Source organism: Echiichthys vipera, assembly GCF_963691815.1.
Source record: "Echiichthys vipera genome assembly, chromosome: 18".
In the NCBI taxonomy this organism is placed as follows: Eukaryota; Metazoa; Chordata; class Actinopteri; order Perciformes; family Trachinidae; genus Echiichthys; species Echiichthys vipera.
In genome coordinates this window covers 27,485,221-27,557,309 of record NC_139843.1, presented here as the reverse complement: position 1 = coordinate 27,557,309, position 72,089 = coordinate 27,485,221, and the positions used below count along the sequence as shown (strand labels likewise).

At 41.7% G+C, this 72,089-nt stretch overlaps 2 protein-coding genes across 3 annotated transcripts; one reads left to right on the top strand and one right to left on the bottom strand.

Moving 5' to 3' along the window:
- Positions 1-22,577: 22,577 nt before the first annotated feature.
- nrbf2b (nuclear receptor binding factor 2b) lies at positions 22,578-44,715 on the bottom strand. The gene is made up of 4 exons (XM_083933209.1): positions 44,559-44,715; positions 41,798-41,882; positions 34,493-34,533; positions 22,578-24,440 (listed from the first exon to the last, which is right to left on the bottom strand). The coding sequence occupies exons 1-4, from the start codon at positions 44,586-44,588 to the stop codon at positions 23,742-23,744; spliced, it is 855 nt and encodes a 284-aa protein (XP_083789335.1). The 5' UTR covers positions 44,589-44,715; the 3' UTR covers positions 22,578-23,741.
- A 323-nt stretch (positions 44,716-45,038) lies between these two features.
- On the top strand, positions 45,039-52,764 carry LOC310961114 (NHL repeat-containing protein 3-like). 2 transcript variants are annotated; one of them, XM_083933076.1, is made up of 4 exons: positions 45,039-45,115; positions 45,245-45,547; positions 49,944-50,146; positions 50,239-52,764. In XM_083933076.1, the coding sequence occupies exons 2-4, from the start codon at positions 45,289-45,291 to the stop codon at positions 50,836-50,838; spliced, it is 1,062 nt and encodes a 353-aa protein (XP_083789202.1). In that variant the 5' UTR covers positions 45,039-45,115; positions 45,245-45,288; the 3' UTR covers positions 50,839-52,764. The 2 variants fall into 2 exon arrangements, with proteins under 2 accessions (XP_083789202.1, XP_083789201.1); XM_083933075.1 differs by having other exon boundaries at positions 45,053-45,547.
- The last annotated feature ends 19,325 nt before the right edge of the window (positions 52,765-72,089 follow it).

Here is a 72,089-nt window from a genome sequence, read left to right as displayed (position 1 = left end):
TAAAACCTATACAATATCTGTTTAAAAGGTCAATGGGGGAGGCCCTGGGTTGGGCTGCAAATTCCCAGATAATAGCAACATAAGTGTGATGATACACTTAAGTGTGTTCGTCTGTAATGGCAACTATTTCTAATTTTTGTAATATCAGATCTTTTTAAGAAAGCAGGCCAAAAGATTTCTGATGGAATACAATAATCGTCTTTTAAACAGGCTTAAAAGGTACTTAAAATTTGTATGCTGAAAGGTAGAGCAAATACAAGATACTACAAACTCCTGAAAGCCCATTAGCTCCTGTGCGTTGGTCACCTTTGATTTGTCAAACAAATAAAGTCTTTGTAAGGATACACTCTTCATACTATCCGCATTTTCCGTATATCCTTTATGTTCACAGACAGGTAACCAAAGCAGGACCAGGAATGCAAACATTATAAGTGCCAGTGTACTGAACATACGAAAAGTAGCAGGAAGTTAATGCTAATGGAGACGTTAGCAGAGCAGGGCCTGGTAGCACCACCGGGGCTGTTGAGAGTGGATATGCTAGCAGAGCAAGGCCTGGTAGCACAATCAGGGCTGTTGAGAGTGGGGATGTTAGCAGAGCAGGGCCTGGTAGCACCACTAGGGCTGTTGAGAGTGGAGATGTTAGCAGAGCAGGGTCTGGTAGCACCACCAGGGCTGTTGAGAGTGGAGATGTTAGCAGAGCAAGGACTGGTAGCACCAACAGGGGTTGTTGAGAGTGGAGATGTTAGCAGAGCAGGGCCTGGTAGCACAATCAGGGCTGTGGAGAGTGGAGATGTTGGCAGAGCAGGGCCTGGTAGCACCACCAGGGCTGTTGAGAGTGGAAATGTTAGCAGAGCAAGGCCTGGTAGCACCAACGGGGCTGTTGAGAGTGGAGATGTTAGCAGAGCAAGGACTGGTAGCACCAACAGGGGTTGTTGAGAGTGGAGATGTTAGCAGAGCAGGGCCTGGTAGCACAATCAGGGCTGTGGAGAGTGGAGATGTTGGCAGAGCAGGGCCTGGTAGCACAATCAGGGCTGTTGAGAGTGGAGATGTTGGCAGAGCAGGGCCTGGTAGCACCACCAGGGCAGCAGGGCTGTTGATTGTAATCAGGGCCCAGGGTAGATTGCTGACCAACCTGTCTTGGTTTCAGCTTTTCAATGCCCAGATAATGTCCAAGTTGTCAAAAGTTCAAATAATCCAGTGTGCTCACATGATAAAGCCAAAGATGAACAAAGACCCAAAAAGACAGAGAGACAAACACCCATGCAATCTAACATGCCACCATCTTGGATTTATGAAGATTTAAGACTAAGAAGAGACCCCCCTTGGTGGAGAATTAAACAACAATGGCTCCTAGACTCAGAAAGGTCTTTTTTGAGAAGTTATACAGCTCAGACATAATGCACATGGGGCAACAACAAAATATTTTCTTAGATACTCTCCAAATACCTAACATTTCAGGATTAATAAGTGCAGTCCTTGGGGCAGCTATAACTAAGGAGGAAATATCTATAGCAATAGATCATTTGAAAACAGGCAAATCTCCAGGCCCAGATGGGCTGCCGACAGAAATTTATAAACATTTTTAAAGACTCTCCCCTCTTTTTGACATGTTTTTGGATTCATTTGAAAAAGGAATCCTCCCTGTTTCAATAAGAGGAGCTCTGATAACTCTACTGCCCAAACCTGGTAAACCTTGCAAAAAATGGGGAAATCTAAGACCAATAAGTCTTCTTAATGTTGGATTAAAAATACTTTGCAAATTTTGGCTAGAAGGCTGGAGTGAATTTTACCAAACATAATTGCTTGTGACCAAAATGGGTTTATTGTAGGTAGACAGGGATATCATAATGTGAGACGTGTGTTGGATATTCTTCATAATCGGGAAGAAAAAATAGATACTGCTTTGCTATCATTGGATGCCGAAAAGGCCTTTGACAGAGTTGAGTGGCCCTATCTATTCAAAATACTAAAAATATTTGGCAGTGGGGATAATTTCTGGTGGGTTAAACTTTTATATAATGAACCATATGCTGAAATAATAACAAATGGAGTAATATCCAAATCATTTAAACTCAAACGCGGATGTAGACAGGAGTGTCCTTTGTCCCCCTTAGTATTTATTTTAGCAATTGAACCTTTTGCCATTGCGGTGTGGTCTCATGAAAATATAACTGGTATGTCACTGGGCCAACGGGAACACAGAATTGCTTTATTTGCTGATTATGTCATGCTCTTCCTTGAAAAACTGAAGAGATCTAGATCTAATAAACACATTCGGAAGGATATCAGGATATAAAGTGAACAATGACAAATCTTCATTAATGTTATTTTAACTCGGAAGAAAGAAATAATGCCGGAAACTCTTTCCAATTTAAAAAGGTAGATTGTTTTACATATTTGGGGATTAGGATAGTACCATGTATAAGAGACATTGTTGGGGCTAACTACAACCCCACGATAGACCCAATTACTTCCTCTGTCGATAGATGGAACTCCTGCCCTCATCGTTTATAGCAAGAATTAAATATAATGCCCAAACTCCTGTATCTATTTCAGAACATCCCATTGCCACCTGCTGTTAATTTATTCCCACTCTCAAAAAAAAAATGTGTACGTTTTTTGTGGAATAATAAACGACAGAGACTACGTTTTTTCACTCTTGTACCTACCGTATGATCGAGGAGGTCTCATGTGCCCCAACCCACTTTGGTATTATTATTATTATTATTATTATACTCAGCAAAAGTCGAAATGTTGAAAAAAGAAAAAGACAAAACATCCTATACTCAGAAATATGATTATAATTTGGTATCAGGTCAAGAAGTATTTAGGTTTAGCCCAATATGGGGATAACCAGTTTTCCCCTTCAGGCAGAGCAGACCCTGGTTTTAAGAAGTGGGCTGAAAAAGGTTCAAAAACAATAGGGGATCTCATGGGATCAGATGGTGGGGTGTTGATGTCATTTGAAGAGTTGATTACCAGGTATGATATTCCAAACAAATATCACTTTAAATATTTGCAGGTGAGAAATTTTATAAGATCTTCTCAAAACCAGTGTTTGTTGATCCCCCCGCTGTCCACATTGGAAATGGAAATGAAAAAAGATTTCTATGGAAAGGGAATTATCTCCAGACTATATAACATGTTAGCGGAGGGATTTCCCGAGTTTTCATTTAGGAAACTTGATGCCTGGAGGGCAGATTTCCAGGAGGACTTGCCCTCAGAGGACAGGGAAAAGGTGTGTGCTGAAGCACAAACACAAACTACCAATACTCGTCTCAGAGTAATCCAATATAATTGGCTAATGAGGACATATGTGACACCATAAAAACTTAAGTATAACGATACTATCCCAGACCTGTGTATCAGGTGTGGAGAGGAGAAGGGGACGTTCTTTCATTGTGTTTGGGAATGCAGTAAAGTCCAACAGTTTTGGCGGGAGATTGAACAAACTTTAGAGACTATACAAGGTATAAAATAACTTCTTGACCCTAAACTATTTATTTATTTTTATCCTGATAGACATCACATGTCTGGAAAAATAATCACATCACTGCCCTGGATTTATGTTTACTGCTTGCAAAAAGAGTCATAGCACTCTCATGGAGGAGTACCAGTAAACCAAAACTCATCAATTGGGTTAAGGAAATATCCACATCTTTACCTATGGAGAAGATAACTTACATTAGAAAAGGAAAACTACCAATATTTCAAACATTTTGGGGTCATTTTATGGAATATATGGAGAGTGTGGATTTAAATAATATGGGGAATGAAGCTGACGAGGCGTAGCTGTCGGTAATACTCTGCAGTGATCCAAAGCCATTTCTTTTCTTTCGATATTTGATTTCTTTATTCTGTGTGAACTGTACATCTAAATTTATGTTTTCGATCCACGCACAATAGTGAAATAACTTGGGCCAACTATTGATAAGGCAGAGAAATCTTTATTGTTTGGGTTGTTGCTGTGTTTTTGTTTGTTTGTTTGTTAGTTTTGTTATACTTATACTTTCACCTAAGTCTTGCTTTATGTTATCTCATAAATACCTGACTTGTAAAGAAGGACAATTTAACTGCTGGACAATAATTTAGTTATCCCTGACGTCTTCCTTGATGTGAGAGCAGGGAAGACGGTTGTCTATAATCTTCAGATTATAGACAACCATGTCTATAATCTGAAGATCCACAGACTGCCACCACAGTACAGAAAGTTGTCGAAGGCACAATTTGGGTTTGTTGAGAATGTATAGAGTTTGGAGGGTTGCTGAAACTGTTACAGCTACTTTGATTAATTCTAGCCGGTCAGCCAGCAGTTTAGGTTTCTTTTTTTTTACCACAGCAATCATCAATTACAAGTGAGGAGTGACTCCCTTTAGCTGTATCAAGTGCTTGTCTTTATGGTAACACTGCATTCATGAGTCCACAAATGTAGATTTGTATGGAGAAGTAGCTCCTCATTTTTCATAATCCTATCATGTCAAAGAAAAAACAAACATGCAGCAAGACATTTTTTCCTGTCATAGCTTTTAAGAACTGTGGTCAGAACTATGAGATATTCTGATGAAAATAACTTGGCTTTATTTAAAAAAAAATAAAAAATTCTACAGTTCATGTCAGAGCAGCGGGGGGGGGGGGTATTGCAGTCACTGTACTGCACCGTTGTGACGAAAAGAGAGCTGAGCCGGAAGGCAAAGCACTCGATCTACCGGTCAATCTTCGTTCCTACCCTCACCTATCGTCATAAAAGCTGGGTCATGAGCGAAAGAACAAGGTCGTGGGTACAAGTGGCCAAAATGTTTTTTTTCTCAGGATGGTGGCTGGGGTCTCCCTTAGAGATAGGTTGAGAAGTTCAGCCATCAGTGAGGAACTTGGAGTAGAGCCACTGCTTCTTTGCGTTGAAATCAGCCAGTTGAGGTGGTTCGGGCATCTGGTAAGGATGCCCCCTGGGTGTCTCCCTAGGGAGGTGTTCCAGACACATCCAGCTGGGAGGAGGCCTTGTGGAAGACCCAGGACAAGGGGGAGAGATTATATCTCCACACTGGCCTGGGAACGCCCCAGGATCCCCCAGTTAGAGCTGGTTAATGTGGCCCGGGAAAGGGAAGTTTACACTTGCTTGATTTGTTGAGAGTGTCATCCCTTCCAGTGAGGCACCAAATATTACCGTAATTGGATTGGGGCTGATCCTTTTCCTACAAACGTAGGAGATGCCGTCAGAGACAGATAGCCAGAAGGAGCTCAACACTGGGCTTGACCAAAACATACGGCCAAGGGTGGCCTCCACCTGGTGACATCTTTCGCATCCTGGATCTATATTGGCATATAGCCAATACAGCCCGATACAGATAGATGATGCATTCACTTGACTTATTGCCAGTTGCCACGTCACATCCGGTATCTGCAGATTAAGATCCTCCTCCCATTTGGTCTTTATATGGTGAAGGAAAGGAGCAGCTACATTTTGGATTGTATCATATACAAATGAAACAAATCCTTTTGTTTGTGGATCCCTGTTAACACAATCATGGATCCAGTCTTCCTCAATGGCTACTAGGGAAGGTGAAAAACATGTCTTAGTGTAATTTGGAATCTGCAGATATTTGAAGAAATGGGTGTTTGGGATGTCGAAACGCACCTTTAGATAGTTGAATAAAATAAAAAGACCACCTTTAAAGAAATCCTTTATACATATGAGGCCTATACGTTTCAGCAGCTTGAATGCTGGATCTATGAGAGAGGGAGGAAAACAGGGGTTGGCATGGATGGGACTTAATAGAAGTGGTTTCTTATATCCAAAATGCACTCTGAATTCTGACCAGATCCGGAGGGAGTTCCCAATTATCGGATTATTTGTGTCGTAGCGCTTGCTAATCGGCATCCGAACACACGCCAAGGCAGCCAGTGTGTTGGGTGAGCTAGAGTGTTGTTCTATAAGTAACCATACTGCAGCCTCATGCGCAGGGATGTTAGATGTCCAATATGACAGGGCATGAAGGTTAGCTGCCCAGTAACAATGCATTACGTTTGGTAATGCTAAAACCCCAATTTCCAGAAAAGTTTGCCTAATTCGTGGCACAGTTCTGTTTCATATAAAGGTGGATATGTATTTATTAATTTCAGTAAAGAATGCTTTAGGGATGAATGTGGGTATCGTCTGAAAGAGAAATAAGAATCGCGGCATTATAGTCATTTTTATGGAGTTAATTGTTCCTGCCAAGGTTAAATGGAAGGGATGACCATCTTGTCAAGTCTTGTTTAGTTCTGTCCAGTTCCACCTTGAAGTTATGTTTAAAAAGATCCTAGAATCTCTCAGTTACATATACACCTAGGTATTTAAAGGAGTCATATGTAATCTTAAAGGGGAACATGTCAAGAGGCCTCTGCTTTGCAGCCACACTTATTGGAAAAATTAGGCTCTTCGAAAAGTTTATTTTGTAACCAGAAATCGCCCCCAAATTTTGTGATAAGGTCTAGTGCAACAGGTAAAGATGCATCCAGATGTGAAAGGTATTACCGTGCATTCACACCAAAAGTGATTGAGGCAATTAAATCGCCCGGAACGCGAGTTATGCGTCGCTTGCTCACATTTGACACATTTCTGATCATCGCTTCATCGCGTCTATCACAGGCAGCAGCCAAGGCGGCTAGCTAAATGAGGCTAACCCCCAGCTCAGCCTACTCTGCTGTTGTGCTAAATGGAAGTGATGCTAGTGCTAACCAGGGGTCTGAATGCTTTTAAAAGAACAGAAATGAGCTCTCAGAGGAAGTGTGCGGCTCTTATAAGAGCCGTTGTGTTGTAGTGAGATCAGGCCGTCAGTGATTTAACCTCCAAAGCTGTACAGGTGCTGCGGCTGCCCGATCTCCGGTAGATCAGATCGGGATACGCTTCACTCTTCACTGACAGCTTTCTTCTTCTTCTTCTGGATTTCCTGCAGACTAGAGGCGATAGACGCTTCATCGCATCGCTCTTATCGCTCGGAACGCGTCGCCCGAAGCGACATCACGTGTCATTGCGTGTCATCGCGTCATTTACATTGATTTTGAACGGCAACTTGACGCTTTCATCGCCTCCATCGCTTCCATCGCTTTTGGTGTGAATGCACGGTTAAAGGAGATCATTATAGTATAATGAGAGTGTATGGTTGAGGCCACATCGATCTATGCCCAGTAAGATGGTATTTTCCCTTACGGAGACAGCCAGAGGCTCAACAGCAATATTGAACAATAGGGGTGACAAAGGACACGCTTACCTTGTACCCCTGAAAATCTGAAAATAGTCTGATACAAGGTCATTTGTGCGGACAGAAGCCTGTGGATTAAAATACACAAGATTTACCCAGTAACAAAATTTCTGCAAATTGAAAAGAGCTGCAAATAAATAATCGTACTCCACCCTGTCAGAGGTTTTGTGTGCATCTAATGATAGTGGGACCTCTGTCGTGTCGTTTGGCGTATATAGTATGTTAAAGAGGAGATGTAAATTGCCAGCTAGTTGCCTGCCGGTCATAAAGCCTGTCTGATTATTGTGGATTATATTGTGTAGGGTTGGTTCAAGTCTCGCTGCAAGGGTCTTTGTAAAGATTTTATAGTCAGAGCAGAGTAAGCAAATTGGTCGGTAAGAGCCACATTTTAGCGGATCTTTACTCTTTTAGAGAAGAACAGATAAAGTTGCCTGTGTCATCGTTAAGGGTAGAGTTTCCTTTGCAAGGCCTCTTCGTATACTTCGCATAGAAGTGGCACCAGTTTAACAGAAAAAGCTTTATAAAGTTCAATGGGGTAACCGTCAGTGCCGGCCGACTTCCCGGATTTGGATGTTTTAATGGCCCTTTCAATTTCAGCCTTTATAATGTCTTACTCAGTTGAAGTTCAAGTGAAGTTCTTTCCCGGTAGAGATTTTCAGAAGGTGTTGATGAATGTTCCTGATCAAAAGCGCAGAGCCTCGTCTCTATTTTTGAAAGACATTTCGTGTTCTCTTTGTTGGTACTGGCAGTATAGGATATTATTATTCCCCTTGGATAGGCTTTTAGTGTTTCCCATTGGCAGCTTTTACTTATCTGTGGGTCTTGATTGGTTTCCATAAATAGATCAATATGATTGAATATTTATTTTACAAAATCTTGATTAGACAGGAGACAAGGGTTAAAACGCTAAAGCTGATATCCATTACCACCATGCAATGGTCCGAAATGACCATGGTCTCATATTCAATTGTCTTAAGCAGGAGAATTAACTCATATGGGAGTATGCTCATCCAGTCTACATGTGTTTTGTGGATCTGGAGAAGGCATATGACCGGGTTCCTAGGGAGATACTGTGGGAGGTGCTGCGGGAGTATGGGGTGAGGGGGTCACTTCTGTGGGCCATCCAATCTCTGTACACCCAAAGTGAGAGCTGTGTCCGGATCCTCAGGAGTAAGTCGGATTCGTTTCAGGTGGGGGTTGGCCTCCGCCAGGGGTGCGCTTTGTCACCAATCCTGTTCGTGATTTTCATGGAAAGGATTTCAAGGCGTAGTCGTGGTGGGGTGGGGTTGCAGTTCGGTGGGCTGAGGATCTCGACTCTGCTTTTCGCAGATGATGTGGTCCTGATGGCATGGTCGGTCAGTGACCTTCAGCACTCACTGGATCGGTTCGCAGCCGAGTGTGAATCGGCTGGGATGAGGATCAGCATCTCTAAATCTGAGGCCATGGCTCTTAGCAGGAAACCGGTGGATTGCTTACTCCAGGTAGGGAATGAGTCCTTACCCCAAGTGAAGGAGTTCAAGTACCTCGGGATCATGTTCACGAGTGAGGGGACGATGGAGCGTGAGTTTGGCCGGAGAATCGGAGCAGCGGGGGCAGTGTTGCAGTCGCTCTACCGCACCGTTGTGACGAAAAGAGAGCTGAGCCGGAAGGCAAAGCTCTCAATCTACCGGTCAATCTTCGTTCCTACCCTCACCTATGGTCATGAAAGTTGGGTCATGACCGAAAGAACGAGGTCGCGAGTACAAGCGGCCGAAATGGGTTTTCTCAGGAGGGTGGCTGGAGTCTCCCTTAGAGATAGGGTGAGAAGTTCAGCCATCCGTGAGGAACTCGGAGTAGAGCCGCTGCTCCTTAGCGTTGAAAAGAGCCAGTTGAGGTGGTTCGGGCATCTAGTAAGGATGCCCCCTGGGCGCCTCCCTAGGGAGGTGTTCCAGGCACGTCCAGCTGGGAGGAGGCCTCGGGGAAGACCCAGGACTAGGTGGAGAGATTATATCTCCACACTGGCCTGGGAACGCCTCGGGATCCCCCAGTTAGAGCTGGTTAATGGGGCCCGGGAAAGGGAAGTTTGGGGTCCCCTGCTAAAGCTGCTGCCCCTGCGACCCGACCCCGGATAAGCGGATGAAGATGAGATGAGATGAGATGAGGAGAATTAACTGTTCATCTAGAAGAAAATAATCTATTCTCAAATAGGACTGATGGGCTGCTGAGAAAAAAAAGAGTATTTACAGGATGTTGGGTTTGTGACCCTCCAGGCATCTAATATCTTATATGTCTGTAAAATTAGTTTATATAACCTGCAGACCTGCTCAGTGTACCTGTTTGTTTGGAGTGATCTAGCTTGATGTTTAAGGCACAGTTGAGGTGGCCGCTCAGTATTAATTCATGCAAATTTAGGTCTGGAAGTGATGAGAAAAGAGCAGTGAAAAATTGAACATTGTCCTAATTTGAGCCGTAAATAGCGGCCATTTCTATCACTTATGACATGGAATTTGACAAACTACACATTTCTGTGAAGCAGAATAGCCACACCTCGGCTTTTGCAATTGAAATCTGAATGAAATACCTGAGTAAACTGCCCCTGGCAGAGCCTTGACTGGTCATTATTTAGTAAATGGGTCTCCTGTAAAAAAAACCAAACTATTTCAGTTTTCAGTTTTGACTAATGAGAAAAAACCTTGTTGCGTTTTTAAGACCATGGACATTCCAGCTGGCTATCTTTGGGACAGCACCCTCTCTGTTTTTAATATTAGTTGCTGCCATTTTTCAGTGGGTCAATTGGAATGAATAAGTCCTGCAATGCTGTAGGACCACCAGGGGTCAGTATATGGGCACATGATATGTTTCTGTGCTGCACGGCACAAAAATGTGAGAGAAGGGTGGAGGAGAGGGTAAGGTATACATACAAATAGACAAACGTTTGAAAACCTAACTAAACAGAAAACAGTGCAGAACACAAGTTCTGTTCCTTTCAATAGTAACTCCCAAACTATACCCTTCTAATTAGCTTACCATGCCTGTCAGAGCTATAACCAGAACTATTTGTGAACAATTATAATAGCTCTTCCAAAAAATAAATTGCATTTAGTAGACTAAGTCAGGGTCCAAAGCAAAATGACGGTGGCTGCTTGTACACATCTATTATATGCATTTAAAGAAAAAGATGAAAGAGAAAAACTCTGTAGAGAATACAAAATAAAAGCAGCCAACCTGTGGTCCAATGCTTAAATTAGAGGAGGTAATATGTCACAATAAATGATCAGGTCAACCAGGATAGTGAGAAGTGGCATCAGTTGGCCGCAGCAACCAGTTTTTCCAGCACATAAGTTCTGGCTTTGTCAGGATCTCTGACGCTAATCCAGGTCCCATCTTCCAAGGTGATCCTGAGATCGGCGGGGTACCACAGCCCAAAGCGGATGCCCTTGCAGGAGCACAACAGCTTGCGCACCTCAGTGAAGGCTGATCGTTGTCTGGTGACAGCCTGGGTGAAGTCTGGCAAAACGCGAACTGTGTCCCCGAAACTCATTTTAACTTGCCGCAGCTTCGCAGCCTTCCTCAAAATCTCTTCCTTCTCCTGAAAGTAATGATATCTCGCAATGAAAGCCCTTGGTGGTTGGTTGTCCTGGGTTGGCTCGCGATGAGTCCGGTCCAACAACTAACTCCCGCAGCATGTTGGGATGAACTGAGCCAGCTGTTTTCCGCTCTCCCGACCCTCTCTCACTCCGACAACTCGGATGTTGCATTAAGATCTCCATCCAAGTCACCTCCTGTTCCAGGGCGGTAGTTGTGTCCGACTGCTCGCTGGCCACCGTCTCCAGGTGAGACACATGTCCCTCCAGCGCTGCGCAGCGGGCCTCGGCTAGCTTGTTAGCCTTCTTAAACTCACTCTGCAGAACCTCAATTTGAGTGCGTAGTTCTGTTCTCTTTGCCTCTGCCTTCTGGTTGATCTTGGCGATTAGTTCATTTTTCAGATCGCGTAGGCTTGTATGCACTTGCCACATTCAGACTGCAAGCAACAAAGTCAACTAGTCACCTCAAGCCTGAAGCTAAGAAAAAGGGCGGCCTCGACCTTATTGCTATGGATGATGTCATGTCATTCATCATTCATTCATCAGTTGACTGTTTTGGGTCTCTGTCCATGAATTCTCGATAGAAATACTGCAGGAGGTATGTTTCCATACCATTGTAATTGCAACACGTAATCAATATCAATAAGAAATGCGTTCGATGGAACATTCGATCATTTGTTTTCTTTGTTGAAAGAAACCAGGTGTTATTAAACAAGAGACCATGTTTACTGGCGACCTTCAGCTGAAAGCGTCTCCAGTCGCTGTAGTGCCTACAGATGTTAAAAAGAGGAAGAGAAAGTGTAGTCTTTCATCACAAGTTAAAAAAAAAAGTCTAATCCCTCACTGGATTCCAGAGGATCCTTACATGAGGCAAAATCACTATCAAGACCACATCATTACACGTTATTAGAAAGGTTTTAATTTGAAATGACCAAGGGGCACAGGAAAGAGGGGTTGAGGGTTGATGGGAGTTGAAGGGGAGGCATGAGGAATGATGGGGTTAAGAAACCCATGGAGCTTGGCTCAGGGTGGGGTTACACAGTCATGGTGTGCTCGTCCGTTAACCCCAAAAAGAAAGTGATTTTCCACAGGTGGAGGTGATAATGGACTGTACGGATGTCGCTTAGATGACTGTGGATGTAGCTGTGGTAGGCTTGGAAAGACCAGCGCCCGAGAATTTTAATGGTGTGTTCTGGTACCCTTGCCTGGATGCGGTGGAAGCAGCTCCTATACAAAAGGAATGGCCAGAGTATCTTTCAGGAAAAAGCCCTGATTTTGACAGGATTCGGCGGAGGTGGTACCAGGAGATGTTGCGACTTGGCCGATTCTGTAATGAAAAGTGGATCTTGTAGAGAGGCGTGGTTGGATATTCTTTGGTTTATGTAGGTGAGGGTGTTTTCAAAGGGGCTTAGGGGAGAGTTGAGATGGAAAAGGTTAATGGGGTGAGAAATGCTAGCAGGAACATGGATTGGAGGTTTCAGTCAACAGAGGGGAAAAAGTATCTAGCATGGATGGTCTGAAAGCAGTGAAAGAAGAGGTCGGCTGGCTGGGGGTGAGTGTTTTGGAGGGAGACAAGGGTCTGATTTTTGTAGGTCTTTGATTAACATGTTAACATGTTGATGTGAAATGGAAGGGGCTGGAGCTCCAGTGAGCAGTTTGATGAAAAATCTGATGCCGCGGAGGTAGGCCTGGATGGTGGATGTTCTTTTGAGGATCGAGTGGGCGTGGGTGATGAAGCTGGTTATTATTACGTTGTCAATGGAAGGGAAGGGTAAGTTGTGCATGTCATGGAAAGATCTGAAGTTGCTGTATAATCCTGTATAATATGATGGGGGCGAGGCTGTTGAGGACTGCTTGCGGGTATGCGGTGACCAAGTAGCAATTCAGTTCACATGAAAACTAATTTTACCATAACCTCCCGAGGCTTCCTTAACCCCACCTATCATCGGCAAGACGGATGAGGCTGATGGCGTTGGAGATTTTGATTTAGCGCATGGAAAAATCTGTGTTTGGAATGAGACTGTGAATGCTAGGGGTAGCAGTGCCATGGGGAGAAGAGAGGTCAATGATGAGTCTCTTCTTTCCTGGTAGTACTTGAGTACTTCCTGGTAGTGACGCTGATGGGGCTGATGCGGTAGACTGAGAAGGGGGGCGGCGCGGCAGTTTGGGCCCATCATGAAGCCGTCGTCGAGCTCTTTGGTCAGGAGACGGACCACCGTGTCCGGTTTGGCGAGGGCAGACAGGAGATTGTGGCAGGTGATCGAAGAGCCTGGGATGACTTCTATACCCGGGTGGAAGCCGAAGGTGAAGCCACGGATGAGGAAGAGGAAAAAATGGCTGCCAGGATGGCAGAAAAAAGGGAAGGAGAAAGGATGCTTGGATGGAGGAATGTATGTGTGAGGTGCGGAAGTGCTGCGGTAGGCCGTCATGTAACGTCATCTGCGACATTATCAGCGCACCGTGCGCTGGCGACGCCAGAATGGGAACCTGAAAATAGGTGGCTGCCCGGAGCCGTGGAGACAGTGGAGGCTGTGAGGAGCCGGAACAGCATGGCTTTGTTGAGGGTCCATGGGAAAGGGATCACTCTTTCCTTGAGGGCGTGCTGGGGAGACAGACAAGTGTCCAGTCGGAGATGTTTATGACATGTGAGGCGGCAGGAACTGGGGTCGGGAGGTGCTGAGGGGTCATCCAGAAGAGTGGCCGCCTGCCGAAGGACGGCGACTGCGTCCCTGGCGAGGTGCCGAGGGCGAGGGTGATGCCGGGCTGGAGTCACCAGGAGTACTGGACGACGCCAGCCCGCGGGAGCGAAGGCGGGAGTGGGGCCGACCATGGATGTAGGATGGCACAGGTAGGTCGTGCTTTAAAATCTGGCCTGCAATTGACATGATTCTCAATAGCACTATCATAAAAGAGAACAGAACAGTTCCACTGCACGTGTCATACTCCCCAAAACATCGCCATCTTTGATTGGTGTTCATGCCTCCTTCCATAGCCTTGAGCAAGCGATAAACTTGTTGATAAAACAGAAAACGTCATCTTTGATTGGTGTTCATGCCTCCTTCCATAGCCTTGAGCGAGCGAGAAACTTGTTGATAAAACAGGAAAGTTTTTGGGATTTTATTCTGACCATAATCAGACCAATGTTGTCTGCAAATCATGCAGGACTGTCGTCCCCCACCAAGACTGGTGATACGACAAACTTATTTTACCACCTTAGCCGCTCTCACACTTTTGAGTACAGGCCTAGGCTATTTGCCAACAACCGGGCCCCTCTGCTCGGCCATTAGCTCAAAGCTAACCCTTCGGCGAAGAAGATAGCGAAAAGAAAAAAAGATGATGAGTATCATACATTTCAGGACGAATGGACTGAAGAATTTGCCTTTGTGGAGAGAGCAGGTTCTGCAGTGTGCCTTATTTGCAATGACAAAATTGCATCGATGAAACGGTCGAATGTAAAGCGGCACTTTGACACACGCCATGCTACCTTTGCATCAAAATACTCTGCGGGAGACAACAAGAAGAAAGCGTGCCAAGAGCTACTGAGCAGGGTGCAAGCTAGCCAGTAGCAACTCTGCGTATGGACCCGGCAAGGTGACGATAATTCCGCTAGTTTTGCTGGATCTTTAGCAATAGTGAGGAACCGAAAACCATTCACAGATGGCGAGTATGCTAAAACGTTCATGCTGGATGTAGCCAATTAACTTTTTGATGATCTTCCGAACAAAGACAAGATAATCAAATGGATACAAGACATGCCTCTGTCGGCAAGAACTGTTCATGATCGTACCATCATGATGGCAAACCAAGTGGAGGAAACGCAAGTGAAGGACATAAATGCAGCGCCGTTCTTTTCCCTGGCTTTGGATGAGTCAACAGACGTAAGTCATTTGTTGCAGTTCAGTGTGATTGCAAGATATGCTGCTGGTGACACACTGCGCAAAGAAAGTCTTGCTGTTCTGCCAATAAAAGGGTCCACAAGAGGTGAAGATTTATTCAAGTCTTTCATGGAGTTCGCTCATGAAAAAAATCTGCCTGTGGATAAACTTCTCTCAGTGTGTACTGATGGTGCTCTGTGTATGGTGGGGAAAAACAAAGGATTTGTGGCGCTTCTCTGTGAACATGAAAATAGACCCATCCTAAGTTTCCATTGCATTCTACACCAGGAAGCACTTTGTGCTCAGATGTGTGACAGGCAGCATGGCGAAGTGATGTCGCTGGTAATTCGTGTGAACAACTTTATTGTTGCCCGAGCCTTAAATGAACGCCAGTTTAAAACACTGCTGAATGAAGTTGGAAATAACTATCATGGTCTGCTTTTGCACAGCAATGTGCGTTGGTTGTCAAGAGGGAAGGTGCTCAGCCGTTTTGTGGCTTGCCTGAACGAAATCCGGACTTTCCTTGAAATGAAAGGCATCGAGCATCCTGAGCTAGCCGAAACTGAGTGGCTCCTCAAGTTTTACTATCTCGTGGATATGACTGAACATCTGAACCAGCTCAACGTGAAAATGCAAGGCATTGGAAATACACTGTTATCCCTTCAACATGCCGTGTTTGCTTTTGAAAACAAGCTAGAGCTCTTTATCATGGATCTTGAAACAGGTCGTTTACTACATTTTGAAAAACTGAGACAATTTAAAGATGCATGCACAGCAAGTGAGCCCACTCAAAACTTTGATCTCCATCAGCTAGCTGGCTTCACATCCAGTCTCATACAGTCGTTCAAAGCACGCTTTGGAGAATTTCGTGAGCACACTCGTCTTTTTAAGTTCATCAGCTATCCAAGCGAGTGTTCACTGAACAGCCGACCTGAGTTACATTCCTGATGTCTCCCTCAGAGATTTTGAAGCAGAAGTGGCTAACCTGAAGGCCTCAGACATGTGGGTGAATAAGTTCAAGTCACTGAATGAAGATTTGGAAAGAATCGAACGACAGAAAGCGGAGTTGGCGAGCAAGCACATGTGGACAGAAATGAAAAAACTTCAACCTGAAGACAAGCTGATTATCAAAACTTGGAACGCGCTTCCTGTTACATACGACACACTGAAGCGTGAGTATTGCTGCATTGACTATGTTTGGATCTACAGTACTGACCAAAAGTTTGGACACACCTTCTCATTCAAAGAGTTTTCTTTATTTTCATGACTATGAAAATTGTAGATTCACACTGAAGGAATTAAAACTATGAATTAACACATGTGGAAATGTGTACTTAACAAAAAAGTGTGAAACAACTGAAAATGTCTTATATTCTAGTTTCTTCAAAGTAGCCACCTTTTGCTCTGATTACTGCTTCACACACACTCTGCTTCTCTTGATGAGCTTCAAGAGGTAGTCAACTGAAATGGTCTTCCAACAGTCTTAAAGGAGTTCCCAGAGATGCTTAGCACTTGTTGGCCCTTTTGCCTTCACTCTGCGGTCCAGTTCACCCCAAACCATCTCGATTGGGTTCAGGTCTGGTGACTGTGGAGGCCAGGTCATCTGGCGCAGCACCCCATCACTCTCCTTCTTGGTCAAATAGCCCTTACACAGCCTGGAGGTGTGTTTGGGGTCATTGTTGTGTTTAAAAATAAATGATGGTCCAACTAAACGCAAACCGGATGGAAAAGCATGCTTCAGTATGCCTTCAATTTTGAATAAATCCCCAACAGTGTCACCACTAAAGCACCCCCAAACCATCACACCTCCTCCTCAATGCTTCATGGTGAGAACCAGGCACGTAGAGTCCATCCGTTCAGCTTTTCTACGTCGCACAAAGACACGGTGGTTGGAACCAAAGATCTCAAATTTGGACTCATCAGACCAAAGCACAGATTTCCACTGGTCTAATGTCCATTCCTTGTGTTCTTTAGCCCAAACACGTCTCTTCAGCTTGTTGCCTGTCCTTAGCAGTGGTTTATTAGCAGCTATTCTACCATGAAGGCCTGATTCACACAGTCTCCTCTTAACAGTTGTTCTAGAGATGTGTCTGCTGCTAGAACTCTGTGTGGCATTGACCTGCTCTCTAATCTGAGCTGCTGTTAACCTGCGATTTCTGAGGCTGGTGACTCGGATGAACTTATCCTCCGCAGCAGAGGTGACTGTTGGTCTTCCTCTCCTGGGGCGGTCCTCTTGTGAGCCTGTTTCTTTGTCGCGCTTGATGGTTTTTGCGACTGCACTTGGGGACACTTTCAAAGTTTTCCCAATTTTTCGGACTGACTGACCTTCATTTCGTAAAGTAATGATGGCCACTCGTTTTTCTTTACTTAGCTGCTTTTTTCTTGCCATAATACAAATTCCAACAGTCTATTCAGTGGGACTATCAGCTGTGTATCCATCTGACTTTTGCACAACACAACTGAGGGTCCCAACCCCATTTATAAGGCAAGAAACCCCACTTATTGAACCTGACAGGGCACACCTGTGAAGCGGAAACCATGACCTCTTGAAGCTCATCAAGAGAATGCAGAATGTGTGAAGCAGTGATCAGAGCCAAAGGTGGCTACTTTGAAGAAACTAGAATATAAGGCGCATTTTCAGTTGTTTTACACTTTTTTGTTAAGTACATATTTCCACATGTATTAATTCATAGTTTTGATGCCTTCAGTGTGAATATACAATGTCAATAGTCATAAAAAGAAAGGAAACTCATTGAATGAGGTGTGTCCAAACTTTTGGTCTGTACTGTGCGTATTCATGTGAGCATCAATCTTCATTTTCACATCTTAAAAACATCAATTCCAACCTAAGATCACGTTTAACGGATAAAAGCCTCAATGGCTGCATGAAGCATAACCTCAACAAGTACCAACCAGAGCCATCAGCAAATCCATGCAGCACCAGAAGTCGCATTAATGGTGAGTATTATAACATTATTTAAAATAATAAATTCAGAGGCTTATTATACTCACATTTAGTTGAATTTAGTCTTAAAATATATTATATGGCTCTCACTGAAATACATTTACTAATATTTTGCTTTCATGGCTCTCTGAATCAAAAAGGTTCCCGACCCCTGATCTAAACGATACAAAAATAAAGAATACGTAATAAATGCACATGTTATGTATTCTTTACTTTTGCACCTTAATGTTAAGGGATAATTGTTAAGTGTTCATTGTGATTTAAATTTTCATTTGTTTACATTTATTTGAGTGTTTTCCATGGTTGTGTTGACATTTCTTTTCCTGCTTCTTGACCTGCTCATAAAAAATCACTATACGCACAAATGTTCATTGAAGCCTTTAATTCCAGTATGTTAAAAGGAAATTAGAAAATTGCAGAAATGTAGTTTGTCTTCAACAACATCAATATGCTTTTCCAAAAATTAGAGAACAAAGTATTTATTCTGAAATACTGTTATTTTTTATTGTTCAGAATTTGATAGTATATCAGCTGTTGCTATACCACTGCTGTACTAGCATGCTTTTTTAAATAACCAAGGCACTTCAACAAAAACCTTTATTTTGTAAAAAAAAAACAGTGAGCAAAATTAGAGAACACTTCTAGGTCCCTCCCAGTTATTGGTGCTAATCTGGCACCTGGTGACAATTGTTTTCATTGTTGGACACACCCTATTTATCTGCAGCTCTCCTGGTTACTTTGCAAGATGGCGAGCTGCTCTAAGGAGACTGAAACCCTGAGACAGCAGGTTGTCCAGATGAAGGCTAAAGGGATGACCCTCTTAGCCATTAGAGAGGTTGGGCGTTCAGTCTGTGATTTCAAGAAGATTGAAACTTTACAAAGACACAGATTAATTTAAGTCCCTCAAAAAGGCTGGTCATCCACGTAAAACAAGTGCACGAGAGGAAAGAATTATGAGAAGACTCTCAATGGGGAATTAGTTCAACACTGCAGCTGAAGTTGGTCTCCAGTTCAGTGCTGAACAGGGCAAGGATCTGTCTCTGCACGCAGTGTCCCGTTAATTAAGACTTTTTGGACTCAAAGCTAACTCTGCAGTGACGAAACCTCTCATCAGCAGAAAGAATAAAAAGACTAGACTTGCCTTTGCTGAGGAGCATGTTGGATGGACACAGAACTGTCCTCTCATGACTTCGGTCATGACAGGACATTCAGTTTATTTGTGTCTGATGGAAACATTATGTTGGGCATAGGACTGAGAAAAGACCGGGGTTGGGCATCGTTTGGATTTTAATGATTCGGATTCTTCATTTCGATTCCTGTTCTAAACGAATCTCGATTCCGATTCTTTGAGGCGCAGGTCAACAGGTCACAACTTATTTCACAAGATAATTTTTTTTATTTGACAACTCTTCACATGCCATTTTTGCATATGGTACAATCTGTATGTTTGAAGTCTGTCTGTGTATGTACGCAAGACCTCCAAAAATAGATTTAGCCAACTTTGGCATTCAATTAAAAGGGAGGGTCCCTAACTGCAACTAAAAACTGAAACTTCTTGGCAAGCAGTCTCCACCTCTGAGAGAGGATGAAGCCTTTTCACAACATAGGCCGTCACTTTTCTGTGGCATTCCTGGATTTGCTCTTCAGACAGCTTACCCCTTGGTGCTAGCTTGAATGGGGTCACAGACACGGTGTCACGTCGTTTGCCTGGCACTGCTTGTTGCAGCAACAACTCTTCTCGTTGACCGTTACTGTTAGCAGCAGCAGGCTGGCTAAAGTTAGCCTAACTGAGCGAGCGTTCAACTGTTAACAGATTTGACAGTTTTAGCAATAGCAAAAGTTAGCCTACAACTTCAGCTAGTCTTTTAAAAATATAAGACAACAATAATTGTTACGTACCTGATTACGTTTGAAATGAGGAAGGTTGACTGTCCGAAGTAGAGGAAGCGGCTGGAGCAGGAGATCGACGCAACAACTCAAACACAGTACACTCCTTCATTATGATACCATGCAGGCGAAGGTGTTTTGCCATGTTTGTCATGCACCCTCCTTTGGCAGTGACTAGTTTTCCACATACGTTGCACTGTGCTAATCCATCTTTTTTCAAATTAAAATGAAACCAGACTTGCGAGCGCCGTTTTCTGCCATCCATGTTGACCGAGTGATGTTCTTCGTTCGAGCGCAGAGTCTCCGCACGCGGGGCGGAGTAATACAAAAAAAAGCAGTGCGGACTTTTAAGAACCAAGAAAAAAAGGATGGAAATTCAAACAGCTTCTTAACGGTTCCGGAACAGGACCTTAGTAACCGGTTGCTATTTAGAACCGCTTTTCGGTGCCCAACCCTAGGAAAGACTGAACCCAAAGTGTGTAAAAAAACTCAGTTACATTTGGAGGAGGAAGTGTCATGGTTTGGGGGATGTTTTCTGCAGCAGGAGTTGGGCCTCTTGTCCAGCTACATGGAAGGGTGAATGCCAATGTTTATGTGAACCTCCTTCAGCAACATAAAATACCTCCACTGCAACTGTCTCACAATCAGCTGCAATTCTCATAAAGACAATGCCCCTTGTCACATGTCAAAACAGGTGAAGCAGTTCTTTGAAGCTGAGATTATTGAAACAATGAAATGCCAATAGTCCAGATCTAAACCCATAGATAATCTCTGGAAAATCCTTGGCAACAAAGTAATGCCTAAGAAACCCACTCCAGTTAGTGAACTGGTGAAGAGACTGAGTCAGAATGGACCAAGATCAAACCAGAGCAGTATGAGTGATGTCCTGTGGGCGCAGATGTGCTGAAGTCATTCAAAGCTGTGGCCTCTACACTTCCTGTTTATTTTTGAATCCTAGAGAAGAAAACATTGTTGAAATCTTCTCTTCTGACACAATGGTTACTGTTCTCTCATTTTGATAATGTTTTTCACAAAATAAAGGTTTTGTTGGTTAGTGCCTTGGTTATGCCTTGGTTATTTAAAAACATGGTAGTGCAGCAGTGGTATAGACAGAGGATATTCTATCAAATAAAAAAAATAAAAAAATAGAAAACTATTTCAGAATAAATATGGTATGCATACTTTGTTCTCTTATTTAAATTTCAACTGAATAGGTGTGTGTTGTAGGGTTGGGTGTTTTCTGAACTGTTAATATGCAGTCAAGTCAGTTCTATGCACTTCCAATGATGCCCCTAAAGGAGCAGTTCATCCACACATTCGACATCATTATCCACTCTCCCTAATGCCAGTTTGTATGTCAGTTACAGATCAGGTGAATGTGAATGGTTCTGAAGTTGAACTATTTTGCTGTGGGACTAAAATACCATTATTACATGTTTATATCCTGGATTACTGAAAGAATATTAATTCAGCAATGGAACATTTAAAGCCAGAAATAGGATCAGTCGTTTTCATTCACAATTACAGGCTTGGTGTGTATGGAGTCCAAGAACGGCCATGGTAGCAATTTGTTTTTAAATGCTGTTATTTCAAGCCCATCTCGACAAAATAAAGCTTGTTTAAATTAGAGAAAACAAAAGATTGGAGATCAAAATTAGAGAAAAAAGTATTAATTCTTGATTTATTCTGAAATACTGTTATTTTTTATAATTATTATTTATAATTATTTTTATCATTATTTGCTAGAATATCTGTTGTGGCTATAGCACTGCTGTACTAGCACGTTTTTTTTTTTTTAATAATATGGTTAATGTGGTTACTGTTTTTTTCCACAAAATAAAGGTTTTTGTTAAAGTGTCTGTTATTAAAAAAAAGAGTATATATATACAGTGGGTACGGAAAGTATTCAGACCCCCTTAAATTTTTTACTCTTTGTTAAATTGCAGCCATGTGCTAAAATCATTTAAGTTCATTTTTTTTCCTTTTAATGTACACACAGCACCCCATATTGACAGAAAAACACAGAATTGTAGACATTTTTACAGATTTATTAAAAAAGAAAAACTGAAATATCACATGGACATAAGTATTCAGACCCTTTGCTGTGACACTTGTATATTTACCTCAGGTACTGTCCATTTCTTCTGATCATCAATGAGATGGTTCTACACCTTCATTGGAGTCCAGCTGTGTTTAATTCTAATGATTGGACTTGATTAAGGAAGCCACACACCTGTCTATATAAGACCTTACAGCTCACAGTGCATGTCAGAGCAGATGAGAATCATGAGGTCGAAGGAACTGCCTGAAGAGCTCAGAGACAGAATTGTGGCAAGGCACAGATCTGGCCATGGATACAAAAAAATTTCTGCTGCACTTAAAGTTCCCAAGAGCACAGTGGCCTCCATAATCCTTAAATGGAAGACGTATGGGATGACAAGAACTCTTCCAAGAGCTGGCCGTCCAACCAAACTGAGCAATCGGGGGAGAAGAGCCTTGGTGAGAGAGGTAAAGAAGAACCCAAAGATCACAGTGGCTGAACTCCAGAGATGCAGTGAGGAGATGGGAGAAAGTTCAAGAAAGTCAACCATCACTGCAGCCCTCCACCAGTCAGGGCTTTATGGCAGAGTGGCCCGACGGAAGCCTCTCCTCAGAGTAAGACACATGAAAGCCCGCATAGAATTTGCCAAAAAACACATGAAGGACTCCCAGACTATGATAAATAAGATTCTCTGGTCTGATGAGACAAAGATAGAACTTTTTGGCCTTAATTCTAAGCGGTATGTGTGGAGAAAACCAGGCACCGCTCATCACCTGCCCAACACCATCCCTACAGTCAAGTGTGGTGGTGGGAGCATCATGCTGTGGGGGTGTTTTGCAGCTGCAGGGACAGGACGACTGGTTGCAATTGAAGGAAAGATGAATGCGGCCAAGTACAGAGATATCCTGGACGAAAACCTTTTCCAGAGTGCTATGGACCTCAGACTGGGCCGACGGTTCACCTTCCAACAAGACAATGACCCTAAGCACACAGCTAAAATGACGAAGGAGTGGCTTCGGAACAACTCTGTGACTGTTCTTGAATGGCCCAGCCAGAGCCCTGACTTGAACCCAATTGAGCATCTCTGGAGAGACCTCAAAATGGCTGTCCACCAACGTTCACCATCCAACCTGACAGAACTGGAGAGGATCTGCAACGAGGAATGGCAGAGGATCCCCAAATCCAGGTGTGAAAAACTAGTTGCATCATTCCCAAGAAGACTCACGGCTGTATTAGCTCAAAAGGGTGCTTCCACTCAATACTGAGCAAAGGGTCTGAATACTTATGTCCATGTGATATTTCAGTTTTTCTTTTTTAATAAATCTGTAAAAATGTCTACAATTCTGTGTTTTTCTGTCAATATGGGGTGCTGTGTGTACATTAATGAGGAAAAAAATGAACTTAAATGATTTTAGCACATGGCTGCAATTTAACAAAGAGTAAAAAATTTAAGGGGGTCTGAATACTTTCCGTACCCACTGTATATATAATATATATAAAAATTCAAGTAAAGTTAAAGTAAAACTGCATGTCTGTATGTAGTCAGACATGTCCTCAACTCAGTCATTGTTTTTATTTCCAGCAACCAATGTGAATATAATCCAATTAATCTTATTTCATATGTTTTTTTATATACTCTATAACCACGTGTATCCTTCTGCTAACTTCACTGAGCCTGTCATCAGTTCAGTCTAGGCCGTTTAAACCTCTGATCTCCGGTTTAACATTATAAATATTAATAAGGAAACAATCTTTTGTTATCTTGTGATACTAAATTAATTATCTCTAGAGATTAAAAAAGAAAAGTTTCCGTTGCAGAGGTAAAATAAAGATTATACAAAATCACATTGACATTTGTAATAAAAACGCCGTCCAACATCAATCTAACTGATGTTCCAGCTGACACTGTGGGTGAACTATTCCTTTATGTTAATTGGCATTGCATGAGTTGTATAGGTGTTATCACTTCATCAGCTCGATTATTATTAGTTTGGTTACATTTGTATTATCATTATTAGAGCAGAGAGTTTGGGGGCTCTGTCCACATTTAACTTGAGCAGGGGTCTGATCAGAGGGAGTCTGGGAATTTCTGATGTCAAACATTTTGTCATTCAAACTCAGAACCAATATTGGTTGAACCTTGGTGTGTGTGTTTGAGTGACATATCTCTCATCACAGTTTATCCCTGTCCAGTAGCTCCTGTAGTTCATTCTGGATGTCCTCTGGTAGCTCCAGAGGAGGCAGGTCATCCAGACACAGATCTTCCTGAGCTGGCATCTCCAGCGGTGGCAGCTGAGGGATTGCGATTTCTTTACCTTTTCCTGTGCTTTTCCTCTCCTGCCCACCCCCTGTTCCCATAGCGCCACCTGCTTGTGGAAGCACCCAGAGCTCTGAACGCTCCACAAAGTCTGCTGCCTCAGAGTGCAGCCGGGCGTTTTCCAATTGTAACCGCTTGTTCTCAGCCGCCAGCCGCTGGTTTTCATTCATCAGGTGGTCCACCAGGCGCCGCAGGTCATCAATGTTGGTCTGTTGTTCTTCCAGGCGAGTTTTATCGTCTTTGGTGGTCTTAGATCCAGGGCACAGTGGAGTCAAAGGCTGGCAGCCTCCAGTCTGCCGAGTCTGAAGCTGGTAGAGCAATGTGTCGTATTCTCTCTCCCTGATTCCAAGGACCCCTGCTGCTGAGAGGCCTGGGGAACCATGGGGCTGGAGTGGGCCTGAGGTTTGGGTAAGGAGGGCTGGACCACAGGAGGGCTGCACCTGGCCAGGTCGGGTCTTTGTTGCCTCCCGACGAGCCTCTCTCTTCCAGCGCTCTTGGATCAGTTGCTGCTGTTTGATGTGACTGTCCCTCTGCAGCTCCATGGACAGACGAGCCTACAGACACAGAGTATCAACACCAGCCACAGCACTCACAGTATTAACAGGAACACTGGCATGTCAAAGTCACACAAGGCAAAAACTCTGTGTCAGTATAAGGGCTGCAGCGATTGGTCTGCGTTGTCGACAAAATTAGTCAACAACGAATTGTCGATGACTGTTGGTTACGGCTTTTTCACGCTGTGGTGCTGAAAATATTTTTTTATACGGAGTGAGTCATCTCCCCTTCTACCTATCACTTGTCACTACGCACATGTGACAGCAGGTAAACATCAGTGCGACATGGCTGCAACTGATGTAACACCCAGTAACAGACACTGTAGAGTACAGAAAGCTGTGCACGAAATTCATGGACTTTAATATTCTTATTTTTAAGGAAAAGTTTTAAGACATCTTTTTTGTTCATGATTCCTTGGTTTACAGAAAAATGGATACTTTATTGTTGTATTTCTCATATCTGCACTTTGTCAACCCCTGGATTTAAATAGACACATTTTATTTAAGCATTTTTATTTATCTTTTGTAGTAGTATCCTAAACAGCAGCAATGTTTATTAAAATAAATACTATGATAAGTATTTTTTATTGTCTTTATTGTTAGTTGGCACGTCAGAACAACCTAAAGGTAAATTGAAAAGCGGGTAGCTAAAAGCGGTTTGGCTGAGATGGAGTCGACTCGTGTCGAGTCTCGCTCCCGCAACCTTTGATTTCATGTTTCAGGACCCCGAAATTAACTACTAATAGTAATGTTCGTCCCAATTTGTCGAAGTATGCGACCAGCCAGACTGTAAAAGATCAGGGGACGAAGGTTAGCACCGCAGACGGGGCAGGTTGCGAGATTTGCATGGCGGCTATTGCTAACTTCTGGGAAGAGCACCGTACAGCCCTATCTGCCAAGTTCCAAAAACTCTCTGTCGATATCAAAGCCTCCATTTCAATGCTCGAAGCAAAGCTGGACAACGTCCACGCCACAGTGTCCGACCACGCTCAGAAGATAGGCTCCCCTGAGGTAAATGCAAATCTACAAGACGAGTGTCTGCTAACGCTGGAGGCCTCCTGTGCCACGCTAGCAGAGAGCAACGCTAAGCTGCTTGCTAAAGTCAGTGACCTGGAGTCTAGGAGCCGGCGGAATAATATCCGTGTCATTGGCCTACCTTAAGCAGTGGCGGGGCTGCAGCCGACAGACTTCTTCATGTAGCATGTAGCATGTTGCTTATGCAGGTTTTCGGCAAAGTCTTCCTGGAATCACCGCCAGACTGTGACAGGGCTTCTCGCACGGTATCAGAGAAGCCGAAGAGAGAGCGTGGCCAGTCATTATCGGGCTGCACAGGTATCAGGTGAAGGAGAAAAATCATACACGAAGACCTCGCCAGTAGAGGGAAGCTTCAGTACAGAGGCTCCCCTAACGGCATCTACGAGGACTTTGTCCCGGAGGTGGTGGAACAACGCCAGAAATACCGAGGGGTGATGTCGGACCTTTACAACCTGGGCTTCAGGGAGGGAGGAAGAGGCTCTCTTTGGTCACCAAGGCGAAAACCTTCATAACATTCACCCGCACGGAGGAGAACTGATGACCGCGGGAGGCTTTTGATTTCATCACAGACGAGCCACTGTCATGCTGTCTTGATAACCGTGAGTTGATGTGATGCTGACTGTATAGCTGTGTTTTCGCCAGCCCCATACTGGCCGGAGTCTATTTTGGGACTGCAGCATTAGTAGTTACAGTCCTGACAGGTTGCTATTCTGTCTGATAAAGAGTTTTGAACAGAACGGACATGTCGATTTGATATCCAGTGATTTCTGATATTTTTTGAACTCCCGTTTTTTTTGCTTCCCGTTTTTCTTTGTGTCTGCTTACACTATTATGTGAATTCAGATTATCTTTAATTGGCCTTTGTGCCAAGAACTGGTAGCTCGTCTGCGATCAAGTCTTTTCATGATCTTTACACCGCATTATATACTTCTGAATGCAGCCCAATTACTGCAGCGACCCCTAATTGTTTAGACTGTTTAACTTACCCTCAGATTGATATAAATATCGCTAGGAAACTTGGTAGGCCCATCTCTCTGTTGGAGGTGCATGAAGCGATCAAGTCTATGCAAAAAAGGAAAAATTCCTGGTCCCTGTGGTTTTACAGTCGAGTTCTTTAAGGTGTAGTTGCATACAGCAACGGACCGGTTTCACTTTTAAACGTAGATTGTAAGATCCTTGCTAAGGTCCCCACCCTTTGCCTCCAAAGTGAGATGTCATGAATAATTTCACTAGACCAGACAGGCTTCACATTAGCGAGACATCTATTCTCCAACACCTGGAGGCTGCTCAACATCATATTCTCATCTGGATCGGACACTCCCGAGGTCTCCCAAAAGCCTTTGACTGGGTAGAGTGGGGCTTTCTATTTTCTTTTTGGAGAAATCTGGATCTGATTCTAATTTTATTTCTTGGGTTAAGTTTCTGTATGTAACCCCCTCTGCATCTGTAAACGGTGTCCGTTCAGCATACTTCCCTCTTAGACGTGGAACCCGGCAGGGCTGCCCGCTCTCACCCTTGTTGTTTAACCTAGCCATCGAGCCATTAGCCATCTGGCTTAGAACCCAGAATAAGTTTGAAGGCATCACTCGTTTAGTCCACAAACGCTCCTTATATGCTGATGGCCTTCTCTTATTTATTTCAAGCCCCACATCCTCCCTCCCCCCAGTTTTATCAATTCTGGATCAGTTTGGGCACATATCGGGGTATAGGTGGAATATTCAGAAAAGTGAGTTATTCTTTGTCAACAACTTGGCGAGAGCACTCCCACAATCCATATTTCTCTTTAAAACAGCTGACAAGGGGTTCAGGTTTTTGGGGGTGTTTATCACCAGCTCCTTCAGGGACCTTTTTTAAAAGAACTTCCAGCCGCTATTAGATAAATGCAAGTCAGACTTGTCTAGATGGGCAGGCCTCCCCCTGTCCCTTGCAGGCCGGGTTAATCTTATTAAGATGGTAATTTTACCAAAGTTTCTGTATCTTTTTCAACATCTCCCAATTTGTCTTAATAAATTGTTCTTCACTAACCTAGAGCAACAACTTAATGCTTTTATTTGTCAGAATAAACCAGCCCGTATCAAAAAACATTCTTCAACTCCCTAAACCTGAAGGGGGAATAGCACTCCCTAATTTTCGGTGCTACTTCTGGGCCCGCAACATTAATATACTTTTATATTGACTCTGTGGTGGAGTTACAGATTACATCTTCTTGCTCTTTGCACTATACAATTTGCTCACAGCTCCCCATAACTTCCCATAAAGTCTCACCTAATCCGGTTATCGCCAATACCATTCAAATTTGGACGCAGTTCAGGAAGCAGTACGCAGGGCTCCAGACTAACTTTTTTTCACTAGGAGCACTGTGGCCCCCAACTGAAAATTGAGTACTTGTGCGTGTTAGCCGAGGTGTAGCCTACGGTACACAGAGGTAGAGTATAAGTTAATAATTAAAACATATGAACCGCATCTATACACTGATCAGCTCAGGGCTTTGATATACACTCACTGATCAGGTCAGGGCTTCGATCCTTGCCCCAGTTTTGAACAACTATGCGTTTCTGTCTTCCTGCACCGACCCTACCTTCAGCATATGGGCAGATAAGGGTCTCAAAATGCTTAATAACCTGTATGACGAAGGTGTTTTTGTGACCTTTGCATTTATGTCGGATAAATACAGCCTGCCCAATAGCCACTTTTTCCGTACCTTCAAATGAGAAACTTTATCCAAAAGCAAGTCCCACATTTTCCAAACCGACCGCCTGAAGCTGAGATGGACCAATTCCTGTCTCTCAACGTACAACACAAGCTACTGATATCTGTCATTTTTAATGATATTGCTCTTCTGAGCCCAGTCCCCACTGTATCGCCTAAAATGCATGGGAAAATGATTTGGGGGGAGACATCCAGTGGAGGAAGACCAAAACCGGTTCACTTATCCTCGATTTGTGGCAGGCATGGCCTATTACAGTGGAGGGTGCTTCATAGAGCCCATTTCACCAACGCTGGAGTGGGTAAGATATACCCTAGTCATAGTGACGTCTGTAACGCTGTAAGCAGTCCCCAGCCAACCACGCACACAAGTTATGGACGTGCCAGAAGCTTGCTGAATTTTGGTCCGATATATTTCAAACCTTCAATCAGGCTCTTAACACAAATTTGGAACCCAATCCCTTGACTGCTCTTCTGTATCTGTAGATCTGTAAAATCTCGCCATTACTAAACAGCGTGTCGGGTCCTTTACCTCCCTGCTCACCAGACATAACATTCTCCTTAAATGGAAACGTGTTTCTCCGCCGTCTCACAATAGTTGGATACGTGAAATTTTAAAATGTCAACGGTTAGAGAAATCTACCCTCTGAGGTGGACGCCCACGCCAGCGTGTCCTAGTGATGTTTTTTCACTGTTTATATCAATCTCATAGCGATTATACAGTGTATAAAAGCTGTCTATATATATTGCTGGAAACGGCAGACTCTCCTCTTCCTTTTTCTGCAAGCTCATAGGTCACTAACACGGCCAATTTGAAGACAGGAAAGAACACTTTGACCGGCATAATTTTCTTCACAGTATCTGGTTGGTGTCAGGACCAACCACATACTGGTTGGACACTCTTTAAAACTAACCAATAGACACCAAAGACCCATCCACTACTGTCAGCTAGTTAGTCTGATCCTTTTACTGCATCCTGACACTGGCAGCAGATCACAACAATGGAAAACACAAGCGCTGTTCTGGAACTGATTTGGCCAAGCTGTGACGAGGATTACGGTGCTTCTGTGCCAGAGGTTTGATTTCTCCAGACAGAGAGGAACAATAGAGATCCATGAGGTGAATAAGTGTTTTGCCGTCACAAAAACGACGCGTAATTGTGACCAAATTGGCCATAGTGTGCTTCAGTGCGCAATGCGTGCATTGGTCTGTGTATCAATAGTCAGGAACTTTGTTTAAAAAAACTGACTGTTAAGTTAAGTGTTAGTTAAGTATTATTCTGTAATCAGGGCTTTTTCTGCATTATAGATTTTGAGGTGGCTGCCTCACTGAACTCTTGATTGAAAATCAATGTAGTTCTCCCTCTCGCCACCGAGAAAGAGATTTTTCAAAAATGTATTTAAAATATTTTGCACAATTTATAAATTCCGTATGAATATTTTGGGAAATTATTTTGACACACGTAGGCTATTACGTGTATTATGGATTTTAATTTAATTATTTTGAGGCCTAATCAACACAGGTTCACGGAAGTTCCGCTGTCAACGTCAGGCAGGCTTGTGGTTGCCGAGTAAAGAGGTTTGCCGCTCGTTCCATCAGCAAACATCCATAGCAGCAGCTGACTAATAATTTTTGTCTAATGACAGAACAAAGTGGAAATATGGCACAGAAACGCATTTTGGATTTTTTTGGAAAACCACCACCAGTGAAGAAGAACACTAGTATGCAACCACTACAACAGTTGGCAGCCTCAGTGAGAAAACTGTCCGCCCGCCTCTGCCTGCAGCTGCACCAGCAGGCCCACCCCGGTACCCTCAACTCAGCCTTTCGTACTGTATCTATTCATGCAGTTTAACGTCACACTGTGGTATTTCTGCAAGGTGGTGGAGATGGAGAGCGTTATTTTGTGCCTGTATTCTTTGCGTTATGGATGTGGAGGATTGTTAAATAACTTTTAAATAGTCGGAGATTTCCTTGTGACTTGCGTAAAAAAGGATTTTGGAGCAAAACTCGCTTATGACATAAACGTAGATGGTGCAGTGACTGGTCCATGCCAGCTTAACAAATCTATTGCATTGTTATGGCGTTATTGTGATGTTTTTTCCCCCTTTTTTTATTGAATTTGCAGATCAGAGAAAAGTAAGTGCGACAGTTTACGGCGTTAAATTTGTGCCACATTAGTGAAGGAGCAAAGGGAGATTTTCTCAATATTTCAGCATTTGCATGTTTGCTCTTATTCATTTTAACATGCAATAATAAGCCCTCTCACTCAGTTTTACTCATATGCTCTCTCAAAACTCTAGCCCGAGGGTCCTCAAAACATGTGCGACCCAGCTGAGTGGAGTCCTGCAGTAAATCTCCAACCTTAGCCTGAGTCTAGAGAAGGTCCCTGTGCTGTGGAAGACATCCAGCCTGGTACCAGTACAGAAGAAGGTGCGTCCCAGCACCTCCGAAGACTACAGACCGGTGGCGCTGACGTCACACTTGATGAAGTCCCTGAAGAGGCTGGTCCTGTCACTTCTTCGGCCCCTGCTCAGCTCATCACTGGACTCTCTACAGTTTGCCTACCAGCCGAGACTAGGTGTAGAGGACGCTTTCATCTCCACTGTGAGAATGTTGTTCATGGACTTCTCCAGTGCGTTCAATACCATCCGGCCTGCTCGGCTGGGGAGTAAGCTGACGGCGATGCAGGTGGACCCTCCCCTGGTTTCCTGGATTATGGACTACTTGACGGGTCGACCACAGTATGTCAGACTGCAGGATGGAGTGTCTGACACTGTGGTCAGCAACACTGGGGCTCCACAGGGAACTGTTCTTTCCCCCTTTCTGTTCACCCCGTACACCTCAGACTTTCAGCTCCTCTCTGAGTCCTGCCACCTGCAGAAGTTTGCTGACGACTCTGCAATTGTTGGCTGTGTCAGTGAGGGGAAGGAGGAGGAGAACAGGGGCATTGTGGGCTCCTTTGTCGACAAATCACCTGATTCTCAACTCCACCAAGACTAAGGAGCTAGTGGTGGATTCCCGCAGGAGGAAATCTGCCCCCACACCCATCTCCATCAACGCTGTGACTGTGGATGTTGTCCAGGATTAGAAAATACCTTGGAGTATACCTGGATAACAAACTGGACAGGGCCAAGAACACTGAGGCTGTTTACAAGAAGGGCCAGAGTCGTCTCTATTTCCTGAGGAGGCTCCGGTCATTCAATGTATGTAACACCATGCTGAGGATGTTCTACCAGTCGGTGGTAGCCAGTGCCATCTTCTTTGCTGTTGTGTGCTGGGGCAGCAGACAGAGGGCAGCAGACTCCAAGAAGAACAGTAGGATCATCAGGAAGACTGGCTCTGTCCTGGGGGTCCAACTGGACTCCTTGGTGGTGGTGTCTGAGAGGAGGATGCTGTCTAAACTGCACAGTATCTTTGACAACACTCACCCTCTCCACCAGCTGCTGACGTCGAGCAGAAGCACCTTCAGTCACAGACTTATCCTCCCTCGGTGTAACACTGAACGCCGGAGGAAGTCCTTTCTTCCGGTGGTCATCACAACTCTATAATTCATCTACCCCTGTTCAGGTGAGGAACAGTGGAGACACTAGCCCTCATTTATCAAACGAATGTACGGCAGAAAAACCTGCGTATGACCATTTCCACGCAAACTCCGGCATTTATCAATTTGGACGTGAGCGGGAGCTACGATCAAATCTCACGTCAGGTCTGAGATTGTGTACGCAAATTTGAGCCTGTGCTCAAAATTCTTTTATATTTCAAAACAGCTCGGCTCCAGCCCCCCGCGACCCCAAACACTGCAGAGCCAAAGTCATCTCCTCGGTAAGTGGCTGCCCTCGATAAATTGCATTAAATCAAACAAGGTATCAGATGGTGACAAAGGTTATCCTCTAACGGAATACCAAATAACCCCGCTGGCATACCCTGCTACAGAGCAGGAGTGCAGGTTCAACAGTGCGCACATGCACACGGGTCACAGTGGAGCGCTGCTTCGGGTTGACTGCCTCCGTTATTCTTTTCCATACAGCGTTTTTATGGGCCCCTTTTATTCCACTCTTAAGACTGCCAAGAGCACATCTTTATTTTGCTCCATCTCGGATGTTAGGATGCTGATCTCTGTGTCGGAAAAGTTTCTTTTCTAGCCAGTGTTTCGTTTCTCCATGTTTGACCTCAATGGGCGAGGCCTACGAACCAGGAATATTTAAGGGCGTAGCATGTTAATGAAGATCGAATTCAGCCGCCGCATTTATCAAGGCCCGCTCATTCGTACGCTGACATTGGTCAGATACGAATGTTTCATAAATCACACGTGTTCTGTCGTAGGACCAATTCTGCGCTCAGATCTGCGCCCGTTTTCACGCAAGATTGATAAATGAGGGCCACTGTGTCCTGAGCAAATGTCACTTTATATCATCACTGCATCCCTTTATTTAGTTGTACTGTAACTTAGTTCAGTAAGAAATGCTGCTACACTTTTAACACTGTTATCACTTATCGCTCCTTATCACTTATTTAGTTTGTACTTACTTTTTTTTATTTCAATATGATGCTAAACTGCACGGTGCCTATTGTTGTATATACCTACGTTTAACCACAAGGTCTGTTGCATTCTGCATTCTGTCCCATCTAGTTAATTGTTTGATTTATTTTCATGTTAGCTGTATTTTTATTTGATTTATGTTAGCTTGTTGTTACTCTGACCCTTTCCCATCTTTGTATTAAAACTGTTGCACAATAATTTCCCTCGGGATAAATAAAGCTTCTTGAATCTTGAATTTTCCAATCCGTCCCCTTCAAAATAAAAGCACTCAAGAGGAAACTGGGATACATTATTAATATGGTGTATTATAGCACTGTTGTGTCACGTTGTTTAGATTAATGTCATATCTCCATGTATCTTGAGACATCAGCTGTTGTGGGATGTTAGTTAACTCCCCCTCTCTCCTGGCCTACATAACTGCACGATGATGTTTGAACAGCAACACCAAAATGTCCCATCACGACCACATGTAACTAGTATGTATTGCTATTGTTATACATCATATTTATGAACCTTTTATTAAAATTTGTTTGTACGTTAGTTAGCTTGCAAACTATCTTGTATGTTGCCAATGCTTGCTAATTCATGTCAAACACAGTAGATGTGTGGCAATTTGGGACAAATATAACGCCATAGTTGATAGATCTGCCTAAAAGTAAAGAAACAGGAACAAAAACAGAAACCCCCAAAATAAATAACACTATCCCACCCAACAACCCATGTCAGGCATAGTCACAGAACCAACTAAATAATTGAACAACATATAACACAAGTAGATGCATAAGGTACAATAAAAACCAAATAGAGTGAAATCCATAGCTAATGGCAAAATAAATAAGGTAAGTCAAGGCAAAAAGAGAAAAACAAATTTCATGTATCCAACTGTTATGAGTTGGTGGAGAAACATGTTTCCATTGAAGGAGAATGTTACGTCTGGCGAGCAGCCTTTTTGCTATTAGCTATAGCTCTATTTGGTTTCATTGTAGCTTATGTATCTACTTCTGTTATTTGTTATTCAATTACTTAGTTGGTTAATGTCTGACATGGGTTGTTGGGAGGGATAGTGTGATTTATGTTGGGTTTTTTTTGTTTCCGTCTCCGTTTTAGACTTTAAAGCAGACGCATTGACACTGTACAACTGTTATACTTTTTCTTCTTTACTTGTCTGCAAAACTCAATAAAATACATTTAGAAAAAAGAAAAAAAGCTGGTAGCTAAAGAGGGCCTTTGAGTAATTGTGTGATTTATTATTCGATTAGTTGACTAATCGTTTCAATAATTGATGACTAGTTGACTGTGAAAATAGTCATTAGTTGCAGCCCGACTCAGTAAAACATTACTTTTTTTAAGTCTCCTGCAAAACCTGGTCCTGAATTGATACACACAAACAAACACAGTAGCGACTGTACATTCACTTCATATATTCACTGCTAAACTTGATCTCTGTCACCAATTCACAGCTCAACTACCATCATCTTCCTCGCTTCAGTAGCGTCTCCAAAGCGGCTGTGGTAGATGAGCTGGCGCAAATATTAGAAAACATTTTCAATGCGGAAAAACTGATAAAAATAACATATTGTATGAGGCATTCCACTTGCCTGTACACAGAGTTTACATGCCCTGGGCAATCATTAATGTCAAGCCCTGAATAAGAATTATCAGCAAAATGTACTTAAAGTATCAAAAAGAAAAGTAGTCACTGAGGATAATGGCCTCTTTCAGACTTTTGTATTATGTTGATTATTACTGATTTATCAAAGTGTCTCACCTGATCACACTCCGTTGTCTTCATTGCATCTGTCAAAAGATCTGAGAGAGAGACAGAGACAGACAGTTGAGAAACACGAGGTGAGTCAATTTTGACAGATAAGACAATGTCCCCTGTCACACTGCAAAACAGGAGAAGTAGTTATTTGAAGCGAAGAATATTGACACAATGAAATGTCCAGCCCAGAGTCCAGATCTAAACCCCATAGAGAATCTCTGGAACATCCTTGTGGACAAAGTAATGCCTAAGAAACCCACTCCAGTTAGTGAACTGTGGAAGAGACTGAGTCAGAATGGACCAAGATCAAACCAGAGCAGTGTGAGAAACTAGTGATGTCCTGTGGGTGCAGATGTGCTGAAGTAATTCAAAGCTGTGGCCTCTACACTTCATATTCATTTTATTTTTGAATCCTATAGCCCAAAGAAAACATTGTTGAAGTCTTCTCTTCTGACACAATGGTTACTGTTCTCTAATTTGAATCACTGTTTTTCTCACAACATAAAGGTTTTTGTTGAAGTGCCTTGGTTATTTAAAAAAAAAAAAACATGCTAGTACAGCAGTGGGATAGAGAGTGGATATTTTATCAAATTCTGAACAATAAAAAATAACAATATTTCAGAACAATTAAAGAATTAATACTTTGTTCTCTAATTTTGATCTCTACTGTATTATAAATATTTGAACAGTGACATATTCTGTGTTGTGCTGGTTGTGTACTCCAGCATTAGATTGGAAATAAACAATGATTGTTAGGTCATCGTGATGTTTCTTAGTTTTCATTTGAGGGTGTACACATCTAGACTGTGTAGGAACTGTAGCCCTCTGTATCCATAATCCCCAACTGAGAGACAGCAACAAATAGGAAAAGTAAACATTAACTTAAATCAAGTCATCTTATTTATTATTTGGTTGAATTTTTTTTTTAAATGTGTCAAAGACAGGAAACAGAACAACTCTGTTAAGAGCAGCAATCCTCAAAGGTGTCACAACTGTCACTTGTCCATGTTCAGATCTGTCATTAAAATGCATATTGGGTGATCCCTCTAAAGTGGACAGCTCTCGGTACGTCAATTCACAACTGGCAGCAGAATGTGTCTCTATACGCGTCTTGAGAGACCTCTTTTGACCGGATCTCACTTCCCCGCTTTTTATGCAAATAACCATGTAGTACATACATGGCTTATACAGTAGACGCTGCAAGGTAAGATTAAAGGAATATATAGGTATAATATATGTTTATATGTATAATATAGGTACCGAAATTCATGAACATATTATATATGAACCTATGAATTCTGGTACACTTTATCAACATAAAAACATAGGGTTCAGTGTTTCCCCTAGGATGGAGTTGTAGCAGTGGAGGTGAAGCGCCAGTGCGGGGAAAAATGTTGGCATTACAGATGGCCTTCCTATATGTTTATAGACTTTCTTGCCAAACTAAGCGAGATTCCTCCAATTTAGTGGAACGCCATTTACTTTCCAATTTTCGCCACACTTGTTTTAAATCATGGGTTTGTGAGTTATACCATGGAGCTACCTTCCTCTGTTTAATTATCTTTTTTAAACGGAGCAACAGAGTCAGGTGTTGCGCGTAGTGAGCCTGCAAAACTGTCAACAAGGTGATCAATTTCATAGAAACTAATATTAGTACAGGAATCTTGAATATTAGGATAAGGCATTCAATTACATGCAGATGGAATTGCTACCTTAAATTTATATACAGCACTATCAAATAAACATCTAGTCTAGTAACGTTCGCCCAGAGGTGAGTAGTCCTGTAATATGAATTCAAAAGTTATTAAATAATGGTCTGATAAAATAGTATTAATGAATATGAGTATTAATATGACTGGGAGGAGTGGATTCATTTAGGCTAACATATTCTTCATGACACAGCCCGGTTTCAGTCAGACAGAATAAATCAATATGGTTATCTGATATCAGATCATTTACTAATACAGCTTTAGATGGCAGAGATCTGATGTTTAAAAGTCCACATTCTATTTTCTGATTTTGTTGCATTATCACAGATTTGGTGTTGATTTGTATCAAGTTTTTCTGTATAGCTCATCATTCATTCATTCATCTTCAACCGCTTATCCCGGGGTCGGGGTCGCGGGGGTGCTGGAGCCGATCCCAGCTGACATCGGGCGTAAGGCGGGGTACACCCTGGACAGGACGCCAGTCTATCACAGGGCACATAGAGACGAACAGAGACAGACAACCATTCACACCTACGGGCAATTTCAGACTCATCAATTAACCTAACACATGCATGTCTTTGGTTTGTGGGAGGAAACCGGAGTACCCGGAGAAAACCCACGCAGACACGGGGAGAACATGCAAACTCCGCACAGAAAGGCCGAGGTCGGGATGCGAACCTGTGACCTTCTTGCTGTGAGGTGACAGTGCTAACCACTACACCACCGTGTAGCCTCTGTATAGCTCCTCTTCTGTTAATTTTTGATTTAATTAATTTATATGACTGTGAGGCACACAGCATTTGTATAGGATACTGAGCAGGAAAGTGCTCCACAAGGCACTTCAACAAAAAGCTGACCCCACAGGTCTCTGACTGAGTTGGCACCTGGGGTGGCCAATCAGATATCAGGGGAGGCCCAGGCCAGCCCAGGCCAACTCAGGCCAATCCCTAGTAACCCCTGATTGACTGGATCACCGACCTGACCACATTCAGAGCGTACTCACACTGTCCTCCCAGACCGCGACCCGGACTTTAGGGTACTTGTCCCCCCTCCCAACCCCCCCGCGCCCCAGACCCGTTTGTACTCACACTGCCAGGGCCGGCCAATGCTTCTTGCTGTCCATACGCCATCACCCCGTAACACGTCACACGCATTGATCGAGTGTGCGTGGCTTTGTTTACAAATCTTTCCACAGACCTCGGAGTTTTTGTGCGTCTTGTCGACTGTTTTTGAATATTTTCATCCGACCAAATCTGCAGTAAACACTCCACCTCCGACTCTGGGGACACAGAGCAGACCTGTCCCATGTTTAGCCCTGACTCTGGGGACACAGAGCAGACCGGTCCCATGTGAAGTCCTGACTCTGGGGACACAGAGCAGACCTGTCCCATGTTAAGTCCTGACTATGGGGACACAGAGCAGACCTGTCCCATGTTAAGTCCTGACTCTGGGGACACAGAGCAGACCTGTCCCATGTTAAGTCCTGACTCTGGGGACACAGAGCAGACCTGTCCCATGTTTAGTATTGACTCGTGGGACACAGAGCAGACCTGTCCCATATTTAGTCCTGACTCTGGGGACACAGAGCAGACCTGTCCCATGTTTAGCCCTGACTCTGGAGACACAGAGCAGAGCAGACCTGTCCCATGTTTAGCCCTGACTCTGGGGACACAGAGCAGACCTGTCCCATGTTCAGCCCTGACTCTGGGGACACAAAGCAGACCTGTCCAATGTGAAGTCCTGACTCTGGGGACACAGAGCAGACCTGTCCCATGTTTAGCCCTGACTCTGGGGACACAGAGCAGACCGGTCCCATGTGAAGTCCTGACTCTGGGGACACAGAGCAGACCGGTCCCATGTGAAGTCCTGACTCTGGGGACACAGAGCAGACCTGTCCCATGTTAAGTCCTGACTATGGGGACACAGAGCAGACCTGTCCCATGTTAAGTCCTGACTCTGGGGACACAGAGCAGACCTGTCCCATGTTTAGTATTGACTCGTGGGACACAGAGCAGACCTGTCCCATATTTAGTCCTGACTATGGGGACACAGAGCAGACCTGTCCCATGTTTAGTCCTGACTCTGGGGACACAGAGCAGACCTGCCCCAGAGGATCTGAGAGGTCTGGATGGTTTGTAGCTGAGCAGAAAACCTTAAATGTATTTTGGACCTAAACCATTCAGTGCTTTGTAAACCAAAATAAGTATTTTGAAATCAATTCTTGGAAATACAGGAAGCCAGTGTAAAGATCTGAGGACTGGAGTGATATGATCGACTTTTTTGGTCTTAGTGAGGACTCGAGCAGCAGTGTTTTGAATTAACTGCAGCTGTCTGATGGACTTTTTAGGGAGATGGATGGTAAATGGACTTGTACTTATATAGCGTCTCTCTAGTCATCTGACTACTCAAGGCGCAGTGTCTGTCACATTCACCCATTCACACAGACATTCACACTGATGGCAGTGGACATCTACATACCATCTAATCTGATCTAACCATTCACACCACATTTACACACCCATGCGCAGCACGGGGAGCAATTCGGGGCTCAGTGTTTGACATGTGGACCAGGGGGAGATGGGGATCGAACCACCAATCTCTCGAACAGAGGACGACCCACTCTTCCACCAAGCCACAGCCGCCCCCTGTAAAGATCTGTAAAGACACTGTTACAGTAGTGCCTGCTGAAGATAAATGCATGGACAAATTTTTCTGTCCATGCATTTATTTTAGTCATGCTGACAAATAAGTCCTTCAATCCTTGATATATTCTTTAGGTGATAGTAGGCTGACTTTGTAATTGTTTTAATGTGGTTGTTGAAGTTCAGGTCTGAGTCCATGACTACACCTAAGTTTCTGGCTTGGTTTGTGGATTCTATCCATACAAAGTAGTCCCTGTCCTTCAAGTAGGATTCAAACCATTTTAATGCTTTGCCAGAAAGTCCCAAACAGTTTTCGCAGACGGTCTAGTAATATGTTGTGATTGACTGTGTCAAATGTAGCACTGCGATCCAATAATACTGAGACTGGAATTTTGCCATTGTCCGTGTTTAAATGGATGTCATTGAAGACCTTAACAAGATCAGTCTCGGTGCTGTGGTGTGGTCTAAAACCTGACTGGAAGACATCAAAACAGCTGTTCATTAACATGAAGTTGTTCAGCTGCTTAAAAACAGCTTTTTCAATGATATTGCTGAGGAATGGAAGGTTTGATATCGTTCTATAATTGTTCATTAGTGAAGTGCCTAAATTGTTCTTTTTTAAGAGATGCTTGATAATAGCAGTTTTGCGGGCCTGTGGGAAGAAAACTGAGAGAAGAGACATGTTTACAATCTGTAGAAGATCTGAGGCCATGCAGTTTGATACATCTTTGAATAGGCCTGTGGGGAGAATATCGGGGCAGCAGGAGGAGGATTTCAAATGTTGTATGATGTCCGCCAAGGTCCTATGGTTAATCACATGAAAAAGTGCCATGGTATTTGAGTTAGTGTTAGGTGGGCACATGGACAGCACATGTCCTGCACCTGATGTGGAGGCACTGGCTGTTTGCCTAATTTCTTTAATTTTGTCATTGAAAAAGGAGGAAAATTAATTGCAGGCCCTGGTGAAAGCAGTTCAGGTGCTACTGACACAGGAGGGTTTGTTAGCCTCTCCACAGTAAAAAACAAGTCACGTTGTAGATTTGAAGTCTTTCTTTATAGACGTCATAGTGAACCTGGAGATTTGTTTTCCTCCACCTGCGTTCAGTTTTCCGACACTCTCTTTTTTCTATTCTTACCAACGTGGCATTTCTCCATGGAGACTTTTTTTTGCCAGAGACCATTTTAACCTTAGTGGGTGCAATGGTATCAATAATATTTGTAATTTTCACATTGAAATTATTGACAAGCTCATTTACTGGGGCCAAGGGGAGAATTGATGTGGAGGAGAAAGCCTGAATAAATGTTCCATAGGTGTTTTTTTGTGACATTACGTTTTGTCATGACTTTTCTTTGAACATCAGTCTGCACAGAGACAGAACTCTCAAAGAAAACACAGGAATGAGAAAGAGCAACATCAATCACAGCAACCTTAGAAATGCTCACACCCTTGGACATGACTAAGTCAAGAGTGTGGCCTTTGTTGTGTGTGGGCTTGGTTACATAGGTATCAATGACGCAATAAAGTTCTTTAGTCCCCTTGTCATGAAGTTTGTCAACATGAATGTTAAAATCACCCACAATAACTACACATTCATTCATTCATCTTCAACCGCTTATCCCTGTCGGGGTCGCGGGGGGGCTGGTGCCGATCCCAGCTGACATTGGGCGTGAGGCGGGGTACACCCTGGACAGGACGCCAGTCTATTGCAGGGCACATAGAGACGAACAGATACAGACAACCATTCACACCTAAGGGCAATTTTAGAGTCATTCTGACAGCAATTCAGAAAATTCTTCAAAAAAGGTTGCACAGTATTCGGATGGCCTGAAGACAATTAGAAACATAACTTGGTTGGACATAAGTTAAGGACGGCCTACTCAGCTGTTAGCGGAACTACGTCCTCATTCACTGGCTTTGTCCACAACATCTGAGCCACAGGTACCTGTGTGGATTTTGGCAGTTTTTGTATTTTGAAACATTATTATTTTGAAAGTATTTCTCATGTCACAAACTGAGAGTGAATTGTGTGCTCTGGATGTAATTATCAGGCTGTTGGTGTTGTGTCTGTGTTTGTTCCCCTGCACTTCTACAGCTCTCTGGAGCTCTTCCATGGTTGACTGAAAAGGGAAGCCCCAGGGACTGCAGGTGGATAATTACCTTATTTTAGAAAATTAATTAGAGATAGATACCGTAACAACAAGAAACAAACAAAACTCCACTGACACATTTACTCAAACAAAACTCTAAAGACTGATAAGGTAGGTAACGATATGTTTAACATTCATGAAAAACTAAACAGAGGAATTCACAAGGACATCTAACGCTAGCCATTCTCTTCCTGTTTCTCCGTCACTACAGCAACCGCCCTCCTTAAACCGGAACAGCGGCGCTCGGTGAAGTGGCGTTAACAACAGGCTGCATTAGGCTCAAACGCTGAAACATCGATGGCGTGCTGTTGTGGTAGAACAGTCCTAGTTTAAAATGGACTCATTGCACCTTTTTGGCTTCTAGTGTGAAATGATCCTCTGCCTTTTCCAGGTGTAGTGTTGTGCATCTGCAAAAACGGTCCGTGTGGAACAATGATCCCTGCGCTGAACACGCCGCATACCACGCAAGATAGGTATTAAAGTAATATTTGTAATTGAGAAACTTGAGTTACTCGAGTAATTGTTTCAATCCTAGGAGACACATTCTGCTGCAGGTGTGAACAGACAGACTGAGATTCGAACACTGATGTGATCACTCAGGATAGATGATAAAACTTGTGAAACCTGATTCTGTTGGATCTTGATATGACTGTGATAGGCCAAGATTGGCCGATAATAACAGCTGATCGATATACGGTCTGGCTCTACACCTGTATTTAGAGCTGTCCACTTGTGATTGGATCACACATGACGCATGTTAAAGCTAGGTCTGAACAAGACCAGACACTTGTCAGTGTCACTGAACTTACTTGCTGCTTTTCCATGGCAGGAGATGGCCTCTTCATACTTTCCAGCTACTAGCAAACGGTCTGCCTTCCTGCACTGCTGATGAGCCTGAGAAGATAAGGAGGATGTGGGTGGAAAATACAGAGATTTAGATGGGAGGTGGGAGGAGGGAGTTGTTCATATATTTAATATAACAAATCAAGGGTATCTTTTTTGTTCACAACTTAGACAGATACGACTAGCCCTGAAACAATACAGGCAATAAATACAATCAAGCTACAGAAAATGTATCTGCATGAATTTTGATAAGTCATGTATAATTTCAGTGACTATATTTCACCATGTTATTTTAATTTCCATCAAAATATTGTTGGAATCACCATACATTGTATTTTCATTATAATATTTCTGATCATAGAAATTCTTGATTACAATAAAGGGCTCAACACTTATTTTTAAAAGTCTTTTCCAGCTTATTAATGAAAATTTGAAATAAAAGACCCCCAAATTTACAATTTAAACAGGGTTTGGGAAAAAGTACAGTTTTTGCTGTTTGTGCTGTCTATCAAAGGCAGCAATATCTGCGTCTTAGTTCTGACAGGTTTCAGGGCCCATTTTAACCCAGTATGTCCCATCAATTTCATCCCAGCATGCAGGATCCGAGCTATAGGTAGCGGGATCGGTGGCCTCTTTTGCGCTCACTGCAGCAACGGGCGAGGCTGTCACGGAGGTGTCCTTGGGCGCGCTGGCTGGGGCATCTTGGCTAATTACCGGGGTGTTTGTGGGACAACATGCTGGTGTTTCGGTTAGTTGAAGTGTCAGCCCCCTTTGTCTCAGACTCCTGATCTGAGTGAGATTGCGAGGAAGCTCCAGTTGCTGTATCAATAGCGCCAACATGAATGTTAGCCTTTAGCCCGCTGTCATGAACAGAAGAAGAGTCCACAACCTTGAAAAATCCTGTCAATTTAGGAATTTTCTTTAGTAGGTTCAGTCGTGCTTTTCTTTTTCGGGTTCCTCTATCAAATTTCCTTTCTAACAGTTTGCTGCTGTACTGTCTAGTAACAGTGAGTTACAAAACTGACCTTAGGAACCCGACCACATGAGGACTCTGACTTGGAGGAATATGTTGTGCACTAAAATGGTTGACTAGCAGAGTGTAGTTCATCTTTTCTTAGTTTCTATTGTTTGTTAGCTTGTTAGCTTGCAACTGACAGTGGCTGACAGCTATGATGGCAGTGTGTTTTCTCTCTGTACTGACAGTCCGGTTTGAGCTGGAGGTTTTACGTTTCTCTGCTGGTGTTGTGTCGAAGTTGTTCCATCGTTGAAGTGTTTCACATATTCGACAGCGACTGGTCTGTGTACTAGTTATTAACCAACTAAAGCTGCCTGGCATACGTTTGAATTTCAAATTGTAGTGAAGTGCACAGACATCTCCTCCTTCAGGAGAGGAATGTGACAACACCTCTATAGTGTCAAAATGTTCTCAAATACAAGTCCCTGTTGTCAGTGTCAGACATTTTAGAGGACAGAAACAGAAGGAAAAACACTTTTTTGAGTGGAGGGAAACTTAAAGAATTGATAATGGATAGACTGAGCTAATGAATGGACAGGTGACAAATTAACACAACAATCAACATCCCATAAGGCTTTGAGAAATGTTTACAAATTATGAGTAGGTCCAGATGACCTTGATTTTGGACAAAGATGACAAGAAAAAAAGATCTAAATGACTTTTGAAGAAAAGTCCATGATCTCATCCCAACTGAAACTCTTTGGGAGGTTTTGGAGCTACATGTCAGACAGTGCCCTCCTACCTCCAGCTTGAGCCATCGATTCAACCTGACTCTGGACAGAAACAGCATGTCAGCTTCTTTGTTTTAAAACAACAAATAACAATAATAAAAATATTCAGGAACTTGGGAAAATATTTATCCTTCAGTGGACAGAATATGTTTTTATCCAGATAGTTATGATTAACTCAAGTGTGACTGACAGGGGTTCAACTTTCTGAAAAACAAAAATAAACGTTCAAATCACATTCTGTGATTTGAATGTTACGACAACACACAAGGCACTAACTGAGACTCCCCTCCACTATCATCATCAATACCACATGCGGACATATCTTTGGAGAGAGCTGTGTCCATCCACACACTAAAGAGAATCTATGACAAGGAGGCTCGAGGTGAAGCACAGCCTTACTGATACACTTTATGTTGGATTCTCCTTTCATTTGTCACAAATCTCTATATATAGGCTTAATGTCGTCCTCCTTATTATAATGCTGATTACGATGATGCCTAATTCAATCAGGTAATTTGACTTCAAGAGGAAGCCACTGTCAGTATCCTTTATTGACCACAACGAGACATTATAATTATTAAATAATTCTGAGATAGTATTTTAACTAATTGTTACGTTAGATCGCCTGTGTAATTGAAGTTGAAGGCAGTGTAGTAATATACGTTTTAAAATAACCGGCTCACAAAAGGTAATTATCAAATTGCCTTGCAAATAAGTTAACTCGCAATCCACAGTCCTTCGCTGTTGACAATACTTATAACAGTGCCAACTTATCACACTTGGAAAGTAGCTACCGTCACGTCTCGCTCCCTCTGTCATGGACAAAACCGAAATGTATCATGTCTAGCATATCCAAGCTACCAGACAACAGGAACAAGCAAAACAGAGCGGTTAGCCGCTAACTGCTAGTATAGCTTATATGTGAATCTCTTAGCTACAGTAACGTTAGCCTGTTATTGCAACATCAAGGCCGACACTTACGAGATTGAGTGGGCTGTCCACGACCTCCATGGACTCGATTATTCGATGGTTTACGCTACATGAAATGTGTCTCAGTTATTCGCACTGTGATAAAGAAAAAAAGTCTTGATAATTATAAGAATATTAGTTAGTGTCAGGGAGGCACACTCGCCTCCACAGCCAGCGTTGCGTCCACACGTGATTACGTCACAGCCAATCTCCAGTACGCTTTGCTGCGTCAAGTAACCGAAAACAGAAAAGGCTCGCCGTAAAATTAAAAGCCTTCGAAATACTGTCTATGTAAAACACGAGCAAGGCCAAACATATCTACATTTTTAAGATATATTCAAACGTTGACTCAGACCTATTGCTAGCCACATTTAAGAGTAGCCAGGAATAGCTGTATTTTGGTATTTTAGTAATGCTTTTATTGCGATACTTTAAACGGAAATGCTACGTGTTATCACTTCCACACTTGTTTTGTTTTCGTTCAGGAATCGAGGAAGGAAATGAAATCTACATTCAATGTTGTCACTGGATTTAAACTCTATATGAAACCCGGATTTACACTTTAACAGGTATGTTTCGGAGCAGACCGTGGCTAAAGGCAGATTACTATATTCCGTGCTTTCTCAAGCGGTGTCAAACATATTCGAAGTAAGTTAGTTGTTAGTTTAGAGCTGACGTTAAATTCACTTATTGACCAGGATATTACACGGAACGCAAGCCAGCAGCTCAACCAGAACCGGTGATGCTGATGAAAAAGAGAGGCCATACGTGTTTGCTGGCGTCCAGCATGGCTTCATTAGTTGTGCTCATGATGGTGCTGTACGGCACCATTGGCACCCAGCAGCCAGGCAGCTCCAGCCCCAGAAAGGACTACCTGCTGCTGGGCAGACCCCTGTACAAACTGGACCTGAGCTGGCCCAAGAACCCGCAGCTCTTCAACGGGGAGGTGTTTGGAGTGGCTGTCAATCAGTATGCTGAAGTGGTGTATGTGGCACAGAGAGGTAAATATATGAATTTAGATCTGAGTTAGTTTGTGTACTGGGAATGTAGGTTGTTGACAATATTAGTAGAAGTGTGTTTGTTTGGCATATGAAAGTAGTGTATTTCTCTTTTTATTATTAAGATGAAGTTACGGCCTTGAGTCCCATAAGATCAGCAATAATAGTCTGGTTGCTTTGTATATTCAAACGAATAAGTGTCTGGTGCTCTCGGAAAATGTGAAATTAAATATGACAAATAGACAGGAAACAACTCTTGTTTAAAGCCCTGACGAAGAGGTACAGCAGTCGTAAAACATGTTGGCTATAGAAAGATAAAATTAATTGTAAATGCAAACTCTGACCTTTTCAAATGTGCACTGTATGAATGTATATTTTGTTGTGTAAATGCATTCTGATTAAGTTCACAATTGTTCCTAACCTTTCTAAATTTGTATCCAGATTTGAAATTGTTCCAGAAAGCTCATGTTTCATACTTTTCTTTCAACTACAGCTGCATCGATTAGTTGATTTCAATTCAATTCAATTCAATTTTATTTATAGTGTCAAATCATAACAAAAGTTATCCCAGGACACTTTACAGAGTAGGTAAAGACCACACTCAATGACTTATTTATGATTTACATAGACCCAACAATTCCTCTGTAGAGTACAGTGGCAACGAAAACCTTCCCTATAACAGGCAGGAACGTCAGACAGACCCAGCTCTGTGGAGGACGGCCATCTGTCTTGACCGGTTGGGGAGGAAGAAAAGGAGAGAGAAAGAGAGAAAAGACACACAGATGGACAGAGAGAGACAGACAGACACACTTCCAGAGATGCAAGCAAAGCCTAACAGTAACTATAATATTTATAGTAATGTGAATATGACGTATATGTTAAGGCAGTTAATACAACAGAATAGTAGAAACAAGCACAGCTAAGGTGACAGAATATGAAAATGATAATAATTATGGTGGCAAACATGATCAATGATGAGTAGTGGCAATAGCAGCTACGATACAGCTACAAATTGTATAGTTTATTAAACTAGTGATAGTATATATGAGTAACAGTGACAATAGCAGCAGGAAGCGTCATGTAGGACCACGGCAGCAAGCACCACCACGATCAGCAGAGACCTGCGAGACGACAAAGCACAAACAGCTCCGGGGAAGAAGCTGAATCAGTAACATGCATTGATGGGACATGAATGATTCAGACGGAGAGGAGAGAAGCTCAGAGTATCAGGAAAAGTATTATCCCCCGGCAGACTAGGCCTATAGCAGCATCATTAAGCAGAATAAAGTCTTATCGTAAGCCCTAGCTGTAAGCTTTATCAAAAAGGAAAGTTTTAAGTTTACTTTTAAATAAGGGGACAGTGTCTGCCTCCCGAATAACATTTGGGAGTTTGTTCCACAGGAGAGGAGCTTGGTAGCTGAAGGCTCTGCCTCCCATTCTACTTTTGGAGACTCTAGGAACGACGAGTAGCCCTGCATTCTCAGAGCGCAGAGATCTAGTTGGGTGATACGGTACTATGAGCTCTTTAAGATACGACGGAGCCTGACCAATAAGAGCTTTGTACGTAAGGAGAAGGATTTTAAATTCTATTCTAGATTTTACAGGTAGCCAGTGCAGAGAAGCTAATACAGGAGAAATATGTTCTCTTCTATTTGTTTTAGTTAGTACACGAGCTGCAGCATTTTGGACCAACTGGAGACTCTTAACAGACTTATTGGAGCAGCCTGATAATAAGGAATTGCAATAGTCCAGCCTAGAAGTAACAAATGCATGAACAAGTTTCTCTGCATCTTTCTGAGACACAATGTTCCTAATTTTTGCAATATTACGCAGGTGAAAATATGCAGTCCTTGTTGTTAGTTTTATGTGAGAATCGAAGGACATATCCTGATCAAAAATAACACCCAGATTCCTTACTGTGGTGCTGGAGGACAACACAACATCATCCAGAGTAACAATGTCTTTAGCTATTGAATTTCGGAGGCCTTTGGGGCCAAGTACAATAATTTCAGTTTTGTCTGAGTTTAACATCAGGAAATTGCAGGTCATCCAGCTTTTTATTTCCTTAATGCACATTTGAAGTTTATCTAACTGATGGGTTTCTTCTGGTTTGATCGACAAATATAATTGTGTATCATCAGCATAACAATGAAAATTTATGGAGTGCTTCCTTATAATATTTCCTAAGGGAAGCATATATAAGGTGAAAAGAAGCCATAAAAACACCATTAGTGGTATGTCTCACTGTATCACAGCTGTGATTACCACGACTCATCATTGATCATATTTACCACCATAATTATTATCATTGTCATATTATTTCACCTTGGCTGTGTTTGTTTCTTACTATTCTACTATATTAACTGCCATAACATATAAGTCATATTCACATTACTATAGCTATTATTATAGTTACTGGTACTCTCTTGGACTGTCTCTGTCTGTCTGTCTTTGTGTTTGTCTCTGTCTCTCTTTTCTCTCTTTCTCTCTTCAGATGTCCGTCCTCCACAGAGCTGGGTCTGTTCCACGTTCCAGCCTGTTATAGGGAAGGTTTTCGTTGCCACTGTGCTCAAAGGGGAATTGTTGGGTCTATGTAAATCATAAATAAGTGTGGTGTATACAGTACCTACTCTGTAAAGTGTCCTGAGATAACTTTTGTTTTGATTTGGCACTATAAATACAATTGAATTGAATTGATTAATCTATTGTTGGTCAGCTTTTAAATGAATCCCCAACTATTTTGATAGTTGATTAATCGTTTTGAGTCAACTTTAGAGAAAATGTCTAAATTCTCTGATTCCAGCTGGTTAAATGTGAATATTTTCTGGTCTCTTTCCTCCTCTATGACAGTAAACTGTAAACAACTATCTTTGAGTTTTGGACTAAACAAGACATCTGAGGATTTCAGCTTGAGCTTTAGGAAACACTGATCCACATTTTTCAACATTTTATCACATTTGATAGACCAAACAACTTAATCCATTAATCAAAAACACACAAACAGGTTAAATGATAGTGAAAGTAAATGTGAATGTAAATATCACCCATTCATATCATGATTCACCTTTTTCCAGCATGACTTAGTCAGTCCCTATACTTACATTTAAGTGTGTTAGCAGCTGTAGTCAAGTGAGTTCCATATCTGAAAATTCCTTATACTTTTTGATGGACAATACCAATTCTGAGGGGCATTCAGATGCACTTGGCCTATTAGAAAGTTAGACTCATTACTGTTTACAGAGACAAGGCTGCTCTTATTCTTTATGATGAGTAAACTGAATGGGATGTTATTCTCTATTTTTCATTTTGTCAACAAATAACATTAAAAGATTTAAACAACTAGAGACCATCCAGTGTGATGGGCTCACACTCATCTGACTTGTCAAATGGTTTGTTTCACAGTATCATCTGAAAAGGCGTCTTTGGAAACTGATTGGGAAAAGGCAGGCACTTTAATATATTATACTATAATATGACTGACATGTGATTGGATGAACCATTTGTCACACTCTCACTGAAGTCATCAGGAGAAGAGAGAAAACATCTTTTTCATTGAGAAAAGCCCCTTCTCTTCTTTCAGTTAAGACAAATTCTCAACTTTTGATAAAACTGATGCAATTACAGCATTTAAGTTAACCTCTTTAGCCACCACTGTTGTTTTGAACGAGCGGTCACCTCCCGTTTTGTGGTCACCCCAAGCTGGGGTCACCTCCCTCAGCTGCCAGTAGCTCCTTTAGACTTGGATTTTGACTTCTCTTTATTGATTCCCTCTCTCGCAAGGAAATTTAATTTCCAGCAGCTTACAAAAACACAAGGGAGGTATAAAAAAATACAGTATAAGATATCCAATAAACTCTTAGCTAAATAAATAAACAGTAAACAACAAACTAGACACTGATTGCTCAGCGGACCTCTTTATGAAACACAAACGCATAGAGTGCTGCAGGGATGACATATCTTTGTAGGCTGACTCGGAAGTTAGCATCGTCATGGTTCCCTCCACAAAAAGCCAATGGGATTTTCCCATTGTAATTTTAATTTTTGCAGAAAATAAGCTTTGTGGTGAAAAAAAGCTTATGATACCTAGACGTTATGTTGGTCAAGATTATCTTCACAAATATTGACGTTTAGCCACTTGTTAGCAACCGCCTTCTTAAAGACGCATTCAAGTTCAAAATTCATGAGAACCGTATTGTTGATGTATTTAATCTTGTAGAACAAAACTTCAGCCTGTGTTAACTACAGATTTTATTTAAGGGATTAAAAAATCCCATTGACTTCCAGATGAGGGAACCAGGAGTGCAAAGATGCTAGCAGGTGAAAATGAAATCAGTATAAAAGATGCTGCCTTGCGCTAACATTTCATTTCACACAGTGTCTGCCTTTGCTTTGCTATTAGGTAACAATGTGCCCAAGGTGCTGGTGTTCACTACAGATGGAGATTTCCTCATGTCCTGGAACACAACCACCCTGGAGATGCCTCATGGTATATTTTTAGCAGATGCAGCCTCGTCAAACCCCACTGTATGGATCACCGATGTGGGGAATGGCCCATATGGCCACTGCATCAAACAGTACTCACCATCTGGGAAGCTCCTGAAGGTGACTGCTATAGCTAGGATTTGATTTATCCCTAGAAATCTTTGGTTAAGCCAAATGGTGCGTGGTGTTGAATATTTTCTTGCATTTGTCAGGTGCTTGGTACACCAGGGAAGGCAGGCTCTGGGATGAACCCCCTGCAGTTCGACCAGCCAGCTGAGATATTCATCCACGAGTCTGGAGAGATGTACATCGTAGACGGTGACGGTGGAATGAACAACCGCCTCATCAAGCTGTCCAAACAACAGGAGGTATTGTGGATGCACGGAGAGAAAGGACAAGGCCTGGCTCAGTTCTATATCCCCCACAGTGTGACTGTAGACAATGCCCAGAGGGTGTGGGTGGCTGACAGGGGGAATAAGAGGATCCAGGTCTTTAACTCCATTACTGGGGACTGGCTGGGAACATGGGGTAGCTGCTTCACAGAGGATGCACCCTATTCTGTCCGCCTGACCCCAGACAAGAAGTACTTTGTCGTTGTCCAGCTCAACACCAACCAGATTTCGCTGCTGGATGCCCCACCGGTGGGTTTGATTGGCCAGTGCAGAGTGGTCAGTGTGATCCAGCTGGCTGATGAAGTGAAGCCCCACTTGGTAGACCTGGACCTGGAGTCAGGGGCCTTGTATGTGGCTGAGATTGGGGCTCAGCAGGCCCAGAAGTTCACTCCCTTCAGTCTGGGTGGAAGTCTCATTTAGTGCCGCATTTTGAAATGGCATGATGGTCAGAAACTAACTGTACCTATAAGAAGCTTTACCAGTTAGAGCTGCAAAGATTCATCAATGTATCAATTAGTTGTTAACTATTGAAGGAATCACCAATTATTTAGATAACTGACTAATCAGTTTGAGTCATTCTCTGATTCCAGCTTGTTAAATGTGATTATTTTCTGGTCTCTTTCCTCCTCTATAACAGTAAACTGATTATCTTTGAGTTGTGGATTAAACAAGACATCTGAGGACGTCAGCTTGAGCTTTAAGAAACACTGAACCACATTCTTCAACATTTTATCATATTTGATAGACCAAACAACTAATCAATTAATATAAAATATATAAAATAAACAACAAATTAATCATTAATGAAAATACTTGTTTGTTGCAGCTCTATGACCCATTATTTTAAATTGTCCATGTGTTATGTAATGTGCAATCATGAGATCTAGAAAAAAAAATCAAAACAATTATTTTCAGTATGATGAAACCTACTCACAATAGACATCTGATACGTAAGACAGCCTTGTGTCATAGATATTACAGTTTTATAGTATGATTTTTCAACAGTATTAATGTTCATACTAAACGCTGTTTCAAAACATCAACAACATGAGACAACATATGTCTTTATTATCTTACAATATCTGATCGTAGCAAAGAAAGATGATTATTGTTACTATGGTTCTGTTTAGGCAACACACAGCCCTATAGTTAGAGAAAGAAGGTGGTATTTTATGGATTTTTGATTAATTGACAAAATCTCTATCTATCCAAATTTGTCTATCTCGCCCAATCCTAACCTTATGAGGACCACAGCATACCTTGATCTCAAAGCCCTGCAATCTGCAATGCAAAAAGTAGCACCTCATGGACCGGACAGAAACTACGCAATTTTACAACAAAGTTTGCGCTGAGAGCACCTTTATTATAGCTGCAGTATGTAAAAAGCTACAAAAAAAGTTCACAATAGAAAGAGTCATAGTGGAGCTTGTCCTGTCAGCAGTTTTACAGACGTCTCTTTTTAAAATAAATGATTTTTGGAGCAATACTGTGCGAGTGACCACTGGTAAAAAAAATCAACTGTAAGGCTGAGTGGCGGTGCCATATCCAGTCCTAACATCCATACCTGTGATTGGCCAAAGTCTCCCATCACGGCTAGATCTTCTAGAGTCTGAATACAGCCAAGCGGAGGTGCAGAAGTCCAGTTTTCTCTCCAACACTTAACGTGCGATTTTGAAATATAGATATTGCTTCGTTAATTCATCTCCACATAGCTCATACTCTTTCTCCCTGTCATTCTCGTTCACACATACACATACACATACACACACACACACACACACACACACACACACACACACACACACACACACACACACACACACACACACACACACACACACACACACACACACACACACACACACACACACACACACACACACACACACACACACACACACACCTCACTGCAGCCTGCGTGTGTGATGAAAGTCGGCGGTGTGTGTGTCCACAGTTTCGCTCAAACTTCTGCTTGGTGCTGAAATCTGACCTCGGGATGTAACGATGCATCTTGAGACAGTTAAAATCGATTCAAATGTGTGACGATTCCAATTAGTTGAGATGAAAAATATGTCAGATGCTGCTATCTATTTTTGACTTTGTTTGTTGACGTTCTCCATCAGTCTCTGATGATGCAGCCGCAGCACGACACACTGGTCTGTTTTACCAGAGGTTCTAACTCAGTTTTGTCTTTTGGAAGTGAAAGAAGTTGTGCATCTTCATCCACTGATTTCCTGTCCTGCGCGCTTTCAGTGACACAGGCTGGCAGCGGGGCGGAGCAAGTTATTACGTAGATCATTTCAGGAATAGCTCAGTACACTACGGAGTCTGTGTGTCTGTGTGTCTGTGTGTGTGTCTGTGTGTCTGTGTGTGTCCGTGTGTGTGTGTGTGCCGGTGAAGAGAGACGGAGGATGAACAGCTGGAGCTGCTGATGGTCGGAGCAGAGAAGAAATTAGCAGTTAAGTTGTTGAGTTTTAGTAAATGTCCCTCTGCTAACAGAATGGTATTCATCATGTGTACAGGGAATATATGGTATATATAAATTATATATAAGGTATATATAAAAACTGAATTCTCTGTGCTCATGTACACACCATATCCTGAGTAGGATCATAAGCCTCATAAATGGGATATTCATGTCCATGTAAACATACTCATTTGTGAATGTGCAGAGATCTCAGCTTCTGAAAATATAGATATGCTGATATTCTTTAAAAAACATGTAAATTCCAAACTACTGGAGGAACCCAGGCCAAGCCTTAGTTTCTTTGTTTTTAATTCAATTATTGCTTTTGTTATTTAAAAGAATATATATATGTTCAGTTTTACTTTTACAAAGAAAAGGTTAATGTGCACTGTTTTGCAGTTTATACCTCAGAAACAATCATTCTTTCATTTGAAAAGAAGAGAATAGCCTATATATTTGTAGATTTGATCACTTTTTGTTTAAAACATCGTATCGTGAACTCAGTAACATTGAATCCAATGGTGAGTAGAGTCAGTGTATCCTTTCATCCCTACTGATCAGTCTCCTTCAACTGTGTTTACGCTGTAAACTTCAAATGGGATCGTGATTATTCAGTTCCAAGAAACATTGAAGTTTAAATAAAAGACATATCTTTGCCATACCCACAGACATATCGTTATGTATGTTTGCATATTATGATTCTGATGAAAGCACTTCACATATCTGTTGTCAGAGTCTGTACAGGGGAGAGGGCAGAGCCCCTGCCCCTCAAAAGGTCTCCGTACGGCCCTGCACGACCCATTGCTACCTGCTCTGTAGGAAACACTGTGTCTGTAAGTGTTTATTGTAAACATTCAGAACTCATTTCAATAATTAGTTAAAATACTAGAGAAAATTTAAATCACTTCTGCTATTATATAATAATATGTGAAATTGGTTTCTTCACAATAGATAAGGGTGTCATGTTGTTAGTTCTTTGTTATCGACTGCTAAGAAAGATGAGAGCTGGTTCCTTTCTTCACTGCAGACACTATAAACTCTTTCGTGCTTTGTGTTGGTTCAGCCTTTTGCCAGTAGATGGTTGCTTTAAAGACATTTATTCACATGTATACATGTTTGATTACATATGTACATATGTAAAAGGTAAGAACTTAGTTGTTTATCACGTTTACCACTGTAGGTATATCGTTAATCTTGATATATCAACTAACAGTGTTGCAGTATATTTCTTGTATTAAAAAATCATCTGTAAATTTTGATATTATCAACTGTGAGAAATGTAGTCACTGTGCTTGCTGCTGTTGGTCCTTCAGACAGTGACATAAAAAAGGAGCTGTCACTGTATAGAAATGTATGATTGTTGCACTTATTGTCTTTGCACTCTTTATTCGGTGCATTCATTGAGATATATGTGGACCATGTGACTATTGTTTTCAGGCCCTGGTTTGCAGGTAATTACAGCAAGTAAATCTCAATCGAGTGTAAATCTAAATACTTAACACATCACATTCAGTTTACTCATTTTTAGTAAGTACTACTGCACCTTGCGAAAAAAGTTCTGACCTTAATGTCTTGTGTGGTTCTGGAGGAGCTTTGTCAAGTCTGAGCAAATAGATCTCAGTTTAGATTCAGAGACTTCAAATGTTTAACAGAAAGCCTGAGTTGCTAACAGTGTGATTATGAGAAGGTGAGGGCATTTGCCAGGCAGGGATGGGAAGTGCAGAAACTTTTTGGAGTTCAACCCACATTAGAGTCAGGATATCTCCCCAACTTTACAAAAGTGTAATACTACATCATTAGAGTACTCTAAACTAAGTAACTGTGTTATGTTGGGATCTAGATAGCACCCTTGAAAAGCTATCTATAACAGCAATCTGAAATGGGTTTTTTGATGTCCTGATATACTTTTAGATACTTTTTGACCTGTTCGGTGTATTTGGTTTAATTTTCCATGTGTACAATGAAATGCCAATGCATGCATTTCCTGGCATCCATTACTTTACTTAATATTGGTGTAGGAAAATGCATGTTTAGCTTTTCCCCCAATAAAAACAGCACAATAAGTTGTACGCTGTATACAGTATGTACTTGTACATGAGTTTTATGGGTCATACATATAATTTGTCTAAAAAGTTACATTTGTTTTAGTTTATTTTTCATTTCAAGTTACTTTGTAAGTTACTTTGTTATTTTTGTGGCTTTTAAATCCACACTGACAGTAGCCCCAAAGGTAAAAAATATAAAAAACATTTAATCCAGAAACATTAGGAAGGCAATACAAGCCAAGGCTGTGGTAATGGCTGGCGGTACACAACAAGACAATATACTCTGGCAACAAGACAGGGGAAGGACTATATGCACATGAGGGAGGGTGATGCAGACACTATCAGGTAATCAGGGAACAAGGCAGACCAGTGACGGAGGAGGAAGGGCAAGTGACCTGAAACCAGAGGAAGATTACTTTTCAAAATAAAATATGAATCTCACATGACAAAAAATAGCCATTCCAATGATCTAAGAGTATGTACAACCCACATTTCTACCCAATGTCATTCATATATCACACTAAATAATAACCCCACCAACCCTTCCTCATCCATATACATCTTTTTTTGTACCTCTTATTTAATGTATTCATATTTGGACTTTGCTTAAGTTCTATGTTCAAATCATTCCACATATACACACATATTCTTCATAGTGTGCTTTTATTCTTAAACTTTCCAGTGTGTAGCATTCTAGCCATTGTTGGCCCAGCTGTCTTCCATATAGAACATCTGAGGAGCAGACATAATCTGGGTTCCTGGGCCGGACATGGAATCCCCTAAACTGATTCAAAGAATGGCTGAAATGAATTCTTCCTTCAAATTTGAGTGGCTATAATCAAACAACTAGATTAGTTCTGTATCATACCACTAGATGGAGCTCAGTTCATGCAGCTTCCTGCTCATATGTACTCATGAAGAGAGAAATGATGATTCAGAAGGATTGTCTTGATTATTTTAATTGATTGTTGATTGCAGCTTGATGTCAGTTGCAGAGATTAAACATAACTTACTTAATTTACTCATAAAAAACATCAACATGTGCAGAAGAGCATGTGCTGACTTCAGGAAGTTCATGCTGTCAGCACAAATCTTTGTTGTTCTTTGTAATATTTGTTGTTGGCAATACTATACAGGTAAGTATTTGAATTTCTTACAAATTTAAAGAAGGTGTAATTGTTAAAGGCGTCAGCCAGTTTACAGTTTAATAAAATGGATCCACAATGACTTGAATTTCTAATTCCATCCTAAAGGTATGTGTTTATTGTTTAAGTGTCTCCTAAAATGGTTAATAAATAGCAGAATATGAATAAATGAGTAAAATGAGATTAATGTATTTGTTTGGCACCCAATAAACAAAACAACAGGTTTATACATTTGTTTTCACAAAACGGTGTAATTCATCCACTTGTTCATTTTTTGTTAATTTTTATTTTATATTATTTTACTTTTTATCATGGCGGTGAACCATTTAATATAGGAAAAGACCTATGTGAATCTACATTCATTTGAGTCGATGTAATTTATTTCTTTTAAAAAGTGCAATCATTTGTTTTTGTGTTATCTATAATCTTTATTCACCAAACAATAAATATTATGTAATTCACATACAGTTTGTGTACATTTGGAGGTTAGAGACGTAAACATCAGCCGGGCCTACATTCATATAGAGCAGCCTGCACTGCTTGGCCCTCACCACCGCCTGAGAGGAACTCTGTGGGTGTCCATGCAAACAACCGACAGACAAATGTGAATTGAGTCATGGCTCACTGAATGAAAGGTAGAAGTGGAGAGGCAGAGGGGAGGGCTTGGGGAAGAAAGAGGGGATCTATAGCAGGAAGCTACCAGAGAGGCAGAAGGGAACAGGGTCAGATGAAGGGGGGAAATGAATATATTACAACACAAAGCTTAATACCACAGTGGTGACATTGTCATAGGCCTGTGGTGGCCTCTAAGCACAGAAACACTATTGAAATAAGAGAAGAGATGTGAAGAGAGCATGTAGAGATGTTGCAGCTCAGCAGAGCTGTGGACACACTCGTCTCTAACATGAGCATCAAATCAGGCATGGGGTGAGAAGTCCAGGTTCATTTTGGTCAAACTTTCTCTGCGTTCATTTTTATCTTTGTCACATGCATGACATTCCTTTGAGTCAGCATACACTCAACTCACACTTTTTGGTATCAATTTAAGAAAAGATAAAGCCTCAGGAAGCCAAATTACAAGAAATACAACTTTAGTACAGTGACTTTATCCCAACATGGTTTTGTGCTTTTTCATTCTGCAATTTCCAGTATTTCTATTCTATTTTTATTCTATTCTATTCTATTTCACATCTATGTATGTATGCCTGTAAATCACTGATATACTAGATACTAAATATAATAAATAATACTAAAGTCTCCATTTTGTAAAGGTGAGATTAATGATTTTTTTTAATTACCCAGCTGGTGGTGGTAAATACTGTGAGAGTATTAAAAAGCTCAGTCCACAGAGAAAGGCACACCGTATTCAGAAACTGTGCCTTTAAACTAATTGTCAGGACTTATGGTTGTGATGTCCCAACTGTACTATTTATAGGTATAAAGTGTTGCAACTGCGCTGGTACAGTCATTCCCCGCTGCAATGACGTTACAGAGACTCAAAGAGCAAAGATGCAGAAGACCTGAAAACACTGACCAATCAGAGCAGACTGGGCTTTTTCAGGAGGGGGTCTTAAAGAGACAGCCACTTAAACGAGGCATTTCAGAAGGAGGGTGAATACGGCTTTATCCAGACAGAGTACGAGAAGAAATAATGTGCTTTTGAACATTAAACCATTTAAACATAATCTAGAAACCCTAAACAATTCAATTCAATTCAATTCAATTTTATTTATAGTGCCAAATCATAACAAAAGTTATCTCAGGACACTTTACAAACTAGGTAAAGACCACACTCTATGACTTATTTATGATAAACATAGACCCAACATTTCCCCCGTAGAGTACGGGGGCAACGAAAACCTTCCCTTTTACAGGCAGGAACGTCGGACAGACCCAGCTCTGTGGAGACTGCCATCTGTCTTGACCGGTTGGGGAGGAAGAAAAGGAGAGAGAAAGAGAGAAAAGACGGACAGATGGACAGAGAGAGACAAAGATAGACACAAAGACAGAGACTTCCAGTAACTATAATAATATCTATAGTAATGTGAATATGACTTATATGTTATGGCATAAAAGTCATATTCAAACAAGCACAGCTAAGGTTATAGATTATAAACACAATTGTGAACCTGAAAATGAGCATGTGGGACCTTTAATGAATCATAGTTTCAAACGTTCTTCTCAAAAATGGTTGTTTTCTGAGACCCAGTGACAGTGTGACACATCACATTAGCACTTCCAGCTGCTATTCTCAGCGTGTCTCTGAGACATAAATTAAGTTATGTAGCTATCAATAAAACATGCTCTGTGTATTCACTGATGAACACACTCCAGAGGGTAAATATTGTGTGTGAGAAACTGTGGAAATTCACCATCCAGCAACTACAATGGCTTCGTACTGTTGAAGTTATTCACAGGTTTTCATGTTACACAAAAGTGACACTTCATAGTTTCATCTGTGTGACTTAAACACGTATATTATATTATATTATATATATTTTAATTCCATTCATTTATTCAACACTCTTCTATTGTAAGACTCAGCCAGAGACTCTCAAACTCAATGCAGTGGTGGTAAGTACTGAGTACTAACTAAACAGTAAGGACCAATTTTGAGGTACTTGTACTTTACATGTTATACTGCTTTATAGTTCTGACTTTATTCCAGCTACTCTACTATGATTGAGAGCAAAATATTGTATATGATACAAATGAACTCTACCAGCTGCAACATTAAAGTGGTGAACACATTATTGCAACAATAATTCCTATTTAATAATATATATTATTCTGCATAATTCTGCATACTAAGTACTATTACTTTTGGTACTTTGAGTATATTTTGATGCTAGTACTTTTGTACTTTTACTTAGGTAACAATTTTAAGGCATGGCTTTAATCGTAACAGAGTATTTGTACAGAGTGGTATTTTTACTTTTACTTCCGTAAAATATCCGAATACTTCTTCCACCACTGCTCACACTGGGCCTCATTTATCAATCTTGCGTGAAAACGGGCGCCGATCTGAATGCAGAATTGGTCGTAGGAAAGGACCCACGTGTGATTTATGAAACATTCGTATCTGACCAATCTCAGCGTATGAATGAGCGGGAAATATATATATTACAATACATACAAAAAGATGTTGCTTTGTGTTCGTTATTATCCAAGTTTGTGATTTTAAACTCTTTAAAATAGTTTAAAGACTGTAAGTAACCAATGTTCTGACCGTTGTGGGTTACCTGTATATAAACTACTCCTTTAGGTGGAAACAACAGCTTCCTGATCCAGAATATCACCTTAATGCAAGGGGGTGCATTTCACGGCAGGGGTGCTCTGTAGTGTGTGTTTGCCAGCGGGGTTATTAGGTTTACCGTAAGAGGATACCTTTGTCATCTCGAAGAACCATACCAACTCATTCATTCATTAATTCAATGTCGGGGTCGCGGGGGGCTGGAGCCGAGCTGTTCTGAAATATAAAAGAATCGTGTGTCCCCCCCCTGGTCACCTGGCCACCACGTTTAAAAGCGACAGCTTGGCATCACAAATCACCTGTACATTTATCGAGTGGTAGTTTTTGCGATTGATGAATGCGTAATCATTCATGGATGGTGGCTTCAGACGCACATGAGTACACATGAGAATCAATCGCTCCAACCACAATTTTTTATTTTTTTTAGTCGTTTTAAGAATCCGTTTTGATCTGTTCTTAATATGTGACTGCTTATGCTTAATGACAGCTGAGGTTTGTTCATTATTTTCAGCCAGGTTTTGCTGTGCTGCACCCCAAATACACAGGCTTAAATGTGCGTACACGATCTCAGACCAGACGTGAGATTTGATCGTAGCTCCCGCTCACGTCCAAATTGATAAATGCCGACGTTTGCCAGGAAATGGTCGTACGCACATTTTTCTGCCGTACGTTCGTTTGATAAATGAGGGCCAATGTCATTGATATTATTCTAACTTGATAATTTATTATTATTCCTGTGTCATGTCAGAGTAGTAATCTGTAGGTTATTCTTTGTTTAGTGTGCTGTACAGTATTCATCATGGATCAGTAAGGTCGAACTATCAGAGGGCGCCACTTGACAAACTCCTGCTGCATGTGCACTCCACAGCTGTTCTCTCTGATATGAACAAAAAGAACAGTTTACCTGCTGTGTGACTGATCTTTTGTGCTATTTAATAACAATGTAACATTTTATTCAAGGATGCATTTAGCTAGAGCTGTGGCAGTGGGACCAACTAAGCTCTGATGTGTGTATATGTGTGACTATGTGTGTGTACTCTTGCTATTTACCCAAACACATTTTCACACCGAGTTATTGTGCAACTTCTTGATCACAAGCAGCTTTTACAGTATTTGAGCCTCTGAACATTATATATTGTGCAATTCAAATTTTGAATAGATACACTATATTTTGCCACTGTCATTTTCTCAAGAAATATAATCTTGACAATTTTCTTCAGTTTTCCTCCCAATTTCTGAAAAACATGAACGCCCCCCCCCCCCCCCTTTTTCAGAAATGATTTGACAAATCTATTTCTGACTCCACATCCATTTCTGCTCTCCTCCACTACAACACGAGGAGTTTCTTACACAAACGCTGATGGTCAGCAGGCTTTAAAAAAAGGGCTTCATATTTGATATTCATATATTCATTTAGCAGGCCCATACACCGGGAGAAAAGGAAGAACTGGGGGTTAGTAGACATTAGAAGAACCCTTAAAGACCCTTGAAATGATGATTTACTAATAAAACAGTTCAGTAAGCAGTGACACTCTGTTGGCTGTTTAAGGACAAATAAACAAGAAAGGTAAGAACAGTCAATTATTCCATGTGCAGTACTTTTGAATGATATGCTGAAGTTGTGACTTATGGCAGCATAGTATGAGTTGCATACGGTTTAAAAAAAAACAAAAAAAACATTTTTGTGAACTATGGTCTTGGTTTGGCTTAGTGCTTCCGGGACACAAACACCGGCCCCCTGGGGAAAGTCCTGTGTTTGGGGAATCATCCACCACCTCGTCCCTCCTCCCCATGTGTAATTTGCCACTCTCATACTTTGTCACCTGACTTCCTTATTTGCTCTGGATGTAATTTCTACAGAAATAAATGTGTAGATTATGAACCTTATGAAGTACAGGGCTTTACTTTTCAGAGTCGCAGTTTAATACACCTCTCTGCGCTGCCCTTATCGCAGGTGCCCAGGAAGCAGAGTGGCAGTCTTACACACCTCTCTGCGCTCCCTGTGGAGCATTTTCCAGCTCAGTTTAGTATACAAACACTGTCTGCCCCACGATCATTTAAATTAAACAGATCAAAAATGAACAGAAGAGGAGCTATAAAGAAAAACTTGATACAAATCAACGCAAAATCTGCGACAATGCAACAATATCAGAAAATAAAATGTGGACTTTTAAACATTAGATCTCTCTCATCTAAAGCTGTATTAGTAAACGATCTGATATCAGACAACCATATTGATTTACTCTGTCTGACCGAAACCTGGCTGCGTCCCGAAGAATATGTTAGCCTAAATGAATCCACTCCTCCCAGTCATATTAATACTCATATTTCTCGAGGCAGTGGTCGAGGAGGAGGCGTTGCAGCTATTTATAATTCAGGCCTATTAATAAACCCTAAACCTAAACTAAATTATAATTCATTTGAAAGTCTTGTTCTTAGTCTTTCACATTCAACCTGGAAAACTGTGCAGCCAATTATATTTGTTATAGTGTACCGTGCTCCTGGTCCGTACTCTGAATTTCTGTCCGAATTCTCGGAGTTTCTGTCAAATTTAGTCCTTAAATCCGACAAAGTAATAATTGTAGGTGATTTTAATATTCATGTGGACAGCGATAATAATAGTCTCAGTATCGCGTTTATCTCTCTATTAGATTTGATTGGTTTTAGTCAGAGTGTACATAAACCTACTCACTGTTTTAATCACACCCTTGACCTTGTTTTGGTTTATGGTGTGGAAATCAATGACTTAATAGTCTTTCCACAGAATCCTATTTTATCAGACCATTATTTAATAACTTTTGAATTCATATTACAGGACTACTCACCACTGGGTAAAAGTTTCTACACCAGATGTTTATCTGATAGTGCTATAACTAAATTTAAGGAAGCGATTCCATCTGCATTTACTTTAATGCCTCATCCTAATATTCAAGACTCCTGCACTAACGTTAGTTTCTCTGAAATTGATCACCTTGTTGAAAGTGTTGCAGGCTCTCTAAGAACAACACTTGACTCTGTTGCTCCTTTAAAAAAGAAGATAATAAAACAGAGGAAGTTAGCTCCGTGGTATAACTCACAAACCTGTGAATTAAAACAAATATCGCGAAAGTTGGAAAGTAAATGGCGCTCCACTAAACTGGAGGAATCTCACTTAGTTTGGCAAGAAAGTCTTAAAACCTATAGGAAGGACCTCCGTAATGCCAGAGCAGCCTATTACTCATCTTTAATAGAGGAGAATAAGAACAATCCTAGATTTCTTTTCAGCAATGTAGCCAGGCTGACAGAGAGCCACAGCTCTATTGAGCCATGTATTCCTATAACCCTCAGTAGTAACGACTTCATGACCTTCTTTAATGACAAAATTATAACTATTAGAGACAAAATCAACTCGCTTGGCACTATTTTTTCATCAAACCCAGGAACCTTACAAACTGTACGACCTGATATATTCTTGGACTGCTTTTCTACAGTCGACCTTAACAAATTAACCTCTACTATTTCAGCATCAAAACCTTCTACTTGTCTTCTAGACTCTATTCCAACTAGGTTACTTAAAGAAGTGTTACCTTTAATTAGCACTCCTGTATTAGATATGATTAACATGTCTTTATCAGCAGGTTATGTACCACAGTCTTTTAAAGTAGCTGTAATTAAACCTCTTCTTAAAAAGCCCAGTCTTGATCCTGAGGTACTAGCCAACTATAGACCTATATCTAACCTTCCTTTTCTCTCTAAGATCCTCGAGAAATTAGTTGCCAATCAGTTGTGTGACTTTTTACATAATAATGAGTTATTTGAGGATTTCCAGTCAGGATTTAGAGCAAATCATAGCACTGAGACAGCACTGGTGAAAATTACTAACGACCTTCTAATAGCTTCAGACAAAGGACTTGTCTCTGTACTTGTCTTACTAGATCTTAGTGCTGCCTTCGACACTATTGACCATCACATCCTGCTACACAGACTAGAGAATCTGATCGGCATTAAAGGAACCGCACTGAGCTGGCTTAAGTCATATTTATCAGATAGATCTCAGTTTGTACATGTTAATGACAAATCCTCCATGCACACTAAAGTTAGTCACGGAGTCCCACAGGGTTCTGTCCTTGGACCGATTCTTTTCACCTTATATATGCTTCCCTTAGGAAATATTATAAGGAAGCACTCCATAAATTTTCATTGTTATGCTGATGATACACAATTATATTTGTCGATCAAACCAGAAGAAACCCATCAGTTAGATAAACTTCAAATGTGCATTAAGGAAATAAAGAGCTGGATGACCTGCAATTTTCTGATGTTAAACTCAGATAAAACTGAAATTATTGTACTTGGCCCCAAAGGCCTCCGAAACTCAATAGCTAAAGACATTGTTACTCTGGATGATGTTGTGTTGTCCTCCAGCACCACAGTAAGGAATCTGGGTGTTATTTTTGATCAGGATATGTCCTTCGATTCTCACATAAAACTTACAACAAGGACTGCATATTTTCACCTGCGTAATATTGCAAAAATTAGGAACATTGTGTCTCAGAAAGATGCAGAGAAACTTGTTCATGCATTTGTTACTTCTAGGCTGGACTATTGCAACTCCTTATTATCAGGCTGCTCCAATAAGTCTGTTAAGAGTCTCCAGTTGGTCCAAAATGCTGCAGCTCGTGTACTAACTAAAACAAATAGAAGAGAACATATTTCTCCTGTATTAGCTTCTCTGCACTGGCTACCTGTAAAATCTAGAATAGAATTTAAAATCCTTCTCCTTACGTACAAAGCTCTTATTGGTCAGGCTCCGTCGTATCTTAAAGAGCTCATAGTACCGTATCACCCAACTAGATCTCTGCGCTCTGAGAATGCAGGGCTACTCATCGTTCCTAGAGTCTCCAAAAGTAGAATGGGAGGCAGAGCCTTCAGCTACCAAGCTCCTCTCCTGTGGAACAAACTCCCAAATGTTATTCGGGAGGCAGACACTGTCCCCTTATTTAAAAGTAAACTTAAAACTTTCCTTTTTGATAAAGCCTACAGCTAGGGCTTACGATGAGACTTTATTCTGCTTAATTAGGCTGCTAACGGCCTAGTCTGCCGGGGGATAATACTTTTCCTGATACTCTGAGCTTCTCTCCTCTCTGTCTGAATCATTCATGTCCCATCAATGCATGTTACTGATTCAGCTTCTTCCCCGGAGCTGTTTGTGCTTTGTCGTCTCGCAGGTCTCTGCTGATCGTGGTGGTGCTTGCTGCCGTGGTCCTACATGACGCTTCCTGCTGCTATTGTCACTGTTACTCATATATACTATCACTAGTTTAATAAACTATACAATTTGTAGCTGTATCGTAGCTGCTATTGCCACTACTCATCATTGATCATGTTTGCCACCATAATTATTATCATTTTCATATTCTGTCACCTTAGCTGTGCTTGTTTCTACTATTCTGTTGTATTAACTGCCTTAACATATACGTTATATTCACATTACTATAAATATTATAGTTACTGTTAGGCTTTGCTTGCATCTCTGGAAGTGTGTCTGTCTCTCTCTGTCCATCTGTGTGTCTTTTCTCCCTTTCTCTCTCCTTTTCTTCCTCCCCAACCGGTCAAGACAGATGGCCGTCCTCCACAGAGCTGGGTCTGTCTGACGTTCCTGCCTGTTATAGGGAAGGTTTTCGTTGCCACTGTACTCTACAGAGGAATTGTTGGGTCTATGTAAATCATAAATAAGTCATTGAGTGTGGTCTTTACCTACTCTGTAAAGTGTCCTGAGATAACTTTTGTTATGATTTGACACTATAAATAAAATTGAATTGAATTGAATAGGTATGTGTACGAACAGTAAATGGCAGCTTGAGGAACTATACGATCCACCACTACTTATTCCTTTCATATATGCGTTTTTTTAAATGAAAAGTAAAGCCAGTGTGAGTTTTAAAATCCCCATCTGAGGAGGTCCAGGCCTGTCAAACAGAAAGCCTTGAGTTGCAGTTTCTGACGTCTACTATAGAGCATCATGTCTTTCTTCTACAGGTATTTGTGCTCTTCTGCTCACTGTGCAGATGTCAAGTATGTGTGTATCCATACTGTCATTCCTGTTGACCCCCATATAATACAGAGGAATGTGAGTGTAGGAGTGGGCCTATTCTGCACACCAGGATGGTCACACCGACACACACTGTCTGCATCCGCGTCCACCTTACACTTTCTCTATCACACGCTTTTCTTCCTTTCTTTACACACTCACTCTCACGCAGCCTTTGTTCTCTGGCCCTCTTCTTGTTGTCCTAATCCTCTATGGTTTCTGCCTTGCTGGCTGTTTTACTCACAGACTCCAGCTGGATGTCATGGCTGGGATAGAGGCGGGATCCTGAGTGTGTAGGCTGGCTTTTAGAGCTCCTCTGTATGGGGCAAGCCCACACAACACTCCCACACACCTTCCCCACACAACCAGGAGGGATTCCAGTCTCCACAAAGGGCACTTCCTTGTTAAATGTATACATTTGTGAATGAATGCATTATATTAAGGCTTCACCAGTGTTTTTTGTTTTTGAGGAGTAAGAGGGTTGAGACATACTGTCATTCTTAGCCTGGAGCTGACACTTATGCCACATAAATTGGTGTTATTCTGTATTTGTTTGGAAAGACCAAAACCTACAATAATGTGAATCTTCTGCACCCCGTCTGTGGCACTCAGCTCCAAGCTCATGTTCCTCTCAGGGCCACTGAGGGCACTGAAGTCTTGTCTGTAAATCGAATGTTTTTTTATTTTTATTTTAAGGAACATTAGAGTTCTACAGCAAAAAACAACAACAACCGGCTGATCTAAACTTCTCTATATATTCTTTGGGACATAGTATTTTTCCACCAGGATTCAGTATTTCTTCCCCAGATTCCCCCTGGCTGCATGGAGTCTAACAAAACATATTTAGACCTTAATGTTGGAAAATAAAATTGTAATCTCTTACATGTTCCATTTTAATTTCTTTAGAGTTTTCCTGGAATAACTATGTAATCTGGTACATATTATAAAAAGTGGAACAGAGATTTATTTTGGTTAGAGGGTAGTTAATTGTGTTGGGTTTATAAGCAGCTGATGATTTTTTTAAAGAACCACTTTATTTTAATAAGTCAAAGTAAATATAATTCATCAGCTCTCTATGAACATCCAAAAATGTCAAATCTCTTTTGAAGAGTTGGATTAGAGATGAAGGTGGGGGACTCCTGACCTCAATATTAGAAGAGTAGAATCCTGTTTTCATTTTAATCCTACACACACGCACACACACACACGCACACACACATACACACACACACACACACACACACACACACACACACACACACACACACACACACACACACACACACACACACACACACACACACACACACATACACACACACACACACACACACACACACGCCACACTCACACCTACACACACACGCCACACACACATCTACATGTACACACACACACACACACACACAAACACACATCTACACTCACACACACACACACACACACACACACACACACACACCACACCACGCCACACACCTACACACCACACACACACACACACACACACATCGTGCACACGCGCACACACACACACACACACACACACACACACACACACACACACACACACACACACACACACACACACACACACACACACACACACACACGCCACACTCACATCTACACACACACGCCACACACACATCTACATGTACACACACACACACACACACAAACACACATCTACACTCACACACACACACACACACACACACACACACACACACACACACACACACACACACACACACCACACCACGCCACACACCTACACACCACACACACACACACACACACACACATCGTGCACACGCGCACACACACACACACACACACACACACACACACACACACACACACACACACACACACACACACACAGGAAATGGGAGGAAAGCAGAACTGACCTGGCAAAACTGACAAAGGTTACAAGCTTTTTTATGGTGGCTCCAGACAACACTCACATAAGTGTGCCTTCCACAATACAACCGTTCTGATTATATTACATTCAATTTTAACAGTATATTATGTTTATTATTTTGGTGTCTCCATAATTGATCTCCTATTATCTTGTCTGACAATAAAATAAATCTTATCATACAGAAGTTTACATACATATTGTTCATGAAAATAAGATTTTAAAGTGGGTGCATTTGTCAAATTGGATAAACTTTTGTTGTTTGTTTTGACAGATGCAATTCCAGATGTCTGGGCATCCTTGCTGGTGTAATTACTTACAAGTAGATCTTTTTTTAGATATATAATGATTAATAAGGAGGGAGATCAAGGGATGTAGAGAGCTCGATGCCGGTCTTTTCCTTCGGCCCCAAGATGATTAAATCGCTCCCTGCATAGGACACACCTGTGTAGTGTTGTGGTGGTAATATGCAGGGTTGAAATCTGCTGCAGAAGTAAAATAAAGCCTATATTCATCAGATTTTCTGGACTATCTTGCATTCATTAATGTGGTGTATGATGTTGCTTTTGGTTTCATTAGATACACCAACCTCAGACACCGTATGTACAGTTATGGACTGTACGGGAAAAGAGTTGTTGTACCAAAGCTCACACTCATTTAACCAAAAATGTTGACCCGGGGGGGATGAAATCTATGCCGTTTAGATTCATCTCCTTGGGATCAGATTTCACGGATATTTCAGTCTGGGCCAAACTGCTTGACTCACAGATTTGCCATCATTTCCATCTCTAGAGCCACGCTCGGTGTCTAAAAAGGCAGTGGGTGTATTGATGTTATTACAGTTTTTTTTTACTGCTTTGACGCAGTAGTCGACTCAAAATACACATTTTTAAAAACTGTTAACGCAAACGCCTAAACAGTGGCACCAACGGTCAAAATGACTAATTTTGCCTGCAAAAGGCTCTACCTCAGTCAAAACATTTAAAATATGGACCAAAAGCAAATTTTGCCCTCAAACAACACAACTTGCACACAAGTGCATAAGCGCTTCCAATCAGTCATTAGACAAGGGGCATCAAAATACAAAATTCAGCTCTCAATGTGAATCAGTGCTGCATTACTGGCCAGCAGCTTACATATCAGTGCCAATTTGCTTTCTTGCAAAAAATAGATCCAGAATCATATACAATGTAATTTTCAAATTTTATTGAATGCAGTATTCATTTTTTTTTTTTGAGATTGTGGCTAAGAAATGAAATATTCCAACAGACCAACCACATATATAGTATAAAAATCCATCACTGTGTAAGACATAAGGAAAATGAAAATAAAAAGTCTGTACAATAAAGAAAAAAATATCTTTTAGTCAATTCTCTCTTGACGAATGGGCCACATGGCCTCATCTACATCGCACGCGATATTTTCTCTTGCAATGCACCTAGGGAAAAATCTTCTTGCATGCCTGATCCAGCCTTGGCATGCCTCTGCATCTATATCTTGGGCAGCAGAGGTCATTCCATCGATCAAGTGCATCTGGTCATAGGGGCGATGATCGTATACTTTCCATCTCCATGCACTAAAGAATTCCTCTATAGGATTTAAAAATGGAGAGTATGGAGGAAGCCTGCAGGCTGATTGCAAATTGAAAAGTTTTGTGAAGAAGTGTCAAACAGGTGCTTCAGTGATTTCATACTGGTCAAGAAGTGTCTAAGAGATTTGAACATATATGTTCTGTTTGGTTACCACAGCTAAAGCAGTGGAGTTTGGACTGCTTGAATGATATCTGAGTTAACTGATTTGCAAAAGGGTGCGGGCAGTGTGTCAAAACAATGACAATGGGTTAACTCATTTGCAAGAGGTGTCTTTTGCTCTGCTGAGAGAGTGATGATGAAGACTGAGAGGTTACCAGTTTCTTTAACCAGGTCAAAGCAATAAAAAAAAACTGTAATATACATCATGTGGGAATCATGAATCTTCTATCTGTCCAGTAGGTGTGGAGGTATCTTGCTCTGGACCAAAGTGTAGTTTAGCAGGATGGATAGACAGATCGCCTCTCAGAGAGAGCAGTGTGGGGGTGGGGTGGGGGTGGGGGTGTCATGTGGAGCTGCAAGCTGGGAGGAGGCATGGTGGAGTACTACTGACTGTCAGCTGGGAGACGGATAGATTAGTCGTACCAGCACTCCCATACATGAGTACTGGGGGGTACTGGGGGTCAGTGGGGGCAGTGTGCTGCTGAAATTACACTTGTATGTATGGTGTGTGTATATAGGGTGTCTGTGTTTGCATATGAGATGTTATAGAATGTCTGTCATATATGTCTGCTCATGTGTATTTTATTTCCATATGCTTATGTCAGTACATAATTGCAGGCCTTTTATGTCTATATATTATACAGTATGCTGGATATATTGATAAAACACGTATCTGGGTATTGCATTTATATATAGGTTATATAAAATATGCGTTCAACATTCTTAGAAATCAGAATAGTGTGTATGTTTTATTATACATACTAAATATTGATAAAAACAAAAAAAAATGATACTTATTTGAGCCAACCAAACTAAAGATAATGAATAAATAGAGATGAAGAGGGCTGATGAGGGGGTTTATGCTTCCCTCGCAGAAGCACTGCATCAGTTCCTGTCCCTGGTTGAACATTAATAGGCTCTCCATCACACACTGCCACTGTGAATGGGAGTGAATGTAACTCTCTCTCTCTGCTGCATCCTGACGCCCTGCTGGGACAGACAGGAGACTGCCAGTGTCGCATCATCACAGAGCCGTTCAACAGGATCTTCTGTCTTTGTTTGTCTGGACGGGACAAGACAGGGATGACGACACATCAGCCATAATGGCCTGGTCTGTAGTTTTCTGCTGCAACAGGAACTCAATCAGCGGGCGGCAGAGAAGAAGACAGAGGAAGTAGGGAGGTGGACCACAAGCGTTATGCTGAGCTTTCAAGCGCTTTTTTATCTAGCAAGTTGTCCACAGCGTTGTCTATATTGGAGGTTTAAACCATGCCGCGATCATTCCAGTGTCTGTGTATGTTTAGCCCCTTGACTACAAATGTCATATACTGCACAGTAAAGCTAAATATCTTTGAAAGAACAGAGTTCATTGAAGAATTAATGTACAACTGAGTGTGTTTTTTCATTAGGACAGCTTTTTAATCCTCACATTTAAATCTACTACACTTTATATCTACTACTGCTATTTCTACTGCTATGTCTACTCTATGACACCTGTTGAATGCATTTGTCATGACGTTTATCCTTTTTTACAAGTTATTCTTATCATATACAAGGTTTTCCAATTATGGAAATGTGATATGATTTGGTCTAAAATGAATAAAAAAAGGCAAAAAACAGTGCAACTTTGTTTTATAAATAAAAAGTATAATGCTGTGATCACACCACCCGCGATGGATGTGATAGAAGCATCACCGATCACATACAAAGTCAATCTATAGACGCAATTTCAAGACCGGCGGCGCATTACCCGCAACGTGATAGATGTAAACATCGCTCGATATTAGCGTCCAATGCCTGCAACTCCTCCAACTTTTCAGCTGAATCACGTGACACTGTGGCAAGTCAACCAATCAGCGGTGAGAGTGCAGTAAGCGCCATACCATCTGGGGGATCACCACAGCCGCCATCAATTAAACCAGACTGTTCCTATGTACAGTATACAGTATAATATAATGGATATAACTCTGACCTGTGGATGGCAGCAACGTCTCTTTAGGGATCTAGTCTGCTGCAAATCCAGAAGAAGAAGAAGAAGAATGGGAAGAAGAAGAAGAAGAAGAAGAAGAAGAAGAAGAAGAAGAAGAAGAAGATGAAGAAGAAAAAGAAAAAGAAAAAGAAGAAGAAGAAGAAGAAGAAGAAGAAGAAGAAGAAGAAGAAGAAGAAGAAGAAGGCCACTGCAGAGTGAAGCGTATCCCGGTCTGATCTACAGGAGAGCCACGGAGACAGGTCAGCACCCTCTACAGCTACAGAGGTTAAATCATCGATGGCCTGATCACACTGCAACACAAAACCTTTTTTAAGAGCCACAAACTTCATCTGAGAGCTCATTTCTGTTCTTTTAAGCATTCAGATCCCTGGTTAGCCCTAGCATCACCTCCCATTTAACACAACAGCAGAAATGAGCTGCAGGCAGCTAGCCGCCGGCTGCTACCTAACTGCCTCGACGCTCAAAATGCGCGGTGGTCCAAATATGATCAAGCTGCTCATTACTCGCTTTTCTTGCAATTTCATTACATCTATCGTTTGCGGTGTGATTGCAGCTTCAGTGTAAAAAGGACCCACGGCTAACAACAGTTGCAGAAAAGAATAAAAATCCATTGCACTCAATGTCCTGACTATAATAAAAGCCCTGTGATATCAAAGGCTTTTTCTTTCTCGTATAAAATCTTGACATGATATGATGATTTCATCACACTGAACATAGTTTGTATTTTATATTGTATCTTCATACCATATAGTACATCCATCATCTGTAACCGCTTCTCCCGAGGGTGCATTTTCCTGTAACCGCACATTTTTTAGTATTGGTTTGGATGTCTTTTTTCTAAACAGGTCCAGAGTGGGAATATTTGAGAACGCACCCCATGGCGTGGTCAAATCATAAATACAGAGGACTTTGTTAGTGCTCTATTGAGTCTTAACAAAAGTCGTTGCAGTCACAGGAGGCCAGTTCTTTGAGGTTAGAATATGATGGGCTCTGACCATTAGACTGTATAAAAACTAGCATTATATA

Excerpts from the sequence above, each read along its gene's own strand:
- nrbf2b (XM_083933209.1), bottom strand. The coding sequence starts at position 44,588 with ATGGAGGTCGTGGACAGCCCACTCAATCTC. Across the intron at positions 34,534-41,797 it reads CTGCCATGGAAAAGCAGCAA|ATCTTTTGACAGATGCAATG; the intron begins GTAAGTTCAGTG and ends TCTCTCTCTCAG. Across the intron at positions 24,441-34,492 it reads AGACAACGGAGTGTGATCAG|GCTCGTCTGTCCATGGAGCT; the intron begins GTGAGACACTTT and ends CTGTGTCTGTAG.
- LOC310961114 (XM_083933076.1), top strand. The coding sequence starts at position 45,289 with ATGCTGATGAAAAAGAGAGGCCATACGTGTTTGCTGGCGTCCAGCATG. Across the intron at positions 45,548-49,943 it reads GGTGTATGTGGCACAGAGAG|GTAACAATGTGCCCAAGGTG; the intron begins GTAAATATATGA and ends CTTTGCTATTAG. Across the intron at positions 50,147-50,238 it reads CATCTGGGAAGCTCCTGAAG|GTGCTTGGTACACCAGGGAA; the intron begins GTGACTGCTATA and ends TGCATTTGTCAG.